Source organism: Gossypium hirsutum, chromosome D07 (genome assembly GCF_007990345.1).
Source record: "Gossypium hirsutum isolate 1008001.06 chromosome D07, Gossypium_hirsutum_v2.1, whole genome shotgun sequence".
In the NCBI taxonomy this organism is placed as follows: domain Eukaryota; kingdom Viridiplantae; phylum Streptophyta; class Magnoliopsida; order Malvales; family Malvaceae; genus Gossypium; species Gossypium hirsutum.
Genome location: NC_053443.1, coordinates 30513027 through 30585115, shown reverse-complemented (window position 1 = coordinate 30585115; position 72089 = coordinate 30513027). Strand labels below are relative to the sequence as shown.

General features: G+C 33.4%; 5 protein-coding genes and 1 long non-coding RNA gene across 9 annotated transcripts; 3 read left to right on the top strand and 3 right to left on the bottom strand.

Moving 5' to 3' along the window:
- Positions 1-11411: 11411 nt before the first annotated feature.
- Positions 11412-15115, bottom strand: LOC107954917 (uncharacterized). Of its 2 annotated transcripts, XM_016890609.2 has the most exons (4): positions 14845-15115; positions 13637-13886; positions 12652-12881; positions 11412-12555 (listed from the first exon to the last, which is right to left on the bottom strand). In XM_016890609.2, the coding sequence occupies exons 3-4, from the start codon at positions 12878-12880 to the stop codon at positions 11747-11749; spliced, it is 1038 nt and encodes a 345-aa protein (XP_016746098.1). In that variant the 5' UTR covers position 12881; positions 13637-13886; positions 14845-15115; the 3' UTR covers positions 11412-11746. The 2 variants fall into 2 exon arrangements, with proteins under 2 accessions (XP_016746098.1, XP_040952440.1); XM_041096506.1 differs by having other exon boundaries at positions 11412-12881.
- A 7817-nt stretch (positions 15116-22932) lies between these two features.
- Positions 22933-24402, top strand: LOC121219048 (uncharacterized). Its single transcript, XR_005915600.1, has 4 exons — positions 22933-23248; positions 23418-23697; positions 23810-23877; positions 23960-24402. It is a non-coding gene; the product is annotated as an uncharacterized lncRNA (long non-coding RNA).
- Positions 24403-35215: 10813 nt separating this feature from the next.
- Positions 35216-37107, top strand: LOC107954920 (sm-like protein LSM5). The gene is made up of 4 exons (XM_016890613.2): positions 35216-35490; positions 35578-35701; positions 36497-36569; positions 36813-37107. The coding sequence occupies exons 1-4, from the start codon at positions 35457-35459 to the stop codon at positions 36843-36845; spliced, it is 264 nt and encodes an 87-aa protein (XP_016746102.1). The 5' UTR covers positions 35216-35456; the 3' UTR covers positions 36846-37107.
- A 40-nt stretch (positions 37108-37147) lies between these two features.
- LOC107954919 (3-ketoacyl CoA thiolase 1, peroxisomal) lies at positions 37148-40186 on the bottom strand. Its single transcript, XM_016890610.2, has 14 exons — positions 39893-40186; positions 39728-39804; positions 39570-39654; positions 39359-39485; positions 39061-39159; positions 38899-38969; positions 38717-38824; positions 38557-38634; positions 38348-38480; positions 38157-38253; positions 37921-38044; positions 37717-37825; positions 37498-37581; positions 37148-37401 (listed from the first exon to the last, which is right to left on the bottom strand). Exons 1-14 carry the CDS (start codon positions 39986-39988, stop codon positions 37292-37294), a joined length of 1398 nt encoding a protein of 465 aa, XP_016746099.1. The 5' UTR covers positions 39989-40186; the 3' UTR covers positions 37148-37291.
- Positions 40187-42150: 1964 nt separating this feature from the next.
- Positions 42151-42946, top strand: LOC107954921 (uncharacterized). Its single transcript, XM_016890615.2, has 2 exons — positions 42151-42341; positions 42625-42946. The coding sequence occupies exons 1-2, from the start codon at positions 42166-42168 to the stop codon at positions 42764-42766; spliced, it is 318 nt and encodes a 105-aa protein (XP_016746104.1). The 5' UTR covers positions 42151-42165; the 3' UTR covers positions 42767-42946.
- Positions 42947-58998: 16052 nt separating this feature from the next.
- On the bottom strand, positions 58999-66748 carry LOC107954922 (uncharacterized). 3 transcript variants are annotated; one of them, XM_016890616.2, is made up of 10 exons: positions 66535-66745; positions 66364-66404; positions 62820-65609; positions 62642-62728; positions 61544-61696; positions 60605-60765; positions 60375-60522; positions 59997-60119; positions 59834-59921; positions 58999-59600 (listed from the first exon to the last, which is right to left on the bottom strand). In XM_016890616.2, the coding sequence occupies exons 1-10, from the start codon at positions 66611-66613 to the stop codon at positions 59401-59403; spliced, it is 3870 nt and encodes a 1289-aa protein (XP_016746105.2). In that variant the 5' UTR covers positions 66614-66745; the 3' UTR covers positions 58999-59400. The 3 variants fall into 3 exon arrangements, with proteins under 3 accessions (XP_016746105.2, XP_040952439.1, XP_016746106.1); XM_041096505.1 differs by having other exon boundaries at positions 62820-66253; positions 66364-66743; XM_016890617.2 differs by lacking the exons at positions 58999-59600; positions 59834-59921; positions 59997-60119 and having other exon boundaries at positions 60596-60765; positions 66535-66748.
- Positions 66749-72089: the final 5341 nt, after the last annotated feature.

The following is a 72089-nucleotide window of genomic DNA, read 5'->3' as shown; positions in this document are numbered from 1 at the left end:
TCTGATGCGCAGGTTCAGAATGAGGTACCTCCGCGCAGATCCTCTATTTCAATTGGGCCTCAGCGGTTTCAAACTGATGTTTCAATACCGATGAACTTTCTAGATGGATTGGGTTCTAACCCTAGTGATAATCCGATTAATCTTACCGTCTCGGATTTTGATGAAACAGCTGAAGAAGGAAAGGCAAATGTCGAGCTGTCAAAATAATAGGAGGATAAGTGTAAATGGTTGGAGGAAAAATTCAAAGTCCTGGAAAGCACCGATAGTCACCATGGAATCGATGCTAAAGATCTGAGCTTGGTTCCAGACTTAGTACTCCCTCACAAGTTTAAGATCCCTAAATTTGAGAAATATAATGGGACCCGTTGCCCTGAAGCCCATATCACCATGTTCTGTAGGAGAATGACTAGGTATATTAACAATAATCAGCTATTAATACATTATTTTCAGGATAGCCTCATTAGAGCAGCGCTGAAATGGTACAATCAGTTGAGCTGTACTGAGATAGGTTCATGGAGGAACCTAGCACAGGCATTCATGAAACAATACGGTCATGTAACGGATATGACCCCTGATAGAATCACATTGCAAAATTTGGAAAAGAAATCAAATGAAAGCTTTAGACAGTATGCACAGAGGTGGAGAGAGGTTGCAGTCCAAGTTCAGCCACCTCTCTTGGAGAAAAAGACGACAATGCTCTTCATCAATACACTGAAGGCCCCGTTCATCACACATATGTTAGGAAGTGCAACAAAAAGCTTTTCTGACATAGTTATGAATGGTGAAATGATTGAAAATGTTATAAGAACCGGAAAAATTGATGCGGAAGAAAGTAATAAGAGGTCAGCCCCAAGGAGAAGAGAAAATAAGGTGAACAACATAGGTTACTCTAAATCAGTTACTGTGAGTCAACCAGGAAAGGTGGCTGATAATCAACAAAATTCATCAAGGCAAGAATCTGGCCTGAAGACTTAGAAGTTCCAGTTTACGCCAATCCCAATATCGTATAGGGAACTGTATCAAAATTTGTTTGATCCACATGTTGTCTCCCCTTTTCATGTGAAACCTCTACAACCTCCATACCCCAAATGGTATGATGCGAACATACAATGTGACTACCATGCGGGAATTACGGGGTACTCAATATAGAATTGCACTGCCTTCAAAAAGAAAGTTGAAAGACTCATCAACATGAGTATTGTCAAGCTTGATGGCTCATCTAATGCAGAAAGCCCGCTACCCAATCATGATTGGTAATAGGGTGAATGTAATATATAAAGAGGTGTCGGGAAGTATTCACATCAATGCCATTTAAGAAGACACAAATGAAAAGGGACCTTGTTAGATATCTGCCCTTATAAATCTAGAGTGTTCTAAGCAATTGGCTTGCGGAAGAAATCCCTGTAGTCTTTAGAGCTTATTCAGAATAATGTTTAGAACATTCTTGTTTTCTTTAGCCTAAAAATGATAGAATTTTCTTTGTGAAATAGGTTAATGTCTGAACGTCATTATTCTAATAAAATATATCTTCGCATTCATTTTTTAGCCAATATTCTTTCATTCTTTGTGAATACCTATTCTTTTGGATTTTCTTCCACATTATTCTTTCATTCATAATTATATTGTACAAATAATTATTCATAAATTCACACATTCTTTTTTATATTCTTTGGTACTTGCTATGGGTCCTCAGATATCAATAACATGAGTGACACTGCTACAGACTTAGGATCTTCTTTTGAGCGAGATATGTTTTTAGAGGGATCACATGACTTTGAAAATGACATGGATTGTAGCCTATCTCCGGAATTTTTGAGGATGGTAACACAAGAGGATAGACAGATCCTACCTCACAAGGAATCATTAGGAATTGTGGGCTTGGTGAAGATTAGAATTGACCTGATTGCAAAGACGAAACAAGACCTTGTTGAGTCACCTCTTGAGTCCAAAGATGTTTTTATATGATCATACCAGGATATGCCTGGGTTAAGCGCTGATAATGAAATCTGCACAATAACACAATGACAAAAATTTATAGTGTGAACGATGCAATGAAAATTATTTGCCGGGGCAATGCCTTTCTTGTTAACTCAATATAGCTTTACCCGTTTGAAGTCAAGTTTTCATCTCTTCAAGTTTTGTTGGATTTTATCCTGATTTAAGAGGAGGATTCAAAGTTTTCTATCGTAGTTTCGCCCCAGAAGGCTCCATGAAAGAAATCTGATACCAAAAGATCTTTTGCATACGAGATGAAAGTGGAAGATCTTATGTGTAAGACTTTATTGAGAAGCAATGGTTCTAATCAAAAGAGATACCATGGACTTGCCTAATCCCATGAATTTAGATCCAATCTTCAAAAAAAAATGGGGAAAGGGAAATCAAAATCAAAATAACAAATGAAATGAAAAAGAAAAAGAAGAGGCCAAGGTGAAAACCCGCAAATGGCGCTTTGTGACCAAAGGTAGATTTGAGTTGAAAACCCGAAAAGGGTGACTCAAAGTTTGAGCGAAATGGGGCACGGACATCACCATTATCGAGGACTTCTAATGGGTATTGCTTCATTTTTTAGATCATTAGAGGCAGCTTCATACACCAATGCCATCATATGCCGATATAAAATTCCAAAGAAAATTATATTGGATAATGCGTTGAGCCTGAACAATAGCACGATAGCTGAGGTCTGAAACCAATTCAGAAGCAGACACCACGGTTCGTCATCGAATTGCCTAAAGATGAACATCAAGAAAATTAAAAAAAATGATTGAGATTTGCAAGGACTGGCATGAGAAATTACCATTTACCCTCATCGCTTGTCGAACATCTGTACTGGGGCAACACCTCTCTCTTTGGTTTACAGGATTGAGGTAGTTTTACCTATTGAAATCCCCTATCTCCAGGTATTAGTTGAGCTAGAGTTGGAGGGATCCAATCGCGATGTGATCAGGGTTAAAAGCTGTTCATCAGGGTCGGATGTACCAGAAACAAATGATACGAGCCCATAATAAACAGGGTCGTCTTAGAGAATTCCACGAAAGGGCTGGATGTTGAAAAAGATCCTTCCTCAACAAAAGAATTCTAGAGGGAAATGAATGCCAAATCGGGAATGTCCCTATGTTGTAAAGAAGACCTTTTCAGAGGAGCACTAATCTTGAGTGAGATTGACAGATCCTGTAAACTCAGATTCTGTCAAGAATTACTTCACCTGAAGAAGAAGAAGAAAAGACTAAGGTGAAAATCGACAAAGGGCACTTTGAGTCGAAAAAAATATGAAAATTGAAAAATGAAAAATGAAAAAGTAAAAAATGGAGAGGCCAAGGGGAAAACCCGCAAAGGGCACCTTAGGCCAAAGGGGATTTGAGTTGAAAACCCGAAAAGGGCGGCTCAAATTGTGATCAGATTAGGGCATATGATGACCTTGCTATACCTGAATTAGCGGGAATGGGTATGCGACATCTTGGAGCATTGACAGAGTACTGCAGATCTCTTAAACACATGTCAAACTCAGAATGGTCTACAGAAAGTTTGTATAAAGAAGTTCAAGCTGCGATATTTGGGGCACTCAATTTTCATACTATTTATATTAAATTTGTTGTTCTTAGAATACTTCATTCTTTTCCAAGATGCACATTCCCAATCAATTTCTTTGTTATCCTTCTTTATCATTTTTGGTAATTTATTCCTTTCGAGCTATGCTCAGAACCAACTTTATTTTTATCCATTATTATGACCTTTTTGCAAGCATGTTGCATTGGAATAATGATTAATGGACTAATAAAACTTTCACAAGGGAAGTTTTGCATATTACTCTAGAAGTTTCTAAATAATATAGGAGCCTGAAACAGGACTATTGTTTAGAATGCACCAGGTTTAAATGTTGGAAATCTGAAAAGGAAGAGTCTAAATTAAGACTTTCTCTTTGGATTTTGTTGTCAAAACATTATTTGAACAAAGTGACAAGATGTCGCGTCGGTGATAGGGCTTCAATGAACAAGCAAGCAATAATCACCAAGCAATAAGAGGGGGTTTCTTTGGAGAAGAGAATCCTTCATTTGTGCGTAGGCATTTGGTATGACACACTGGGAATGGTGTAAAAGACCAAAGAGTTTCACATTCTATATCTTTGAATTGTGATAGGAAAGAATCGAGAAAAAGCCAGATTTTTCTACCCTTGGGTTACTGCGGGAGAAAGATGGTACAAGTTTTGTGTCCCAGTGGATTGAACTTTGAAGTTCATGGTGGGAGTAATATGATTAAGTGTTTCTTTGGAGATGCCAGCCGAGCAAGAAGGCATTGTAGCACGCCAGTGATAAAGCCTTAATAAACTTCGAACAATGAAAACTTAAGCGATAAAGAAAGATCGTTGTCAAAAATGACATTCTGCATTCATGCAAACATCATTTATACATACCTAGTTAGGAGCATTAAACTCATTCTGATCATGACATCTTAATCACTAGGCATAATTAGGTTCATAAAATGAATTATATAGGTCATGTTCCCCAGAGAACAAACCAGTGAAACTATAAGTCCTAGCTCCCTGAATAGCAGTGGAATAGGCGGAAGATTAAAAATCCTAGCTCCTTGACCAGCAGTGGAATAGGTGGAAGACTGAAAATCCTAGCTCCCTGAACAGCAGTGGAATAGGCGAAAGATTAAAAATCCTAGCTCCCTGACCAGCAGTGGAATAGGTGGAAGACTGAAAGTCCTAACTCCCTGAACAGCAGTTGAATAGGCGGAAGATTATAAATCCTAGCTCCCTGACCAGTAGTGGAATAGGTGGAAGACGGAAAGTCCTAGCTCCCTGAACAGCAGTGGAATAGGCGGAAGATTGTAAATCCTAGTTCCCTGACCAGCAATGGAATAGGTGGAAGACTGTAAGTCCCAGCTCCCTGAACAGTAGTGGAATAGACGGAAGATTATAAATCCTAGCTCCCTGACCAGCAGTGGAATATGTGGAAGGCTGTAAGTCCTAGCTCCCTGAACAGCAGCGAAGCAGGTTGAAGATAGCAGATCTTGCCTTCCTGCATCGACAGCGAAGCAGATCGAAGACACAAGCCTTGCCTCCCTTGGTTGTAGTGGAGCAGGTTGAATATAACAGATCTTATCTCCCTAAGCAGTAGTGAAGCAGATCGAAGAGGTGAATCTTATCTTCAAGTATAAGGAAGCAGGTTTAAGCCACAAGTCCTATATCCTTGGTCAACAGTGGAATAGGTTGAAAAATTACAGATCTTGCCTCCTTAAGTAGTAACGGAGCAGATCGAAGACGGCGAATCTTATTTTCAAGTGTAAGGAAGCAGATTTAAGCCACAAATCCTATCTCCCTGAAGATGTAGTGGAGCGGATTAAAATAATATATCTTATCTCTCTGAAGTTGCGGTAGAGTGGATCGCATTAGGTCTTATCTCCCTGAGGTTGTAGCGGAGCAGACTGAGTAAACGGGTCTTATCCCCCTGAGGTTGCAGTGAGGCAGATCGAAGATGATAAATCTTATTTGCCTAAGGTTGCAGTAGAGCAGATTGAAGATGATAATCCTACCTCCCTGAAGTTGTAGTGGAGTGGATTAAAGTAATAGATCTTATCTCTCTGAAGTTGCAGTAGAGTGGATCACATAAGGTCTTATCTCCCTGAGGTTGCAGTGGAGCAGACTGAGAAGATAAGTTTTATCCCCCCGAAGTTATAGTGGGGCAGACTGAGAATAGCAATTCTTACTCCCCGAGTGATGCAGTGGAACAGATTAAAGCCACATAAGTGAATCTCGCTTTCCCAATATTACAGTTAAAAAAGATTAAAGCTACAACAACGAATCTTATTTCCAGGCGGTGTAGTGGAACAGATTAAAGCCACAACGGCAAATCTTACTTCCCCAACATTAAAGCTACAACAGCGAATCTTATTTCTTTGGCAGTGCAGTGGAACAAATTAAAGCCACAACGGTGAATCTTGCTTCCCCGGCATTGCAGTTAAAAAGACTAAAGCTACAACAGCAAATCTTACTTCCCTTGCAGTGCAATGAAACAGATTAAAAGCTACAACGGCAAATCTTGTTTCCCCGACACTGCAACTAGACAGAAGAAACCAATCTTATCTCCCTAAAGTTACAGTGGAGTGGATCATAATGATGGATCTCGTCTCTATGAAGTTACGGTAAAGCAGATCACATCAGACTTATCTTTAAAGTTGCAGCAGAACAAGTTGAAGCTACAAGTCTTATCTCCTTGAAGTTGCAGTGGAGCAGGCTAAATATAGTAAATTTTGTTACGAATCCTATCTCCCTGACGTTGCGGTGGAGTGGATCGAAAAAATTTCTATACCTTTGAAGATGCAGTAGGATGGAATGAGGCTACTTGAAGAAAAAGGGCACCAAGGTCCAGCACGACCGGGCAAAATTGGTCATTTTGAAGTCTTTGCTTCGTTCCCGTTACACGACAACCAGCAAAGAAGGGCAGCTGTAATAGGCCAATTTGCCCAGTCCATTTTGTTAAACCAAATAAAAAAGAAAAGAAAAACAAAATATTTAAGTTTAGCCCAAATTTCCATTTACACGGCCCAATTACAATTAAAAAAAAACTAAATTCGATCCTAAGCATCAGCCCAAATTCGACCCATGCCCAAAAATAATTCAGAATTAGAAACCCTAGGCATTCGGCCCTAGCTCCAGTGCTGTTGTCCCCAGCCACGCGCACCTCCATACGTGCCACGTCCACCCTCCGTACGCCACACCTGCAACAGAAACAAACAACACCAACAGAGCAACAACCGGGAACGAAAAAGAAAAAGAAAACAGAAAACGAAACGTGGCAATAATAGATCATTTTTTTTATTTTGGTTATAAAGAGCCAAGGCAAACAATGTAAAAGGATCCCTTTTTTACACACGATCTTTCCACACATATTGAATACAAAAGAATCAAAAATAATATTCAAAGAGAAGAAACAAGAGCAGAAATTCGAAAGGTGGCTTCAATTTTTTTCTTTTGTTTTCTTTTTTTTTCATTGCTTCATATGCTGAAACGAGAGAAAAAAAGAAAAAAAATACGTTTACCTGGTAGCCGAGTCTCCTTCCACTCCATCGCAATCGGAGTAGGGTGGAGAATTCGTAGGCTTTTGAATGGCCTGTGTGTTGAACGGCGGAGCAAAATACTAGGGTTTCTTAGTTTTTTCTTTTAAGAGATCAAAATCAGTTGATTTTTAGGCTTAATTTAGCTTTTATTTGCTGGAAGAAACGACGTCGTTCGAAGCCAATTGCGGTGGCCATGAAACGACGTCGTTTAGGCTATAGCCCGTGCGCGACCCGACCCGAGGGGGAGGGTCCGCTCTTTTTGTCCCAAGGGTCAATTTGCGCGAATAGTCCTCTCTCTTTTAGGGTGTGTTCAAATCAGTTTTTGCCATTTTTTTATTTTTCGCCCTGCATTTTGTTTTGGTTTCATTTTGGCCCAGGTTGAAATGCTGCGTTTTGGAGGGATGAGAATATTTCCTATTTCAGTCCCCCATGTTATTCGCGCATTGGACATTGGCCCTTATTTGGCTTTATTTATGTTTGTTCCCTGGAAATTCTGTTTTAGTTGCAATTTAATCCCTTCGTATTTTCTCCATCAATTAATTCAATAATATTACTATTACTTATTAATCATATTATTATTTGTATTATTATTAAACTTTTCATCCATATGTAATGCTTATTTAAATTAATATGTGTACATTATATTATCAATTTCGATTTTCTTCCAAAAAATGCATTTAAATACTATTATTTATATAGTGTTTATTTTATTAACTTTATTTTGAATCTATCATGAACTCATATATATTTATTTTAAAATTTAGTGCTTATAATTTATTGGCTATCATTTCTTCTCTTGTTTTCAATATGTCTTTTAAGATTGATTAATAACTCGTTTAATTTTTGGAATGTTGTATGATCGAGATTATTGTGATATTCTTGTTTGAATTTATCCATTGCTTGTTTACATTATTTGATGATTTATCGTTCACTAGCATGTATCGTAATTTACGAATTATCATTTTGAATAAGTTACTACCATTCAATCGGATTACATTTTATTTAAATATCAAAATCGTTTTATTCAAAAGCTTTCAAATAACGCAATACTCGAAATTTAGAATCCTTGAGAGAATGGAGCCCTAACGTATTGGGTTCCAATTTTCCTCGTTGAATCTAAATAATCGAAAGTTTTATTCAATCAAAACACATAAACCAAAAACTCATTTTCGGGAGTTCGATACGTCGTGTCCTAATGTATTGGATATGACATGTAGTTTTCTCGAAATGAAGATTTTAAAAAATAATAATAACAAGGGCTATATTCAATGCTAGGAATTTTGAGAAATTGTGTCCTAACGTATTGGGTTTCAATTTTTCATTTGACTTAAAGCAATTGAATATCCCTTTTTAACTTCACCGAAAGAGTTTTGAAAATCAAAAGACAAGCTTATTCTCGAGGACTAAAAATGTCGTGTCCTAATGAATTGGGTGTGACATTTTATTACTCTGAGACGAGAAAGTCTTTAGCATCCGCATCGATTTATCCAAACATCTTTTATAAAATTAACATTAATAAAAAGGGAAGGATCGTATTCAAATTCTCGACATTAAGACATTAAACAATCAATTCGGTACCAATTTTGGGCGTTACGAGGGTGCTAACCCTTCCTTGTGCGTAACCGACTCCCGAACCTATTTTCTCAAAATTCGTAGACCAAAAAAATCGTTTTCAAGGTGATCCGATCACACCTCTTTAAGAGATCGGTGGCGACTCCCATTTTCTTTTTTTAAAGTCGATCCTCTCTTTTTTAAATCTAAAAAATTGTTTCGACAAGGAGTATAAAATTCGTAATAAATATCGGATAACACAAACATGTTAAAAATGAGGTTAAAATGTGTTACTTTCAGCACTTGTCAATAAATTTGACGGATTTCCTGAACTTATCTTCCAAAATTTTTTTTGAAACAAACAAAATATAAATATTTTCACAATTATTATTTTATTTATTCATTTATAAAACTAAATTTTGAATATTAATTATAATTAAACAAACAACATTAATAATAAAAAAAAGCAATATCATAACAATTTGACAGTATTATAAAAACATCGAAATATTATTAATCATTTCTTTCATAATTGCTAGAAAACAATTTCATCATAGCATAGTAAACATGCTCATATAAATGTTTCTATAAATGTTTCATCACTCAAATGTCAAGTTGTATAGTAATTTTTTAGCAATATTTATTGGCAATTTCATAAAGCATTAACAATGCAATTTTATAAGCGCAAGACATTCTAGTTTCCTCTTTTTATAAATTTATAATTTCTTAAGAGCAATGAGCAATAATTGTTAAGTGAAGAAATGCTAAAAGCTTACATGAAATCCAAGACCTAAATCTCCAATAAACAAATATAGGTTACAAATCAATACAAAAGAGATGTAGAATGCTTGGACAAGTTGAGGACTGATACTAATTCCTTGTTGAAGTAACACTCTGGACAACTCCAATAATATCTGAATTCAAAGTAAAACAGTAAGTGATTACATGTCCATTAGCTTATGGTGAAGAATTCTTCCATTAACGTAATGGCCCAACTAATCAATGGGAACAAAGTTGAAGAATATTTTTTTCTTCATTAATAACCTCTTCCACCACAGAATTCTCGTTAAACGTCGTCATTCTGGACAATCTTAAGCTGCTTCTTTGCAACTTTGAGAGTATCTTTCGATATGTAATAGACAACATGTACACAGCACAAAATAAATAACATAAACTCGACATAACACAGAGCACAAATGCAAGATGTCTTGACATCACATGTTAATCATTAAATTGATTAGAACCCTTTTTTCTACAAGTTTAAAATGTTCACATTTCTTGCTTTGACTTGAAATTACCAGCCCCTTCTGTTTTGACCACATTTTCAAGCTTTGCTTCTTCAAAGTATTCACTTCAACTTTGATTTCCATACCGATTGCAGGAGAGACGACCTCACATTTTGTTACAATCAAACATCTGAAAACCCATAACAGTTTTGATTATCGAGCTCTAGAAACTATATCATATAGAACAAATTTGATGAGAATGACATAAAAGGTATAGTCAAGAATCCTTACAAGACCTGTGTTTTGGGTACTACCTGAACTTATAGCAGATAACATATTTGATGAAAAGATGGCTCTCACTTTCATCTTTCCATCACTAGCATTAAACCTTCAAACAAAACCCCTTGACTTTTAGCTATTAAGTAGTTTAAGAAAAACGGAAAACATAAAAGCAAGTAAAACTGTAAAAGATCATGGGAATTAAGAATATGAAACGATGGCCAATGAGCTTGAGGTCTAAAACCAGGACGACGATCTCAAAGGAAGTATCTGGAGATGGGTCCGTCAGTATCACTGATATTGCATCGTGGGTCACCGTCGATATTACCGGTGAGGGACAAGACTCCAAGGAGAGAGGAGTGAAGGGGGGAAGAAAAGGAAGCGTAAAATGACAATAGGGGATAAGTCATTTTACGGGAAAACACCCACTTTGCCATGCTTTATCAAACACCGGAAAATATGAAAAACATTTTTTGGAATAATTTTTGCTCCAAATGAACACACGTTGGTTTTTTTTTTTTTTACCTTAATAAGAAATTAATTATCAAAATAAATATACTAAAAATTATTAACGAAAATAGGTAGTCGTATGTGACCCGATAAACTAAAAATAAGCTAAAAATTGTAAAGATCACGTGATATAAAAATTGGAGCAATATTGATATATTGGTTCGAAGGCCACCTTAAACTTGAAATAGGTATATTGCCTTCACTACATTGGATGGTGTGTTTCAAAGGAAAAGGATTGCAGATTCAATTTTTCATCAGAATTATCAAAAACACAAAACCTTCTTTAGTTTTCTCTTCTAATCATGTTCCCGTACAATGCAATTGTGTCCTTGATGTATGTAGAAAGGTATTTTTGTTGGTTCTATACCACCTTCCATGGGCAAGGGGCATCGATGAGCTACATAATTAGTCACCTTCACACTTGACAATTACAAGTGCAACGTAATAAATTGTTGGGGTTTTCTATTAACAACTCTTTTTAAGCTTCTTATATTATAAATAAAAATAAACTTGACATTCATTTTCGTGAATCATAATCTGAAAACATGTAATGATTTCTCAAATTTTGCTTTAATTAATGCATGTTTAAACCAAACGAAAACCAACCATTGATTGAATCGAGAATTGAACCAACTATTAAACAGATTGAACCAGATCTGCTAATTTTTTTAATAATTATTTTTAAAAATTACTAATGATTTATTTAATGGGACCGGTTCCGCAACGTCTAAAAGCCCAGTAATAGACATGGATAAAAATGAATCGGAATTGACTCATTTAACCCTGTACCAAATAATTTTCCATAATATAAAGCACAAGAGTAAATGCCAGTATAAGACCCCTTAGGAATGCAGGACCAGTGAAGAGAAATACTGGTTTGAGCTTCAGTACATCTAAATACATTTGTCTAAAGCCAAAATACATAAAAGTCTGAATACATAATTCCAGATGACACATACTAGAAACCCACAAGATGGTGGATTCTGAGACCAGCAAAAGCTTATGCACACTACTTGGGATGAATACTACCAACCGGGTCAGGGAAAAGCAGTTCGAAATAAATCCCATTCGAAATAATGTCAAGCAACTGAGACTTACCTGCAAAAATTATCTGATATATTTCATGACAGATCTTCATCTGACCTTGACCGCGTCAGGCGTCTGCGTCTCCTTGGGCTTGGAGATGCATCTTCACCTACATCACTTATTACACGCACATCATCTTCATCATCGTCATCTTGCAAACCCAAGAGATTCTCGCCCCAAAGGAACCTCCGCTCAGATACAGCTCCTCCAGGGTGTCGATGCCTTGACCAAACCCTGGACCTGGCTCTTGATTCACCAACATTGTCGACTGAACCAATCTGAAACAGAAAGAAAGTAGTCCACCATGGTGAACTTGCTTCACCAGTGCTATTCTCCCTTCGAGCTGCCAACCTATCTCCATTCTCAATAACATAGTCTCCAACCACAAGAGCACCTGGCATGGCAGATCGAATAGCACTTACAATGTCACCGTATTCTCTTTGGTGCTCAAGGCGGCGCCAGGCTCGTTCTCTGGATGGGTCAATATCTGAAGGTCGTATTGTCGGATGGACTCTCCTGGCATGCCGACGCAATTCCTGGTAACTTCCAGAGTAGGAGCAAGATTCCCTAGAACAGGTTCTCTTCTTCGAATTTAGATACTTTCTGGCCTCTTCCACAACCTCCCAGCGAAGTACGTTCCCTCGGCAAAGAGGGCATTTCAAACTAGATTTAAAATTCTCAGCATCTACATCTTCGGATTCAGATCTTCCCCGGAAGGAGTAAGAGTCTGCTATTTCTATAATACCTTCTCCTTGTGAATCAAGATTCCTAGTTGGCTCTCGGATATTATCTTCTGATCCTCCTGCCATGCTATTGGTTTCATTCAGATTTTGACTTCCATTACCTTCAACAAAATCAGTTCTTAATGCCAAGTTCAAATCAAAAGTACTAGAATTCGGAGGGTTTAGGGGGAAGGGATGAGGTAATATTGGACTCTTACTAGAATTAGCCCTGAATTTTTTAAATCGGTCTAGGCAATTTGAATGCCTGTAACTTGTGTCACAAATGTAAGATCTGCAACCCTTGTCGTGCGAGCTGCACAGCAGCAGAACAGCATTATGTGGATGGTCCATGCAGATTGGACATGAGACTTCATCCAGTTCTTTATGGAGAGCACGTACATCCAAATCAGTAATTATTCTTCGTTTAACACCAGCCATCTTGAACATGCTGTGCAAAGTTACTCAGCATATTGAATTCATCAGGTAACGGGAAAAATAGTCCATTAATCAAAGGATAAACTAGACAACGAACATTATAAACCGCAAAACTAGCACCGTGCATGGAGAATTTTCAGAAGTCTCCATACCAAGGTATAAAAGATGGCAGCACGTCAAACAATAGAAAAGAAGCAGACCATAAAATACACCCAAGGTCCCATAAAAAGAGAAAAAAAAAAAAAAGGAAACCCGAAAACATTCCCAGAAACCCCAACATCTTTATTTCTTGGAAAGGCATGGTGCAGAAGGGAAAAGGAATGAAAATCCTCTAGTTTCCTTGACTTCCACACAAATAGTGACCAAACTCAATCTCAGGTGCAAAATACGGCTCATTTCAAAAAACCTTATAGGGATCAACCACCAGCACCGGCTAGATATTATAAAGTCCTCCAGTAAGATCCTCCCCCCCCAAAAAAAAAACACACACACACACGCGCAAGGCAAATAAAATTAAGTGCATCATATAAGTCAGAACAAACAGCATCAGCTATGAACTATTTTAGCTCATTTAGAGTCCACTGAAAGTTTATTTTTACCTAGAGCCACTAAACATAAAGTAAACCTAGATGCCCATATGAATTATAAACAACAGCAACGTGGAAGAGTGATAAATATGCCAATCTACAAATGGGAGACATGCCACCCACTGTCAATAATTTCATAACATAAAGAGATTAATTCGTCTTTATCTTAACATAAACTTACCAGGACACTGAACTTTGAATATATTTCCTACCGCAGTCTTCTGTAATCTGTATCTCTGTGAGACGCGAACTGAAAACTATAGAATCGTCACTTGTTAACTTGTACAAAGAAAATCAGATGACAAATCCTGATGCAAAGCTCCAAAGCACTGAACAATATAATGCAATGTAAAAAGTCCTAGAAAACTTGATCAAATAGAACCCTTGAATAAGTAACTAAGTGTTAGTCTTGAACCAGACAGCTATCATACCTGCACTCGGGCCACAAAAACCAGAAGAGATTGTCAATTTTGATATATATCAATCTACAATTTTTATCAATCATCAATAGAGAGAAGAAAAATGCATAGGAACCATGCAGATAGTGCAGCATAGAGGCAAAGGTTAAAATAGTTGTTTGAAGTTTGAACAATCAATTGAATTTGAATAGTACTTCCTTCATAAAGTTTTTACGCTCAATGAGATTTATTTCCCAGATTACTTGGTGATAAACATGAGAATACAATTGTATACAACAGTTATCAGCTCAAACAATCAAAATTTTTTAATTCATTCATAACTACTTCCCCAAACACCACGAGTAAGACTTCTTCAAAGGTGAAATTTCGAATAAAATGATCATAGAGTTGCTCAGGAGCACCTAAAGAACATCTTTTCAATTCTCATCCAATAATAATTGAATAACACAATTTTGCTCTTAATTGTGCTCAGCTACCCTTAATCCTATAGCCTCGTATTGAAATACAAAACTCACCTCAGGGCAAATTTACAGTAAAGATATATATATACATACATTTATATATATAAGTTGCTTTCTAAAAATGAAAAAACAAGTTCCCCGGAACATAATGAGTCTTAATAGGTGTTTCCAGATTCCAAAATTCCAGATTTAATTCCCCCCCCCCGGGGAAGATTCAGTATCTTAAAATCAAAATCCGAAAACCACCATATATCATGTTATCAAAATACCAATCCTTCCCCAGCAATTACCAAAACATCCCAAACCCTAACCCTAACCACCCAAAAAGATTCCTCCTTTATCAGGATAAACGATCCAAACAACATCAGTTTATGAATTACAGGCAGAAAATCAAAGCACCCTATTGGTCATATAACAGAGATCAATCAGTTCATCAATCCAAAAATAAAAAAGCAAAAAACATGAAAAATAATTTAACAAATTAACATGCGGAAAAGGTGAGGATTTACAAATACAGAGGGGAAATAATTCGAGAACTGAAAATTATCCGATCTCTAAAAGGGGGGAGTTGAGATTGCGTGGAAAGGTAGAAGCACCGTAAAAGAGAAAAAAAAATCTGACTAAATGTCTAATGAGAATTGAATTGAATAAAATAGACTTAACAGCAGCAAACTCCCTTTTAAAAGTTAATATAATTATTAATTTTATATAGGCGGTGAAAGGAAAGAGAGATAAAGAAGAAAGATAATGGAAGTTGAGAAATGAGAAGTGAGAGAGAGGAATTCATCGGGTACACCCGCCTCCATTGTTGTTGATGGGTTTCCTACACGTGCCCTCCCTGTAATGTCTCAACCATTCCGGGTCCCGCATAGATGACCTGGCATCTGACTAGCTCCTTCTTCCTCATCCTCTGTCGGCTCGGCGGCTAGATGCTGATTATTTCCAAGTGGAATCCAATATATGAGAGAAAATTCTTATAATCTGGATGTCTATAACTTTTAAATATTTATAAAAGTAATCAGTTAAAACCTCTCATTTATTATTAAATATGTTTAATGTATGTGTTAATGAACATGTTAAATAAACTTCATTCATTTATGTTGCATTGAATGTCAATAATTTATATATAGCTCTTTTATAAATAAAAAAAGGAGACGAGAAAATTTTCTATTTACTTTAAATGTTCTTTTATTTAATTAATTATTTTATAATATATTATCAGCACAAGTTTCTACGAGTTCATAGTGAAGTTCACGTCATTTCACTTTATATAATTTGTCCGTATAACTCCCGTTAAACTATATACGGTATACGTATTTTTATAATTCTTTTATTTTATTTTCTAGATGAAATTTTTTCTTTGGGTAACATTTGCACATTTATTTTTACAACTCAAATCTAATAATGATAATTATATATACATATTTTTTTATTAAAAGAAATTTCAATTAATGTAAATTGTGTTAAGTTATTATCATGACTATTCTTCTCTATGCCAATATTTGACATACATATTATTATTTAGCAAATTTGATATATATAATTGAATTATTTTACGATTGAGAATGCTTATTATTTTACTAATATTTTTTTATTTTTGATTCAAGTGATTATAATGTCAAATCTTGTCAAACTTGAATTTACGGCCTTAAACATCTCAGGCAAAAATTATTTGTCATAGGTATTAGATGTCGAAATTCACCTAGATGCTAAAGGTCTAGGAAATACTATATTAACCGATAAAGAAGCATCTAATCAAGATAAGGCAAAAGCAATGATTTTCATCCGTCATCATCTACATGAAGGATTAAAAGTGGAATATTTCACTGTGAAAGACCTTCTTGAGTTGTGGAAAATTTTGAAAGAACGATTTAACCATCAGAAAACAGTGATACTCCCTAAAACTCGTTATGATTGGATGCACTTACGGTTACAATATTTTAAGACTGTAAGTGAATACAATTCAGAACTTTTCAAAATTTGTTCTCAACTAAAATTATGTAGAGAAAACATAACTGATGAGGACTTGTTAGAGAAAACATTTTCAACCTTTCATGCTACTAATGTGCTCCTGCAGCAGTAATACCGTGAAAAATGTTTTAAAAGGTATTCTGAATTGATTCATGCCTTTTGGTGGCTGAACAAAATAATGAGTTGATGAAAAATCATGGAATTCATCCCACTGGTTCTACACCATTCCCTAAAGTCAATGTAGCAGTACACAAAAATTATAAAAATAGAAAATATAGAGGTCGCGGTTGTGGTCGTGGACGTAGTACGGGACGTGGTTGAGGACGTACTAGTAATCGTTATCATGGTGGTCATAACAATGATACTTCTAACCACCAGAAAAATAATAACAATGAAAGGCAAGAAAGAAGTGGTCAATATAATCCTTCAAAGATTGTTGAGAATATATGCTACCGATGTGGTATGAAGGAGCATTGGTCACGTACATGTTGTATGTCTGAACATTTAGTAAAACTTTATCAAGCATCCATTAAAAAAAAGGGAAAGCATATAGAGACAAATTTTATATCCCAAAATGATGAAATGGAGGCAAAATATGAAGATATTCACTATAATACTAAAACTGTGCCTACAAGGGTGATAAATTTAATGACCTTAATAATATAACTCACCTAGATGTGCAAATTTATTTGAGAATCATTAGACAAATTGATGTTATTTTGACATTTTTATGTTGTTTTAAATATGTTTTATTTTCTTGCATAAAGAATAATTTATATATTTAATAAATATTTGTAATGTTTCTCATATTATATTTTGTTTGTTTTTATAAAGAATATGAATATTCAACAAAATTTTGATGAACACAAAATCAATGGAGACATGTGTCTTACAAATAGTGCTACAACACATACGACACTCAAAGATAAAAATATTGAATATCTATATATTACAAATGTTGAATGTGGAAAGAAATGTGTTTTGGAAAGGCTACCTATTTTTTCATCGGGTTTATATTATACACATATTAGTGCAATTGAGTCACATATTACTACAAATCAGAAGTTTGTAAAACCACATTTTTTAACTATTTGGCATGACCGATTAGGCCATCCCGGATCTATTATTATGCGAAGAATCATTGAGAATTCAATTGGACACCCATTAAAGAACCAAAAGATTCTTGAATTCAAAGATTTATCTTGTGTTGCTTGTTCTTAAGAAAAATTGATTATTAGACCATCACCAGCTAAAGTTGGGATTAAATCTCCCGCATTTCTAGAACGTATTCAAGGTGATATATGAGGGCCCATTCATCCACCATATGGACCATTCAGATATTTTATGGTATTAATAGATACATCTAGTAGGTGGTCATATGTGTGTTTATTATCGACTCGTAACCTAGCGTTTACGAGACTACTTACTTAAATAATTAGATTAAGAGCACAATTTCCAAATTATGCAATCAAAACTATTCGTCTTGATAATGCTGGTGAGTTTATACCCCAAGCTTTTAATGACTATTGTATGTCAATTAGGATAAAAGTTGAACATCCTGTAGCTTATGTTCACACACAAAACGATTTAGCTGAATCGTTTATCAAACGCCTCCAACTAATAGCTCGGCCATTGCTCATGAGAACAAATTTCCCTGTTACAGCTTGGGGATATGCTATTTTGCATGCAGCAGCACTTATGCGCTTAAGACCAACAAGTTATAATAAGTACTCCCCATTACAATTGGCTTTTGGTCAGAAGCCAAATATTTCCCATCTTAGAATTTTTAGATGTGCAGTATATGTTCCAATTGCTCTACCACAATGCACAAAGATAGGTTCTCAAAGAAGGTTGGGAATATATGTTGGTTATGAATCTCCTTCTATAATTAAATATGTTGAACCATTAATTGGAGATTTATTTACTACACAATTTATTGATTGTCATTTTGATGAAACAACATCCCCAACATTAGGGGGAGAGAAAATGCATTTGGTAAAAGAAATTATATGGAATGGATCATCATTATCTCAATTAGATCCTTACACAAGTCAATGTGAACAAGAAGTTCAAAGGAGCATACATTTGCAAAACATTGCCAATCAACTGCCAGATTCATTTACTGGCCTAAAGAGAATTACAAAATCTCACATACCAGCTGAAAATGCTCCAATACAAATTGATATCCCAATAAGGAAAATTGTTAGTGTAAAAGAAAGTAATCCATGCCTGAAGCTTGGAAAGCCAATTAGTTCCAAAGATAAAAATCCTCGTAAAATGAAAGGAGAAATTATTCAAGATGGTAATATTGTGGAGACAAGAGCCCAAGAAGAGGCCAATAATATAACTAATAAAAAACCCAGAAGAGGTTTAGGTACCTGAAAATGGTGATAACAAAGAAATCTCAATAAGTTATATTACTTCAAGAAAAAAATAGAACCGAAAAATATAATTGTCGACAATAATTTTGCTTATAATGTTGCTATTGAAATAGTAAAAGAAAATGAGGATCTTGAGCCTAAATCTATTGAGGAATGTAGAAATAGAAAAGATTAGCCAAAATGGAAAGACGCAATTCAAGCAAAATTAAATTCACTTTCTAAACGTGAGGTTTTTGGACCTATAGTCCAAACACCTAAATATGTAAAACCGGTAGGATATAAATGAACATTTGTGAGAAAACGAAATTAGAAAAATGAATTTGTAACATATAAAGTACGACTTGTAGCACAAGGATTTTCGCAAAGGCCTGTTATTGATTATGAAGAGACATATTCTATTGTAGTGGATGCAATCACGTTTAAATACCTTATTAGTCTGGCAGTAAGTGAAAAACTTGACATGCGTCTAATGGATGTTGTTACAGCTTATTTGTATGGTACACTTGATAGTGAAATTTATATGAAAATCCTAGAAGGATTTAAAATCCCTGAAGGATATAGAGTTTTTAGGGAAAATTGCTCAAACAGATTAAGGAAAAGTTTATATGGATTAAAACAATTTGGATGTATGTGGTATAATTGTCTTAGTGAATATTTGTTAAAAGAAGATTACAAAAACGATCCAATTTGCCCATGTGTTTTTATAAAAAGGTATGGATCAAACTTTGTGATAATTGCTATTTATGCTGATGATCTAAATATTATTGAAACTCTTGAAGAGTTTCAAAATGCAATAAATTATTTAAAGAAAGAATTTGATATGAAAGATCTTGAAAAAACAAAGTTTTATCTTGGCCTGCAGATCGAGCATTTAAAAGATGGAATTTATGCCCATCAGTCAACTTATACGAAAAAAATCTTAAAGAAATTTTATATGGATAAAGCACATCCATTAAGTACCCCAATGGTTGTATGATCGTTAGATGTGAATAAAGATCAATTTCGTCATTGTGAGAATGATGAAGAGTTTCTTAGTCCTGAAGTACCATATCTAAGTGTCATTAGAGTATTGATGTACCTTGCAAACAACACAAGACCTGATATAGCTTTTGTTGTAAACTTGTTAGTAAGATTTAGTTCTTCTCCAACATGTAGACATTAGAATATAATTAAACACGTATTTAGATATCTCAGAGGGACCATTAATATGGGGTTATTTTATTCAAATAATTCAAAATCCCTATTAGTTGGTTATGCTGATGTTGGATATTTATCAGATCCACATAAAGGTCGATCTCAAACGAGATATTTATTTACATGTAGAGGTACTGCCATATCATGGCGTTCGACAAAGCAGACATTAGATGCTACCTCTTGAAATCATGCTAAAAAAATTTCAATGCATGAGGCAAGTCTAGAATGTGTTTGGCTAAGGTTATTAACCCAACATATCCAGAAGATATGCAATTTGCCTTTATAGGAAAATATGTCAACTATCTTATATGAAGATAATGCAGCATGTATAACTCAATTAAAGGGTGGTTATATCAAATGTGAAAGAATGAAATATATTTCACCAAAATTATTCTTCACTCATGATCTTAAGAAGAAAGGTGACATAGAAGTTCAACAAATTCGTTCTAGTGATAATTTAAAAGATCTTTTTACCAAGGCATTGCCAACTTCAACATTTAAAAGACTACGAAACAATATTGGAATGCGTCGACTCAAAGACATAATGTGATGTTGCCATTATGGGGAGTCTAAAACACATTGTACTCTTTTCCTTTAACCAAGGTTTTGTCCTATTGGGTTTTCCTGGTAAAGGTTTTTAACAAGGCAACTTGTAACAGGAGATTGTGTACTCTTTTTCCTTGTAAAGGTTTTTAACAAGGCAACTTGTAACAGGAGATTGTGTACTCTTTTTCCTTCATTAGATTTTTATCCCACAGGGTTTTTCCTAATAAAGGTTTTAATGGGACACATTTTTATTTAAAGGACATCCAAGAGGGAGTGTTGTAAATACATTAAATGGATGTCTATAACCTTTAAACATTTATGAAAGTAATGAGTTAAAACCCCTCATTCATTATTAAAGATGCTTAATGTATGAGTTAATGAAGTTGTCAAATAAGCTTCATTCGTTTATGTTGCATTGAATATCAATGGCTTATATATAGCTCTTTTATAAATGAAAAGAGGAGACGAAAAAATTCTCTATTTACTTTAAGTGTTCTTTTATTTAATTAATTATTTTATTAAAATATATAACATTTACTTCATTTTTTTCACCATAAATTTTAAATCTCACATAAATATGTAGTAGTATATATACGCTCCCAATTGAAATTTAACTATTTTTATATAATTGAAATTAAAATTAAAATTAATTATTATTGGATTAAATTACTAATAAATGTCAAAATATTTTAAATTTTATCATATTAGACCTTTTTTTGGAAGGATTATGAAAATAGGCCAATTTTACGAAAGTGTTTTTAGGTGAAATTAAAAAAAACGCATCTAGATTTTTTTATTGGATTGTCTTTTAACGATAATATTTGTATAAGAGTTTATAATGTTTTATTTTGTTAGAGTTTAATGTTATATAAAATTTTACTTTTAATTTTTAAAAATTAAGTATAGTCTTTAATCTAAATTAAAAATTAAGTATAGCCTTTAATCTAAATTAAAAATTAAGTATAGTCTTTAATATTATATTGTTAGTTGAAAGATTAAGCAATTTCACATTGTCTACAAACAAGCTGCAAATGGATTATGAGTCTATATATACCCATATCCCACATTAAGAAAACAAGGGAAATGAGACTTGGGATCTATATAAAGACCTATTTTGTAAGTTTCATTTCCACATTACTAGGTGGCACCAGAAAATTAAAAAAAAAACATTGGTGTTGCCACTTTTAGTGCTGATGTGGCTGAAAGTGCTGCCAGCTGAAAGTGTTTTTCTGTAAATCACTTGAAAACGCTTCCACTTAGACCTTTTTCTGAATTTCACCTTCTGTAAATCGACCTATTCTTGTAGTTCTTCCAAAAAAATGACCTAACATGATAATTTTTTTTTTAAAATGGCATTTATTGATAATTTAGTCATTATTGTTAAGAATTACAAAAAAAGCATAATAGTATAGATTCGCTTAAAAAATTGCTTATTCAAAAATATAGTTAGCTATTATTGGAGGGACTCGACTCTCTTATTGGAATAAGTTTTTGAAGTGTAGTCTTTTGAGCAGTCAATCTAAACCTCGAACAATTAGCATTGTTCCCTAGGTGTCTATATACTCAGTTTTAGCCCAACTTCGAGGAGAGCCTAAAGGAGTTTATGGAGAACTCCTAAAGTCTACCAAAGAACTATTTTATCATTTTGGCCTTGATAAGGTTTGAACCCAAGCCCTTAAAGGGTTTTAGAAGGTAAGAACACTAGTGATAAAACATTTCATTGATGAACCTAGGTGCTTCGGTTGAAACTCCATGAACTTGTTCAGCCTTTATCTGTAGTAGGAAGACAAAAACTCGGGGCTAAAATCGAGCATAGACACCCTGAGTACAATACCTCCACTAGGCTACTTAGAGGATGATACTTCTATAATAGTTTATTTTCTCAAATTTTAGTAAAATTTATTTTATTTAAAAAATAATAAAATTTAATTAAAATGTTATTTCAATAAATTGTTTTTTTTACAAAAATATATATTAATGACATTTTATTAATAAAAAATATTTTTGAGAATTAAAATAATATTAATAAATGAAATTACATTTTAAATTTTATTAAATATATCATCTAAATCTCATTTCTTAATATTATTAATATATTATAATTTTTAATGTGAAAATTAGAAAATCAATAACCAAAACACCAAATATTGTTATAGGCGTAAAATAGTATCTTTTTCTAACAAAATTTTGGTAAGCAAGTACGATTATTATAAAGGGAGTTAAATATAGAAATATTCTTCAACAAAAAGTTTTGATAATTCAATATAAATTAATTTTATTGTTTCGTTGAAAAAATTATATATATTTTTTATTTTAGCAATATTATAAATTTTAATATTTTAATATTATTTCAAATGTAATGATTTTAATATTGCTATTTGAATTGAAATATATATGTATATATGGGTGCAGACAATTTCTTGCAACTTCCTTGTATTCAATATTATCGAGATTTTGCCGCAAACTAAAATGAAATCTTATTAACAATAAGATGTTATTTGATAAATTAAAAAACTAAGCGTTGAATTTAAATTATAAAATTTGTTTGGTGTATTTCTTTCTCCTTTTGGAAATCCACTAGGAGCCTTAGCACTCACCGGCTCAGAGCAAAATAATTTAAACATTAAAAGAAAATAAAATAGATTTTAAAAAATAAACAAAAGTCACCCCATTCCTCGGGAATCCTATTTTCACAGAAATGATTTTTCTCATTTCTGCTCCTTAGGGATCAAGACACTTCCCCATTATTCCTTCAATCTGGTTCACGAATCCACTCTTCCTCCATCGTTCTCCTTGCGAAGCCCGGGACCGCTCCTTCCAGGTAAAACTCCTCTCCATTTCTCAAACTTTCAACTGTTAATCTGTGTGCGAGTTGATTAGCTTCACGATTTGCATGTTTAAACTGTATGGAGAGAAATCTGCTACTGTGATACTGTATATTCTGGATGTGAGCTCTTATTTCAGACTTATCTGGGGACATATTATTGCAGTTCTTGATAATCGTTAGAGAATCGCCTTCGATAATTGCTTCTGTAACCCCCAACTCTAACCCCGTTTTAACTGCCCATGAACATGCGAGGGCTTCTGCTACAAATGCTGAGCCCACGTTTGAGTGGAGTATTAAACGTGATGCAATCACCTGCCCTTGCGCATTTTTGGCTACAATCCCCGTCCCAGATTTGAAAAAAATCCTTATCAAAGGCTGCGTCAAAATTAAGTTTGATGCATATTCCTGAAGGGGGCTTCCATTTTGCATAGATCACCTTCCTGGTAACCTCCTTTTCCTTGACGCCTTCTATTTCTTTAATGTATCATTGAATGAACCTTGATGTGTCAACCGCCAATTTAGCACAATGTTCATGCATAAATTTGTTTCTTGCAGTCCACAAGACCCACAGACCACAATAGAATGATACGCGTTGAAGTACTGACCAGTTGTTGAAAACCCAAGTAAACTACTCGAACATGTCCTGTATTGAATTTAATAAGATCCCAGGAAAACCAACTAACACCCATATCACCTTTGTAACAGGACAACTCCTAAAAACATGATTCATAGTTTCAGCACCCTCCCCACATCTTGGACACATCATATCGGCAACTAGTCTTTTGTTATGCATATTTGATAGCATAGGGAAGAATTTTTTGAAATACGCCATATTGTAATCTTGATTTTAGATGGTAGGTTTAAGCCCCAAAGTTGCTTGTAAAATTCTCTAGATGCATTTTGTAATTCATCTAGGATAGGAATAGGAATACTTGTCTGTAAAAATTTGTAAGCACTCCTAACGGAGAACTCTCCTGAGGACTCACCTCCCTACACCATCACGTCCTGCTGAGGATTCGCTGCCAGCGGGATTAGAAGTATCCTGGCCACATCAACATCTGCAAAGGTATTGGTAATAATCTCTCTTTTCCACTCACTAAAAGTTCTCTTAATTAGATCGGCAAATATAGAAACATCAAGGTTTCGAACTGCGTTGCTTAATTTATAATTAATCAAACTCGGTAACCAAGCATGATTACAAATTGAAACTTTATCACCCCATCGAACTCGCCAACACACCCCCGTCTTCTAACACTTTTTGAGCTGACCAAATGCTTGTCCAAGTGTACGAAGCACCATGCTTTAAATTTGCTTGCATAAAATCTGATTGAGGATAATACTTCGTTTTAAGCACCCGAGCATCATCTTGGATCAATATGGTGTTACTTCTCTAAATTGGACCTTCATTTAAGGGTAGAGTTGTATGTGACGTGTGACAGTGCATGTATTATCAAGGCAATGCATTAGACAAGGCGTAATGTTGATTTTATACCACCGTTTTGCTTATGCATTAGATTGGAAATGGAGTTAACATTGAATCTGGACATACTGTTGTTCAGGTTCAATGTGAACTTGGACAACCATAGGTTCATATTCATCCGGGCTTTAGCTTTTAAATGACTTTTATTAATATTTAATTTTTTAATTTTATTTAGTACTCTTTATAAATTTTAATAATGTTTTTACAAATTTATTATTTAAAAAATAATTTTTAAATTTTAAAGTTAAGTTCTAAAATGAATGAATTTGGACAATTCCAATAAAAAAATTTTCTTTCAAGTTTTTTATTTAAAAAAAAATTGACTTTTTTTTTATGTTTTGCTAATGTGACAGCTGAAGTGGTATTGCCACATTAGCAATTGCTGACATGCAGTGCCATGTCAACACCGTTAATGACCATGTCAGCACTATAATGATCAAAGGCGAAAAATATTGGTAAAAAGTTGATGCAATTTGAGAGCTTGAGGGCTTAATTGAGATCATTTTTCGTGGAAGAGCTTAATTGATTTTTTCGCGAAAGTTTAAGGGCCTATATACCCCTTTAGCCAAATAAATTTAATTGACCTATTTAGTAAAACTATGATGAGTAAATAATTTAATTCTCGCTTTGAACTCAATTATTTAATTACATTCAAGTAAATAATAATCCAAAGATATTAATTAATTTTTAAGTCATCTTTTGTTCCTATTGAGAAAATGAATATCTTGTGAATTGTAATTCATGAAATCTATTTCTCATTCATCGTTTTCATTCATTTATCATAACAGTTTTAAATTGCATTCCATACAGAGTTGTATTGAGCTAACGAAAGGATCTATGAAACATATATAATTAGATTTTAAATAATTTGTAATCAAGTTTCGACTCTTCATTTATTAGTTATAACATTATTTAGTCATGAAGTCAATCCAAAAGCACCTTGACTAATCTCTCATTATATACCATTACAAAAACAACTTAGATTTTTTGTTTTTCTCCAATACCTTGTCATTAGTGTAATATACTTAATATCTTTGGGTTAAATTTGTTTGCCCAATATGATTACCATTGCATTTTTCATAATGAAAAATATTATTACTAACAAAAAGTAATAACAATAATTTATCCTTGATGAACAATACAGGGACATGTTCCTTTTTCATAATCTATGTAATGTTGGTGAGATGATACTATTTACTCTTTCTTTGAGCTATGAATTTTACTATTGTGAGCGAAATCATGTCATACATAAATCACATATTCAACATACCAACTTTCGACTCCAAGACCAATGGAATACAAGCTTTCAGTATATCAAAGTATATGAGTTAGGTACATATTGTTATTTACTGACTCAAAAATGATGTAAGTCACACCATGATCATCATAAGTGAATAAATTCATAAACGTATTTAGGATAAATTCAACTTGAGTCATGTCCAAATATATTTTCAATTTGAATAATAATATCTCATTTGCTCTGATACTTAAAATAAGGTGTCTCTCCAATTGGACTTAATAGACAAAATAATTGTCTCACGAATCAATTTGTAACACCCTAAAACTTGCTCAGAAGTTTTGATCGAATCTCGGAGGTTACATTGACCATCGAAGTGATCCAAAAGCAATTTATAAAAAGAAATGTTTAGAACTCATTTCGAATACAGTTTGCTAAAATCGTACTAATCGTTTAACAATTTATGGTTCAAAACCACAATTAAGTGGTGTTAAAACATTTAGGAATTTCTTGTTGTACAGTTTCAAAAATGCATCAATGTTCCCAAATGTATCTCGAAGTTTCAAATTAGAAATTGTGCGAAAAATATGTTGTTCAAAATCGAAATCACGTAGCTTAACGCAAAGTTCAAACCTTAACCCATACCACAATTTATATAATCACTTTACAAAAAATCTTAAAACCAATCATATAGACTTATAAAAGTTTTAACTAAACCGAATCAAACCAAACTTTTTGAAACCTTCTGCTGTCGAGTCCAACTTCTAACACAAAATTTATTTGAAAGAGAGGAAACTAAGGAATGAGCTACATGAGCTCAGTGTGAGTCTGAAATTATAAACAAAAGCAACAGGCAAAGTATCAAAATGAATATTTAATATGTGCACACAAACAGTGAACGAACAACAAGTATCAGTACTCCATCTTACGAGTAATTTCTAGTAATCATACACACACACCATAATGGCATATTTTACACGTTAGACTATTCACATTAATTTACAACTACCCAACCAACTAAACATCTCTTCGTCTACCCTGCACACCATATAAGGGATACAGAAGGCCCGTCCACCCTACACACCACATAGAACCATAATAGATTCATCCAACCTACACATCACATATAGTGGAACTAAGTCACTCGAGTAAAAGTATACAACTGAGCTGGTATACGGATAGTATAGTGCAATAAATCGCTGTACATAAATATTGCAGTTAAAATTGCCCAAATCAATATTCCTTCTCTTCGCAACCAAAAACCCCCAATTTTATACAAATGTATGAATGCACACCAAACACTAATAGACTCAAAGATACAGAAGCTCATATTCAGTCAGTCAATTTCAGAATCGGTTTTACTAGTTTTACGATATAAAAAAATACCTTAATTCATTTATCACATCATCTAAACACATGAACAAACAATTAACTTAAATCCTATATTTGCAAACACACACTCGAATCTAAGCGAAAAATAGAATCCCAACACATTTATAGAGGCATCAATGAACGTTGGACTACATAAGAACTAGAATGGTTCAAAATACGACACAGAATAAAAATTTGCGAAACAGGGTCACACGGCCGTTGGAAGGGCCTAGGTCGTACGGGGGTCTACACGCTCGTGTGAAGGAGACACATGCCTGTGTGACCAAGTTACATGGCCGTGTGAACAGCTCGTGTAACTCACTGTCCAAAATTAGCAAAATAAGGTGCAGGGTAGACACGGCTGTGTGGAAATCTTATACGCCCGTGTGCAAATCGATAATAATCCCCAAATATCAACTACACAACCGTGTGTCACCAAAAATCATCTAAAAACCCTAATTCCCAAAATCACACGACCGTGTGAATCTCATGTGTGTAGCACACGCCCGTGTGGTCACCCGTGTGGTTACCAAACCATACCGAAACAATCTAAAAAAGAGAATTTCGACCAATAAATTGACCCACAAACAATATAGTTCAGAAATACACTTTAGAACGCAATTCTAAAATCGGAAACCAGTCGATTTGACTGAACTCAACCAATTTGAAACTCAATTTCGAAATACACAACTACTTTAAAAGCTTTATCAACAAATAAAGAATCAAGAATCCAAATTAAAATTCGAAAACACTTACATGTAGGGGTGAGCATTCGATCGAATCGAATCGAATCGAATCAAAAATTTTCGAGTTAATCGAGTCTTCGAATCTCATTTTATCGTCCTAACTTTATTTGAAGTTTTCTTGAATCAAGTCGAGTGAGATGGAATTCGAATCGAATCGAATCGAATATATTTGTTCGAGTTAAATTTTAAAAAATAATTTTGGGTCCTTGTAACCATTGTCACCCATCGTAATAAAATTTGTCCACCTTAATCAAATTTTTTAGTAACTTTCATCACTTCATAATTTATTTATTAATTTTTTATATATTGGTTAGCTTCTTTGCTTGCTTAGTTGTTTCAATTATCTTCAGATTCTTGTCACTATATATTTTAGAATTAAAAAATATATTAAATGTAAAAATATGATTTTTTTAATAAAATTTATTTTAAAAATAAAATGTAAAATTGATACCAATATAAAATTTTAACACGAATATTTTATGGCATAATTAATAATTCAATTTTAATATAAATATTCAATATGACTAAACAATTCAATAATATAAATAATATAAAATGTGAAATTTAATTTAATAATATAAATAGTAGATATAAATAAAATTATTACTATTTATGTTTAGTAATTTTTTTTGGATAATTTTGATTTTTTATTTGAGAGTAAAGGGTGAGAAGTAAAAGTTTAGGGGAAAAATAAAAAGTCTTGAGGAATAAAAGTTTGAGGGAAAATAAATAGAGGGGAGTAAAATTTTGGAGGGAAAATATTAAAAAAAATGGAGGGGGGAGGGTTTGGGATAGATGGGAGGTGGGATGGGAAGGGAATAAAAGTTTTAGGGGAAAAGTGGGAGAGACTAAAAATTTTGGGGGAAAATAAAAGGTTTTGAGGGTTTTTGGGAGTAAAATTTTGAGAAAAAATAAATGGGAGAGTAAAATTTTGGTGGGAAATGGATTTTGGGTAGATTGGGGGGTTGGGAGGGAAGGGGAGTAAAAGTTTTGGGGGGAAAATGGGAAGGAGTAAAAGTTTTGAGGGAAAAGTAAAAAGTTTTGGGAGTTTGGGGTAAAAATGTAAAATATTATAGTTTGATATTCGAATTATTCGAATTATTCGAGTTATTCGAATTCGAAAACTCAACTCGATTCGAACTCGAAATTCAAAAAAAATATTCGAGTTGATTCGAATAACTCGATTAACTCGATTCGTTTAACTCGAAATTCGAATTCTTTTCGATTTTTTCGAGTCGAATCGAGTTTTGCTCACCCCTACTTACATGATTCAGCATTTAAACAAACTAATCATGCAATTCCTCTATTGAAAGACCAAAAGCAAAACTTTAATGCACGACCACTAGGATACAAAGGAAAGCATAATAGCCAAAAGAAGAAAAAAGAAAAAAAATGATACTGACATAAGAGAAACAAAAAAAAAACCAACGTGTGAAAGAAAGAGAGGAAAAATAGGATAATGTGAAAGAAAGTAAAAATAAAAAAATCTAATTAAGAGAATAAATAAAGTTAATTTAATACTAAAAAACCCCAAAAATAAAATTCTCTGATTTCTCACATCGGGATTCAAACACAAGACCAAGGCAAACTAGCAACACACTCAACCACCAAACCAATAGACTCATTCTTACGTTAAAACACGAAAATAAACACAATTGCTCAACCTATCACTTACCCTAACCATAAACCTCAAAACTTCTAACCCCAAATTTCAAGATGTTACACAATTACTCGTTTTGATTCCTTAAATTACAAACAACTTAAATTACCTACAAATATAAGTTTTATTTTTGGCATTATAATTTATCCCTATAATACAACCTAATATTAATTTAAACTTAGGTAATCAATAAACTGATATTTATTAATTCATTTTGTTTTTTATGCAAAATTCATTAAGGACAAAATATAAATATAATAATTTAATTATAAAATTTTATTTAAATCAATCTATTTGAAAATTGACAAGTATAATGACGAAATCATTGGAATAATGACACAAAATCCTAACGTGCCAACCCTTTTAAGCCCTTATCATAGAGTCACTATAGGTCCATCTTGATCCACTTCTAATAGCCATTGCAGACATTTGGACTTCAATCTTCAGAATTTGCATGTTTATCACTCTCGTGTACATCTCTTTTATGTTTTGTACCACTATCATGATTGGATGAATGGATATTGTTGTCTGCATCTTTAGGTAAACTGGTGTTCTCTAATAGCATAGGCACAAAAGGCTGATTGCTTGGAAGTTCCAAAGTTTTCTGAGTTGGTTCATCAACTTCAACCACTGCATGATTTGGATTATGGGATATATTTGCAAAGAAAACCCTCAGATCATTATTGCTCTCAATTAGGGAAGAAAGGGCTAAGTAACAACCGTAGCTGCATTATTAGTAACAGGTGCAGAGTTCAAGCTTTCACCAATAAGAAGTGGTCTAGTAGAGCCATGAAAAAGAACCAACATGGTAACAAGTTGACAAGCAAAAGACTTCACTCTTATAATGTTCTTATTGGAGTTTGATAATAATAATAAGGTAATCTCTTGAATTTTATTGATAGACCTCAAGGGTATATATATCTATACAGTAGTAGTTACGTAGGAATCAAATTGCTAAAAGATAATATATCATATAATATCCCATTAGGAATCAAATTGCTAAGAGATAATATCACATAATAATATTATATAACATCTTATTAGGAATCAAATTGTTAAAAGATAGTATCCCATAATAATACCCTAACACCCCCTCAAGTTAGAGCATGCAAATCATAATTGCCCAACTTGCTGAGAAGATATTCAAATTGAAGTTTACCAAACGACTTTGTAAAAATGTGTAACACCCCTAATCCGCTTTCTTCATCGGATTAGGGTTATAGAGTATTACCGTACAAATCAAAACAATTAACATCAAATAGAAACAATTTACCAATTTAAAACATTAACATTCCATTCCACCTATAGGGCCTTAAAAATAGTTTGGGAACAATTAAGGACTAATTTGAAATAAAATAGAAAATTTTGAAAAAAATTAGAAACAGGGTCACACGACCATGTGGCAAAACCACGAATTCAAAACATAGTCGTGTGGCCAGCCGTATAACATTTGAACTATGGGACACACGGTCATGTCCCAACTCGTGTGCCCGCCCGTATGGGTATTCAAAATAGCTTTACACAGTCATGTCGTAGACTATGTGCTAGATCGTGTGTGCATTCGAAATAAGGTCACGCGACTGTGTCGCTAGGCCATGTAACTCTCTGTGACTGTGTGGACCAACCTGCACTTGAAAATCAATAAGACACATAGGTGTGTGACAACCCATGTCCCAGGCCGTGTGCACCAAATATGTCTTCCAAAATAAGCCAAAACAATACCATTTCTTAGATACGAAGCCACAACAAAAAACAACCATTTTCATGCCTTCAAAACTAATTCAAACAAACTTATAATATACCAAAAATCCAACCTAGTTGCTTAACCAATGTGCCCTAATTGACACCACAATTCAATTTCCAAATCAAATTCATATATCACACCAAGCTACTTTGCATTCAAACCATAATATTCAACCATAAACACATACCAAACTTATCATTCATTCTTACCATTTATGTCTACCATAAACATATTATAACCATTTATAAGTAGATGAAATTAAGATGCCAAAACACCATCTTTTATACAACTTTGAACCAAAACTAAGCCATATATGTACAAGTAGCTAAAAGAAGGTTAAAACATCATCACATTGACAAAAATAGCTTAAAAATTCCTAGTACATGCCATTTATAACCTACATCAAAATATCAAAACATTTACCGAGATAATGAACGGATAGTGTGTGTGCTCCGACTCGATCTTCCAACTATCAAAGCTTTTCAAGATCTACAATAGAAAAATACAGACAACGTAAGAAAATTATGCTTAGGAAGCTCATATAGAATGTAACATAATTTGCTAAATCAAGATTATTTAACTTAATTATGCATTAAGTCATAAATCATCTATATGATCATTTGATTCATTTTCGTACAATAAACCTCGATAGTTCAGTGAAGTATTCACTCCAATGGTGTACCTTTCCGAATAATTCATTATTCCAAAGGATGCCATGGTATCTTCCAACCATGGTCTTATGCATTCCCGAAATAGTGCCATAGTATCTTTCAACTATGGTTTTGATTGTTACCGATGTAATGCCCTAATATCTTTCAACTATGGTCTTATTCATATTGACTTTAATGCCATAGTATCTTTCAACTATGGTCTTACACATTTTTGGTTTAGTGCCATAATATCTTTCAACTATGGTCTTATTATTTCGGTTTAAATATCATGATACCTTTCAATTATGGTCTTTCTCGTTTCTCAATCCAAGGAATTTGATGAACCAATTATATATAGATAATCATTGAATTACAAAACATCAATTAATTAACTACTAAATTAACTTACGAACTTACCTAGACCAAAACGGTTGCAAAAACAGATTCGACGACTAGTCCAAAACTTTAGTTTTTCTTTGATCTAAATCCGATTGGTTTGTTTCTTAATCTAAATAATAATTTCATTCAATTAATACCATTCCAACACTCAAATAAGCCATTTTATACAATTAAGTCAATCCATCATCATTTTACAAAATTACCCCAACATTTTATCTTTATGCAATTTAGTCTATAAACCCGAAACTTGCAATTTAACCACAATTAACTAAAATTCATGCTAGTCGATTTTCATAGGGATCCATTACAGCCCATATTTATCACCATTTCACAATGTTTACATGAAAGTTTACTATTTTCACAAATAAGTCGCTAAACATTAAAATTACCAAAAATCACTTAACAAAATACTTATATTTAGCTACTAACCTTAGTAATCTATCAACTAAGTTAAAAACATATTCAATTCATTCATGGTAGATCCCTATAATTTTAACAATTTTATGAATTGACCCCTGGGTTAGCTAATTTAAGCTAATACAATCACAAAAACACAAAAATAATTAGAAACAAAATAAAAATCACTTACCATGCAAGGAATTAGCTTGGCCGAAAGTTTGCTAACCTTTTGGCTATGGTGTTCGGTCAAAGAACGCACAAATGGAGAAGATGATCACTTAATTTTGTTAATGTTATTTTATTTCACATTTTACTATTTTACCCTTACAACATTAACTTTAAATTTCAACCAAACCTTGTCCATAATTGTCTACTATCTAATTTCATGGTTTATTTACCCATTAAGTCCATTTGATTTACATTATCTAGTTATTTAATACATTTAGTTGGTGGAGACCAACTTTTACTTCCTTTACGATTTAGTCCTTTTTAATTAATTAACTATCTAAACGTTAAAATTTCTTATTTGAATTTTAGTATGACTCTAATAAATAATAAAACACTGACTCACTTTTTGGAATCGTGGTCCTGAAACCACTGTTTTCGACACCACTAAAAATGTGTTGTTACAAAATGTTAGCTAACTGAACAGAGGTCGAAACATAAGAAGGTGCAATCAACCCATCATATATTGCATCCCTAGCAAAGTGACAATCCACTTCAATATGTTTAGTACGCTCGTGAAATATGAGATTCTGTGCAATATGTAGCACAAATTGACTATCACAAAATAAAAGAATTACTTTAAGATGATGAACACCTAAGCTCAATAGCAAGGCCTTCAGCCACTTGAGCTTACCAGTGACGGAAGCCATAGACCTATACTCAACCTTAGCAGAAGAACGGGAAACAATATGTTGTTTCTTAGTTTTCTAGGAAATATGAGATTATCCTAGAAAGACAAGCCAGCCAATAACAAATGTCGAGTTAATAAACAAGCAGCCCAATTCAAAACACACCATCCTTTCAAGGATTAAATCACTATCAGATCTCAAAATAATCCATTGGCCAATAGAGCCTTTCAAGTTTCAAGTACCAGACAACACGTAGAGTCGCGTCCCAATGCTCCTACCTCGGCTCATGTATAAACTGGGATAAGACATGAATCGAGTATGTCAAATTAGGTCTGGTCACTGCCAAATAAATCAAACGACCCATTAACCATCTGTACGGTTCAGGATCAGACAAAATTGTCCCTGTAGCATGCTCTAATTTATGATTTTGCTCTATTGGCGATCATATGGGCTTTGCTCCTAAAATACCCACCTCCGAAATAATATCAAGTACATATTTCATTTGATAAAGAAGCAACCCCAAAGAGCTATAAGCTACGAGCTACCTCTATCCCAAAAAATATTTCAAAACACCAAGATCATTCATATGGAAGCAAGAACTGAGATACCCCTTAAAAGTTTTCAAAGCAGCGGAATCGTTCCCAAAAGTACTTAAATTGCAGTTTAGTTTAGGAACGTAAAGAACGTATTTTAAATAAATTTTGCCTGTCAATTTAACCATTCCTTTTTGGGTAGCCACCACTATTTGGCAATCAGAGAGTTCTACGGAACATGCTACAACATCTCTCACATTCGTCAAACACATAAGATCACTCGTAACATGATTTGAACATTCCATATCAATAATCCAATTATTCTTGGACTTACCATTCAACTGAGTGGAGGTTGATTGTTTATTATCGAACACCGCTAGAAGAGACTGCCATTTCTCAATGGTAAAACCAGGAAGTGTCGCCTCCCTTGGTGGTGGTGGAGGAGGAGAAGACTCGCCGCTAGCCATTTAGAATAATGAAAGAAAAAATTGTGTAAAAAACTTTACTCAGAATAATGAAAGAAAAAATTGTGTAAAAAACCTTACTCATATGCCATAACAAAAATAGGGTAATCTCTTAAATTTTATTAATAGATCTCAAGAGTATATATATATCTATATAATAATAGTTACATAAAAATTAAATTACTAAAAAATAATATCCTATAATAATATCATATAATATTGATTAAGAAACAAATTACCAAAAGATAATATCTCATAATAATATTATCAAGAGAATTAAGTTAGTTAAAGCAACCTTGGCCAAAAATAAAGGAGCTGTCGATTTAGGAGGTCTCAAAAGAGTTGAATAAAGCTTTTGACAGGATGAGTTGACGTTTGATTGAATGTTTTCCGGAGACAATTTTAAAAATTCCGATCATCAAACTATTTTTCGTAAAAATAGACATAAAAAGTAACAAATATTTTTCGTCAGTGCTTAGCGGTTGAAAAAGGGCCGTGCTTAGCTGGCCCGGAGGTGCTGGGTCGGGCAAAATTTGAAGTCCATTGGGTCGACAGGGCCTGTTTGACATACGGATAGTATTAGTAACTCGTTTCATTACGATTACAGAAAACTTGAATCAAACAATTGGGAGCTTTACTTTTGAGTGAACAACTCTCTCAAAGCAATGGCAAACAATCCCTCACAGCTTCTTCCTTCAGGTGACAGTTTTTCTTTCACTTTCCCTTAAATTTCTCGAGGAAGTTGGATTAAATTCTGATTTGGGTTTGCTTGCTTTGTGTTTACAGAGTTGATAGACAGGTGCGTAGGGTCCAAAATTTGGGTGATAATGAAAGGTGACAAAGAGCTCGTGGGTACTCTCAGAGGCTTCGATGTCTACGTTAACATGGTCCTTGAAGATGTCACCGAATAGTAAATCTCTCCCCTTTCTCTCTTTGAATGTTTAGATATAGATTAGACATCATATCTAGGCTTTGATTTCCCTTGTGTGTGTTAGGGTTTTATGTACAATCGTGTTAGGAAAGTGACGGGAAAGAGATCAAGTTGGAGTTTTGGTTTCTGGGTATTAGCCATTGTTTCATGTATTTAAACAAATTTCAAATTTATGGTATCCCTCTTTGTCCCATGACTTTTGTTTGCCCTGAATATTCCGATGAATTTAAGATTTGCTTTTCATCTTTTGGTTCAATGTTTGAATTCTTTCTCAGTAGCAAGGTGGTAACCGGAGAAAGTGAGATGGCTTAAAAGTTTGTTCTGATAGGGTGTGATTTAGAACTAGTTTTCTTCACAACATTGGTGCCTTCTGTCAGAGTTTGGTTTTTCAGCAAACCATTTTGATCTCTGATAAATTTGTATCATTGGCATCCTCGGAACATATCAAGAACCAGCAATCTATGTAGCCAGTGTTTTTGGGCTCGATGTCTGCTCACTTAGCTAACTACATTGCTTCCAATTTGATATTCATTGCTTGGTTGTACTTTTTTTTCACATTTATTTTACTATGTGATGTTTCTTTTTTCATTCGAGAGTGATAAGGTGTTTGATTTTCTTACTCATGTGCTTGAAAATAATGAGAAGATGTGCTCTTTTGATTGACTTGTATTGGCCTGGCAACAGATTTTCCCGATGCTTGTATACGTAAGTAATTGGAGAATGTTTATCACTGGTGTTGGTCTTGATTGCTTTTTCGTTTCTGTTGCATCACAGCGAGATCACTACTGAGGGAAGACGGATCACGAAGCTTGATCAAATTTTGCTTAATGGAAATAACATTGCCATTGTAAGTTTAAATGATTTGTGACCTAGTTAATACACTTCTTAAGATCACACTGTACTTAGGATTGGCATATTTATTGAGGATTGCATTATATGGTTAAGCACATGAAGTGTAGAACTGTAGATCGCCAACTGGGGGCAAATGTATCAGTTTGAACAATAGAAACCAAATGCCGCTCAACATGAAGAATTGCAATGAATTCCACTATCTAAATTTCTCATAATAATTCTTTTTTGTACATTGCAGCTGGTCCCAGGAGGCTCACCTGATCCAGAATGAGGCTGTCAGCTCTTTTGGCTTTTAGGTTCTTCCCTTTCAATGTTATCAAATTCTCAGCTTCAGAGAGAACTCTGGCATAGAAGGAAACCTCTTATCATTTAGACCTTAATCACTGTAAGATTCCCCAGGTTTCATTATAGGACAGAATTGGTCACAATTACTGTAATGGTTAATGATTTGATTAGGCGAATCATAACTGTGATTCGACGTCTGTATCTCTAATTCAATTTTAACTATATGATCAAGTTGAATGCTTTGGTAATCCACTAGCTTCTGCGTTCTTAGGAATAATCTATGGCTAATAAGCAAACATGAACATTTAGTATAGAAGAATAAAGCCATTCCAAGGATCTTGAAATCGACATGATTATCTAACTTTTGCTTGGGAATATGCCAAAGTTTTATTGAATACATAAAGCAAACATTTAAGATACCAACAAACATCTCTATCGAGCATCCTTGGAGAGAAGGTCGTTTTTTTGGACAGCTCGAGCATTGCAGAAGTCATCAACGCAGTCCCCCCTTTCGAAAACAGCAGCGGCCCCCATTCCACTGCCTGCATGACAAGAGATTCGGATAAAGAAAGGAAATGAACCAGGCTTAACATTTCAGTTCAATCCTCGGTTAGAGGGGGAGAGAAGGATAAGGATACCTATGCACATTGAGATCACTCCAAAGCGACAGTCCTTCCCACGACGTTTCATCTCATTCAATAGAGTTCCCACACATCGAGCTCCTGATACATAGAATAGTGTATAGCAAAACTTAATACATGTTTATACAGTAATACTGTTTATGTGTGTATTGGCTTGCGTGCCACTTCCATGCAGCAACCAGGTTGGATAACCAGGGCAATTGTTTTTTTAAGTACCTGTAGCACCCAAAGGATGCCCAAGGGCTATTGCACCTCCATTAACATTGATCTTTTCACGATCAAGCCCCAATTTCTTGCAAGAGTATACAAACTGGGATGCAAATGCCTGAGGCAAAATACATATTGCATAATTAGAAAAAGAAAGGAGGGCTTAAATTTGATTCACCCTCAAAATAAAAATCAACTAAAGAAACCCATCACCTCATTTATTTCAAACAAGTCTATATCATCAAGCTCAAGACCAGCAGACTTTATAGCAGCCGGTATAGCAACAGCAGGGCCAATGCCCATCACAGCAGGATCCACACCAACAGCAGCAAAACTCCTATAAAAAAAGGAGCAAAAACAAGCAGTGTGATCAGCTTACAAATGTGAATTTATATATCCACTCCTACCTAAAATTCTCCGACGGTAATCAGTCCATAAATTCTCATTACCTGAAAACGCCGAGGATTGGAAGTCCTTTTTGCATAGCCAAACTTCTCTTCATAAGGAGGGCTGCAGCTGCACCATCACTTACTTGGCTTGCATTTCCTAAGAAAAAAAAATGTTGCAAGCTGTAACACAAGTTTCATACAACTGCATATTGTTGTTCTCAGAATTTCACAAGTTTTGTGATTATATATACCAGCAGTGGTGGTTCCATCCTTTTTAAATGCAGGCTTCAACTTTGCTAAATCTGCCATGTTTGTGTTTGGGCGGATTCCATCATCTACCATAATTGTGGCTGCCTTCTCTTCCCCAGTTTTGGGATCCACAATCTTTACAGATTAAAACAAGTTAACCAAGCATCATAAAACAATCCTAAACCAGAATAATTTACTACACAAAACTTACCTTGGTAAGTACAGGGACAATTTCATCTTTGAATTTACCAGAGGCTGTTGCAGCAGCAGCACGTCGATGAGATTCAACCTACCTTAACAAATTGCAGGCGTTTCAGACTGATAATAATTAAGCTTATATCAGTATATAAAAGTAAATGCACAGAACTCACAGCAGCCTGGTCTTGCTCTTGCCGTGTCACACCATAGTGTTCTGCAACATTTTCAGAAGTAATGCCCATAGGAAGAAGGCAATCCCGGGCTTGGGCAAAGCTCTCTACCTGTGAAAACAAGTTGCATGTTACCATGTAAAAGATATCCTAGATAGTGAGTACAAACTATTTGTTCATAATACCTTTGGGTTAACTTTGGGAACCCCAGGAACAACTTTGTCAGTTGTCATGCTCTCCAATCCAGCACCAATGCCTTCATTCAAAGCCAACTAGGTGAATGCCATTCATATTCAAATAAATCCGTCTCAGCATTCATATACATAGATAAGGCATAGTGTCTTTACCAATATCATAAAATCCTGCTTTTATGGAAGCAGCAACATCAGCGACTGCTTGTAGGCCAGATGAACATTGCCTGTTGACAGTTCTAATAGGCACCGTATCTGGTTGACGAGTGTTATTATTTTAGCAATATGTATATGAAAAGGGACTGTAAAATGTAAATTAAACCAACAATTTAGAAGTCAATGCATGCCTTTCATTTGACATCTCTATTATCAACATAGTAAAGTAACCACCTTGGTGACTCCATATCTAGCATGCCAGTAGCAATTAACAAATGAAATCAAAGAAGAGGCATACCAGGGAAACCAGCATAGAATGCAGCCATCCTACACTCGATTCCTCTGTGTGAGCCGGGTGCCAAAACCGTACCCACAACTATATCAGAAACTTCACTTGGGTCCAACTTTGTTCTATCTATCAAAGCCTGCATGCCATGGAGAGTTAAGTTAAAGATAGGTGGGAACAAGGTAACGACAGCTCAACGCAAAAACCAAAAGCAACATCTAACCTTCAAAACAGGGGCAAGTAAATCACCTGCAAGTGTATCCTTGAAGCCTCCACGTTTGGCCTTACAAATTGCAGTGCGGCACGCCCTGTGTAAGTAAAAAATATTTATAAAATAAAGATTTAGAGTAGGGAAGAAAAGGATACTGTAAAACAACTTACGCCACAATCACAACATCGTCCCCGAAGGCAGCCGTCCGGTGATAAGCAGCGCTATCCCCAGCCGCACAATTTGAAGGCTGATGAAATGAAATCAAACCCATTCACTAAAATGAAAGGAGAAACAAAAACAAGAAGAAAAAATCTAATGCGTAGGATTAAGCTTACAAAGAGAGTAGCAGCAGATTCATGAGAAGAAGAAGAAGAAGAAGAGGGTCGTAAATGATGAAGCAAAACTCTCTGCCTGTTGAGTGCTTTCTCCATATCTACTGATCTATTAACCTCCCACTCAGTCCTTTATGATCTCCCAATTGTTTCCTCTCTTCCCTAACTGGGTTTTATAGTTAATTTTTTCAGGGACTTGGGGAAGTTTGGTCAAGCTTTTTAGAGGTCAGCTTTCGAGCTTGGCAAGTATTTGATAGTGGGAAAAGATACATACATCCCCAACAACCAATGAGTAGAACCTTAGTGGAATGAACTGTATCTTATTTAAAAAGCAAAATTTTTTCTTGACATGTTTTTCTCATTACTTGTAGGTTTCCACGAAAATTACTCCCGCGTTTTTCAGTTGTAATATTATATCTATACTATTAAGCGTTCTTCAGGTTTTCTTTTCGCAAATTTAACGTTTTTCAGTTGTGGTATAATATTTATATTTTATATATGATTTTCACCCACACTTTCTATTTCTTTGATTATTTATAAATTAAAATTTTCAACATATTTTTACTTTTAGACATTTACTTCTTTCATTTTTCGAATTTAAAAATCTAGATACAATTATTACCACCATTAAATTTCTTTTATTAAATTCTCTAGCGCGAATGACAAAAAAATATTCACTTGGTAATCATTTAATAATAAAAATATTAATTAAGATTTTTTTCTTCTTAATGACACTCATTTAAATTTGTCATGATAAAATAATTATCTTTTATTTAAGTAGTGTTCTTAAGGAAATTGATATTAGCATTGTCGAAACCAATTTTTGAAAATAAAAATAAGTTATACTTTAAAAAAAACAAAAGTTAGAGTCGCCACCGATCCATGATTTAGGTGTGACCGGCTCACCTTTAAAACAAATTTGGTCTACGAAATTTGAACAAACGGGTTCGGGAGTCAGTTACGCACGAGGAAGGGTTAGCACCCTCGTAACGCCCAAAAATCGGTACCTAAATTGATTGTTTAATGTCTTGATGTCGAAAGTTTGAAAAGATTTTAAATAAATTTTTTTTAAACCCGTGAATGGATTAAAATGATACAACATTCTCATTTCAAAGAAATAAAACACCACACCCAATAAGGTAGGGCACAATATTTTATATCTTCAAAATACCGAATATTACTTTTTGTTTTAGAAATTCTTATTTCGTCACGACCAGTAAGTTAGGACCCGACATTTTGAATTCCCGAGAATAAGCTTTTATTTGAAAATTGCAAATTTATTGTGAAATGAATACTTAGCTTGTTAAATTCATCGAAAAAATGATCACGATCCAATAAGTTAGGACACGATCTTTCTCAAGAATCATGATTGCCAAATATTCAAATATTTTAAAAAAACAATTTTAATATTAACAAAACCAAAAATATACTTTCTTTAAAAGTATGATAAAACGTTCGTGCAAATATATACAAAAATCACAAAAATGAATCAATAATACAATGTACGTGCATTTTAAAAAAATAATAAACATAATAATGTATAAACATAATATATTAGTAATTATCAAAAAGATGGACATATGTATATATAAAAAAACAAATTTAAAAATATATTTATAAAGGTATAGAACAATATATATCTATGTATACGTATATATAAAAATATTTGGATCATAAAATATAGAAAACATATATATATTATAAAAGTATATACGCATACATATGTATATAAGGCTAAGAAAAAATAAAATAATAATAAAATCTATGATATGTACATATTATAAAAATGCATAAACATATGAATTATAAAACATGAAAATATAAATAATTATAAAATATGAATGTATATAATATATATATAAACTATATACAAAAAAAATTGTAATAATAATAATAATAAAATACGTACTACATATATATTTAAAACATTTAATATATATATTATATATGCGCACACATACATACATACAATAATAATATAATAATTAACAGTAATAAACAATAAAAAATAATATAATAAAAATAAACTAAAAAAACAAATTAAGGACTAAATTAAAATATCAAACAGAAGTTGAATGCCGAATTTTGAAAATAAAAACAAGAAATGGAGTAAATTAAAACAGTTGCAATAAATAAAGGACCGAAAAAGTAATTTTCCAACCCACCCTAAAACGCTGCACACTATTGGACCAATTTGAAACGAAAATAAAAGGTACAGTCAGATTTAGAATAAATAAATAAGTTAATTTGAAAAGCACCATAAATCATGAGGACTAATGGCGAAAATAGTCCATTTTGAACCCTATAAAATCATTTCCCTTCTGTCACTTGAAATGCGCCGCAGCAGCACTTCCTCTTTGCTGTTTCAGACCCTCCCCTCTGCCGTTCAAGTCCTTTCCCATTTCCGACTAGAATCCGACGAATCGGGGACACCTTCCGACGACTCACAACGGTAAGTCCTCCCTTCCTTCCCCTCCTCGTTTTTTGTTTTGTTTTGAGAAACAAAAGGAAAATAAAATAAAATAAAAACAGTAAAAAAAGAACCAAAATCCGTCACCTTCCAAAAAAATCTTTGTTCTCTCTTGTATTTTCTTTTTTAAATTTTCCATACAAAAAATTTTGCTAACCCCCTTTTACAGATTCGATTTCCCTTTTATATAGCCCCCCTAAATCTTTTTTACCACTTGCTATCCCCCCCCCATTTTGCTTGCTGCTCGTGGTTCTTTTTATTGCAGGTACATGCGTGCATGGGAATTGCTGCGACGTGGGGCATGCACGGCGCTGGAGGTTGCTGAGACGTGGGATGTTGTTGCGAGGGAAGAACGTGGGCAGTTGCGGCATGGGGCGATGGTGGCGTCGAAGCTCTCTGCTGGTTAGGCTAGGGATTTGGGTTAATGACTTGGGCTTGTAATGGGTTTGGGCCTTAGGCTTAGTTGGGCCCGGGCAATAATTGGGTATTACAAGCATTTTGATTAAAATTGTTAACCGTATTAACTATTTAGAAATAAAGAAACCAACCACTCAAAAAAAAAACGAGAAATCAAATTATGTTTAAAATTAAAATAATCTATTTAATCTCTAAGAATTAAGATAGTATAGGAATTCTAAAAAGAAGAAGAAGAAGAAGAATAACATATTCTGTGTATAAGCTAATGAAAGGTTTAAATATAGCCTTACTTATTACCTTCATTTAGTAATTGACTAAATGCCTAACACATGTGTCAGTGTCCGCACACGTACCACGCATATTTATTTTTGGATAAAATTTTTGTATTATTTTTTAAAAAATAAAGAAAAATCTAGTAAACAAAAACTATCTTTTTCTAGTAAACAAAAAATATCTTTTTTGAACTATTTTTTAAAAATTAGATTTGCCAGTTTTATCTTTTGCCCCTGTGTTTTTACTATTTTGCCCTTCACCTAATAGTATAAATAGGAGGCTAGCTTCTATCATTCTTTTCATTTCCCTCATTTTTTTTCTCTGAAAGCTTTGTTATTTTACTAAAAATTACCGTTTGTGACCCTTTTAAATTTTATTGGAAATTGATCCTAGTGTGATTTTTTAGGTCGAATTTTTCGACCATCTTTAAACTTATTTTGATCTTATTTCCCGTAAACTTAAAAAGAGTAATACCAATTGAGTTCCATCTTCCTCATTCGGATGTACAAATTTTGGAAGCACTTTGTTAACATGCAGGGGCAACAACCATTTCCAATTACATCGATCAAGGCGAAACCGCTTCTAAGGCAGTGATTCTCCACGACGCAATATTTATTTATTTATTTTCCTTATTATTTGTACTTATAAGTGCTAATGTGTTTTTTACAGTAGTAATTTTCCAACAATAACTAGTATAGATAAAGGAAACATATTCAATTATATTAGTGTAAAATTAAAATGGTTTTATGTATTTTAATAATTTTGTTTTTACAATCTATTTATTATATTTCATGTTTGATTTATCTATACTATTAATAAAATACTTGACTGAGTTGATGTCACAAGTTAATCGGATACTAACTTGGTCAGGAAATGACTAATATATCATTTTATTAAATGACTACATATTATTTTGATGACCTTTTTGCCTTTTCATACCTTTATATAGTTTTTAAATAAAAGAACTAAAATTAACATTGTCGAAACCTTTTTTGAAATCGACTTTTTATTTTAGAAAATGAAAATGGAGTCGCCACCAATCCTTTTTATTAGGTGTGATCGGATCACCTTATAATTTGATCATTTTAATAAAATGTTAGATTTACTAAAACTATAATTTTTGGTCTACAAAATCCAGGAAATGAGTTCGGGAGTCGGTTGTGCATGAGGAAGGATTAGTACCCTCATAACGCCCAAAATTGGTTTCTAGTTGATTACTTGATGTCTTAGTGTCAAGAATTGAGAATTCAAAGAAAATTTAAAGTACGATCATTTTTTTTGCATGATGTTATTTGATTAAAATATCGCTAACTAAATTAAATTTTATGGAAAATGCCTTCTTATTTCGAGTTAATCAAGAAGAAAAGATCATTCCCCGTACGTTAGGGCACGAGGTCTCGAATCCTCAAAAACAAGAATAATCGCCATTTAATTATTACCTAAGTCCTATGTGTATTGAATTTTAAAAGGATGTTCGATTATTTCGGTTTAAGGAGAAAGTCGTACCCCATAAGTTAGGGCACGATTTCTTGAATCCCCTAATTAAAGAACATCGTCTCGGTTCTAATTATTTCCTATGCACCGGGTAAAAGCGAATATAACATTTAATGTGATGTGCAATTAATTTGTTTGAGTTTGGTACCAAATGAACGAGTGTATGTAAGCATAATATAAAATAAAATAATGGTAAAAAATAAAATAGTTACATAGGTACAAACGAAATAACACTATAATGAAATAATAATAAAAGAATAAATTAATTGTAGTAAAGGTAATGAGGGTAAAACAGTAAATGACTATAACCTGATAATAATAGTAATAATCATATCTAATGACAAAAATAAAAATAAAACAAAAAATAACTACTCAACGATGTAAATAAAATTACATAATTTAGAGAGGGGCAAAAATATAAATAATCATAAAATAAAAGTGCTGGAAATAATAAAATAAAATAATAAAATAACAAATAAAAATAAAGAATAGGCAAAGGACTAAATTGAAAGCTAAACGAAATTCCAAGCATAAACTAAAAGAACAAAAAAAACAAAGTATTAAATCAAAATAAAATTAAAAGTAAAGGGACCCAGGGTGTTATTTTCCCCAACCTAGCATACGTGTCATTCCCTTGGTAGGTCAATAGTAGGTCAGGGGACCAAAATGTAAGAAAATAAAATAAAAGGGTAAAAATAAAATAAAAAGGAGTATAGGATGAAATTAAAAAAGGGAAAAAAAAGAAAAGGTTTAGGAAGCAATTTTCGCAACCCTTCAAAAAACACGTGGATCTTGGGGCTATTTGGGTCGGATCTTCGGGTCGTGCCAAAACGACGTCGTTTTGGACGTCTGAAGCCAATCCCAAAATGACATCGTTTTAGGGGGCCTATATAAATTAAAAAATCCTAAAAAAATCACTTGGTTTCATTTAAAAAAAAATTCTTTCTCTCTTTCTTTGAAATCCTCTTCTTCTTTCGACCATCCTACCGTCACAACTTCGCCATGGCCACCGGTCACCGGCGATGGCGACCACCGCCTCCAGTGGCCAAAAATTCAAAAGAAAAACTTTTTTTTGAATCCCCTTGAAGCCGTGGAATCAAATCCAGGGTTAAAATACCCCAAAACCCAACCAAAATTAGAAAATATGAGATGAAACCTTTCGGCTTCTTTGTGTGTTTTTGAGAAGCAGGACGAACCCTACCCTCTCTTATGAAATCAGAGAGGGCCTGTCTATCGTCGGAGATAGGGGCCACGTCTGTCTGCAATGGGGAGGTGAACCGACGCTTAGGTAAGAAATAACTTTCTTTTTCTTTTATTTACATTTTTCGTGAAATATAAAAAATAAACTACCTTTTCTTTTAAAACTTGTTACTTTTTTTTGTATTCAATTTCTTCCTGTTAAAAATTACAGAAGATTTAGCCTTTATAGCCGAACCAAATAGAATATTCTTTTCTTTTCTTTTTGTTTTTCTTTGTTTCTACTATCTGTTTCTTCTTTTGCAGGTGCCATGGTGGTGGTCAACGACGAGGAAATGTGTGCTCCTCAACCATTTCGGTGAAATGATGGCAGGAAGCAGACCTCAGGGCGTTGATGTCTTCGGGAGAAGTGCCAGCTGATGTGGCAAGGAGCAGCGGCTTAAGGCTTAGGGGGAAACTAGGGTTTTCTAAAAAAAAATATTTAGGTTATGGGCTTTGGGGCTTCTGTAAATGGACTGTGTGTTATTACTTTTATTTTCGTTGTTTTGTTTATGTTGGGTCTAGGCCAGACAAATTTTGGCCTCTACAAATATGTCTAAAGATTAAACTCATGTTGGATGGATTTTTAAACAAATTATTTACCACTACACCAATAATAATTCTTGAGTAAATTTTATAAAAAATTAACTTTTAACATAAGATGTTTTCTAATGGTTGTCAAACCTACCAAAAATAATTTCTTACACTTAAACTGAAATTAAATTAAATTTGTAGTATAGTAAGTAGGGTCGATACCACAAAGACTAGACTGATCAATTTTATTATTTCCTACTACCAAAAATTTATGTGAACCTATGAAAATAAAGAAGGGGAGATTAAATCTAAATATAAAATAAATAACTAAAATTCAAATAAAAATAAATACTAGAAATAAATTGAGCGCAATAAAAATAAACAAACAAAATTAAAGTTGTGTAAATCGATATAACGAAAGCTCCAACTTCAGGCACGATTTTGACTCCTACTTCGAACAAATTTCGGACAATGGATTTTCTCCTCCAACGATAAGTCGGTTATAGTGATCGAGAAACAGCCTCCAACCATGATCCGTTCTGTATGTAAATTAATTACAGGAACAACTCAACAGCTAATCATTACCAAGTAAATAACCTTGAAATAAACTACCACAATTTAATTTCTATGCAATTTTGTGAACTAAAAGGACCCAACTCAACTTCATGAGTTATTTAAACTTGAGCGTTAACTCCCTAGACAGATCCAACCAATCATTGAATTGGTCACGTCAATTTAATTTTCAATAGACTAAACATGACAATTATTGATCGTACTGGTTCACCAATCATATGCCATCCAACACCAAATCAAGGGACTTTTCTCAATTTTGATATTAAAACGATGTTATGAGACAACTAATAGAAAATTAATGAATATTGAAGTTGAAAATATATGTATGATTTTGAAGTCTTATGATTTTAATACCGAATAAATTATCCACCTAAAACTAAAATAAATATTTAGCTACTCATAATTTGAAGAACAAACCAGAAATAATTGGAAGAAAATTGCTCAAAGACGAAAAATTTAAGAAAAGTATCCCAAAAACTCAAATCCTTGTGCGGGTGCCAAAAACCAAAGTCAAAGTCTGTCCTATGCGGCTCAAAACCAAAAATCAAGACAAAAGTTCTTTTTTCTCTTTTTGTGCGTGACTTCATCTCACACTTCCCCATATATTATATATATTATATAATAATTAATAAATCCTAAAATATAATGTATATTTTTTTTATCCTTCAATATAAATCTAATGTTACAGGGTTAAACTTTTTTTCTTGCAATCCGTACGACCTTAAGTAGTTTTTTTTTTACTTCAAATACACCTAAGTTTTTTTTTACTTAACTCTTACAAAGTGAGAATTCTCATAGAAATTCTCTAAGGCACCAAATTATAAAATGGAAGCAATTCAAAGACAAAAGAAAGCTTAAAAGAACAAAATGGCCACAAAAAAGCAAAACACACCAGATGTTTGAGTAAATGTTCTCAATATATTCTTCAACTCAAAGAATAAGATACAATGGAGGATTACAAATAAGGGATAGACTCTCTATATAGTTGAGCTCCCCCAAAATCGACGGTATAGATTGAGTTACATCGACGAACGAGATCGAAGTTTATCTACAATTAAAGGATTGACATAATCCCTAAGATTACAAAATCAAATCTTATAATATTACAAATCTTTTAAGATTACTTTCCATATTTACTACGATAACCCTAATTTTCCTTAAGTACTTCGCTGGGCCACTAAGACTTCAAGTAGATGGGCTTCGTAACTTGTTCTTCAAATCGAACCAGTTCAAGTGGGTCAAATAAGCCCCATTTAATATGTTGACCTTCATGGAATGCTTTTTGTGCTTTGGTCACAGGCTTTGAGCCATGACCTATGACATTCTCCCCTACCCATTCTCACAAAGCCTTCATTGCACCCTTGGAATGGAATTGGTTTGATTTGCCTCGGAACTTTCTCGACGCCTTGGCCCTTTCTTGACTAGTCTCATTGTCGGGTAGTCCTGCCCCTTGGAACCATTGCATCGGCTTCCATTGTTACCTAACTCAAACCGTTTCACTTGTTAGTACATCACGTTTGTAAGAGCCCATCACTCTTACTTTTGTGTATTGTGGCTTGCCTCGATCGGAATCCACTTGATCCGCACAACTAGGCTTTGGCATGCTCACATTGAACACTGAGTTAACCTTGAGTTTTCCTGCCAAAACTTTGAAATGGCCTCCGTGTCCTTACCAACAAATAAGTCAGAATGAAAAACACTACCAAAGTGTTTGAGTTGTACCTCACTTGCAATATTTACTCGTCTCAACTGCCCAATTTCCATCACCATTTTACCCCCAAAGTCTGATGCATAACCCACCTCTCTCATAGGTGGTAGCTGCACTGATAGCTCAATAGGCTTCATATCGATTTTATGTCCCACTAGCATTTCCAAAAGGCCTTCCTTAGCAATTTGATCTACCGAGTCAATGTTCCTTTCATACAAAATATCCTCGGCTAGCTGGATTGTCGACAATACCTTGATTCCAACTTTCATGTCTTGATTTACTGGCTCAACACATCGTGATTGTGGATCATCAAAGATATGGATACAATCAGAAAAGGAAAAAGGCCTGTCTTAATCCCGTCAATAAGTTCAAGCCAAGAACAAAATAATAGTCATCTAAATAGATTACCTCAAAATCTTCCTTGTGTTGAAAAATCGGGATCAAAAAATACAGTGAAAAATAAATTTAGGGAAAAATCAGAGTTTTAATTTTTTTTTCTAAAATAAGAACTTGCTTGTGATATCTAAAATAATAAACATTTGATTAAAATTGTACATTTTCGATTCGTCTAGGATGAACGCTTCAACTAAGTAGTCATCTCCGTTATCCTCAAGCTCACGTTTGTCGAGTGTGGGTTCGCTTCAAATCAGAAAATTTTTCACAAAAAATACTGGTGGGATAATTTCACAATTTCTCTAAACTTTTGGGCCAAGTTGTAAATTAAAAAATATTTCTAGAAATTTCTGAAATAATTTCTTTAGAGAATTTTCTCTCTACAACTTTCTCTTGAATTCAAGTGTGTGTGAAATAATGACCCAAGACTCTCTTTATATAAGGAGAGTTTAGAGAGTTAAACTATAATTAAACTTAACCACTTTAATATTAAATTATTATAATACTTATCAAGATAAGTATTATATTAAATTAATATTAAATTTTATTAAATTAATAGAATATTTATCTACAAGATAAGCATTAAAGTAAATTTAATATTAAGATAATCACTTTAATATTAAATTAATATAATACTATTAAGATAACTATTAAGATAAGTATTAAATTAAATTTAGTATTAAATCTATTAAAATAATATTATTTTTGTAATAGTTAATTTGAAATCAAATTATTCGGTAGAGTCCCAGTAAGAGTGTGATTCCTCCATGCTCAACCATCGAAGACTCACCACCACCAATCATTTACTGACCACCAGAATACCACTATCGTAGCCGTCGACACCCCGAGCTGGTACAGTTATTGCCGGTTCGATCTGGGCCAGTGACGGCCCAACCAGTCCAATCCAGCCATGAGTTAGACCGTTGGCTTAGTTTCATATACCAGGCTCGATTCGACCAGTTTTTGGATATTGGTCTCGATTTTGGGCTCCCAAACTTAATTTTTTATCTCAGGTCCAATTTTCAAGTTCAATTACCCATTGGTCCAATTGTCTGACTTGAAAATTAATTTCTAAAAATATCATATTAATTTTAATTAATTTGATTAATTTAATTTTACTTGATCAAAATTAATTTTTCCAAAAATCACTTAGATTTTTTAAATTAATTTTTTAAGAAAATTCTTTAATCAATTTCTATAGTTGAACAATTCTTACGGTTGCTCAATTTAATTCCACATCGAATAAATCGACTCAATTAAGTTATTTCCAAAGTTGTAGAATTTTCTTTTGATTCAAATGCAGTCTGATCGAGCTTTTGTTAAGTTAGCGGAGGGATTAATCAGACATATACAATTAGGCTCTAGTAATTGCAATTATGTCCAAAAGCATTGTTCCGATAATTTGTAATTATTTAGTCATGGAGTCAGTTCACAAGAAGTACGATGATTGAAAACTCCTTATTGCATACTTTTTACGAAAGCAATTCATCCAACTGCCTTGTCCAATGACCACATCATGTGTGTGTTACCCTTATATGATATCCTTGATTCCTTTAAGTTAAATCTATTCACTCAATACAATCCTATTTTATCTCATCATTGCCACTGTGTCTTCTTAATAATTAATATGATCACTGTAAAGAAATGACTGTGATAAATTGCTTGTTCGAGAATAAGTAACCCGTAGCCACGTTTCATATTTATCAATCCATACAATGCCAATGAGAAGATATCGTTAACTCTTTATTGAGCTATGAATTCCATTGTTATTAGTAAAGCAATGTCATACACAAGTCATGTGCCCAACATACCGGTTATTGGCTTGACCATTTTTTGAACATAAGCCTCCACTTATATCAAAGCACATGAGTTACATACGAATGGTCAGTGACTAACCCAGGATTTAGGTAAATCATACCATGAATATCACAAGTGAAAATTCACAAACAGATTCAGAATTAATTCATCTTGGGTCCAATCCAATGTATCATTCTACCATTGAATACATCTATGTCTCTACTCGTGGAATCAACTACTCCGATAGCCAAGACTAGTCATCTTTTCAATTGGAATTGTAGACGACATGATAATTCTTCTAAGTATTTGAATCAAATGCTCACTTTGATTTTTTTACGAGATTACAGACTCATTTAGATTATCTATTGAAGTAGTCTTTCTCGCGATGTAAACGTTCTTATAATGCCACTTATCATCAGTTTGAACTTAGACAATTAATGAGCTAATATTTTCTTATCACAATTTCGCTATGCATGCAAAATATGAAAAACAAAAATACAAAAATATAATAGTGAAATGCAAAATTAACTTTATCTATTTATTCATCATTCAAATAAATAGAAAATAATTACATGTTTACTACAATATGGACACATTTCCCAATACCCTACCCTTCCACTCGCAGAGTTGAAGCTCTATTTCTCGTGCTACTCTCATAGTTGAGACATCTTCGAAATTTATCGTCTTAATATTCTTATTCGATTTTCTAACTAAGAAACCAAGTTTGTCTACGACTTTCTCTAATATGAATAGATCTGATGCTCTTGTATCAACAAGAGCACTTTTGCTTTGACCTACGATGTTGATGTCCACAAACATCAACCCTAGCTGCCTACTATTCCATTTCGCAAGAGTGAGTATCATTGACTCAAGATTTGAAGCCTTACTCTCATTAGGTTCCGCTTTTTCTCTTTTACTGATCATGGACAACTTAGATCGCTCTGGACAGTCTTGCATTTTATGCAGACCACTACAAAAGAAGCATTCAACTGGCTTTGTCTTGCTTTCTTTGCCCCTCTTGTCTTTGACACCACGCAAGACCGAACTAAGACTTATAGGTGCTTTTTATGGCTCATCATCCCCTTTGATGACTAAAAGCACATACCTCTTCAGACAGTCCTTTCTTGTTTACGGGCCGTCACAAAAGAAACATTTTATCTAGCTACCTTTCTCATTTAGGTTGTTGTTGGTTTTCCACTTCTCGTTTCATCGTTTCCCATTGCCATCGTTACCTATTACCATTGTCATACTCGCCATGTCCTTCTTCATCTTCCCTACCATCACCCTTCCCATTGGCCTTGGAAGACTCAAACTTATCTTTCCTTGGAACAAGTTCAATTAAGGACTCTATTATCGTCATGGCTTTGGTAAGTTCTTGGACTCATCGGCGTTACAACTTTTGCTTCACCCATGGCTTCAACCCATCCAAAAAGAAAAAAAACACCTCATTCTCTTTCAAATAAGAAATTTGGAGCATGGTTTCACTTAACTCCCGCACATACTCCCTAACTGTGCCTCGTTGCGTAAACCGGTGTAACTTTGCTCAAGCCTCATACTCGGTATAATCTGGGTAAAACTGTGCCCTGAATTCTTTTTGGAATTCCTCCCAAGTCCCAATTGTGGTTCCACCACGTCTCTTGTAACACTTCATACCCAACCCAATCGCCAGATCCGGGTTACAGGGTGCTACACTCCATAATCAAATTTAACTATCACACCATTTATTACAATTTGCCTTTTCAAACAATTCAAGACAATAATATATTATTGATGACATATTTACTAATTGACTTCACAATTCTCAAAAATCTATTTCAATGATAACACTATAAATTAAGGTACAACGATTTCACTAAGTAAATTTAACCTATTGGATATTTACTTAGTGTTGGAATTATAATTTGACCACTTACCAATTAGTAGCTAAACCATATCTTTTGAAGAAAATTTTTTGTATATATGTATAGGATATGATATTTTATATGAATAGACACTTGTACGTATCATGCCAATAAGTTATGATATACACTCCCTATTACAATTGACTTTTGGTCAGGAGTCAAATACAACCCATTTTAGAAGTTTTGAATGTGCAATAAATGTTCAAGTTGCTCCACCACAAAGCACGAAATGAGTATTCAAATAAAGTTGATAATATATACTAATTATGAGTCTCATATTATAAGATGTTTTAAATGATTTGGAGATTCAATTTTGACATGATTTGTGATTACTATTTGCTTTGATAGTTTTCCCAACATTAGGGGAGAAAAACAATAGTTGGATAAATAAATTACTTGAAATAAATTAGCATTATCTTGATCATCGTAGAAAGTTATTTGAACCAAAAGTTCAAAAAGATAATTCATTTTATTACAAGTTAACTACCAAATATATTTACTAACCTGATGAGAATAATCAAGTGTTATATACCAGTTAATGTTTTGATTTGAATTGAAGTCCTAGTAGGACAACTTGTTAGAATAAATTAAAGTAATGCATGCCTAAAGCATGACAAGTCGATTGGTACCGAAGATGAAAATTCTCGTAAAAGAAAATAATTAATATATATGTCAGATGGTGGAGGTGGGTGTTCCAGAAGAGCCTTAAGACATAACTAATTATTACAACTCCAAAAGAGAGTCAAATACCTGAAATTGACGATGGAAATAATGAAAATAAAGAAATCTCGATAGTCAATAAGAGAAAATATGGAACCGTGAAAATAGAGAGTTGTTGACAATATTTTTCATGCAATAGTATTATTGAGATAATGAAGCAAAAGGAGGATCTTGAATAAATTTATCAAAAAACATAGACATGAAATAGATTAGCTAAAATAGAAAGACGCAATTTAAGTAGAATTAAATTTGTGAAGTTTCTGGACCAGTAGTCCAAGCATCTAAAGGTTTAAGGTCAGTGGAGTACAAATGAGTTGTTTTGTGAAAATGAAATAAGAAAATGAAGTTATCTCTAAAGCCTTAGCAATAATTATGAAAATATATTCTTTTGTGGTAGATGCAATAACATTTAGATATCTCATTAGTTTGACAGCTTATGAAAATTTGATATGCGTCTAATGATTGTTGTTACAATCTTTATATGAATCACTATCTAGTAGAAATTTATATTAAAATCCTTGAAGGATTTAGAATGTTGTAAGCGTATAAAAATTCTCAAGATATTATTCGATACATTTGAGTAAATATTTATATGAAATAATTGACTTAAACATATGTGGTAAATTCAACTCGATGAATAATAGTTAAAGAAAGATTATAAGATGATCCAACATGCACATGAATAAAAAGATCATAACCAAACTTTGTTATGATTATTATTCAAACTCCCGAATAGATCAAAATATATTTTCCCAAAATTCTTCCTCGCTAATGGCATTCAGAAGAATGATGATATAAATGTTTAGCAAATTGTTCAAGTTATCATTTGAAAAACTAGTATTTAAGATTGAATACGTAAAATATGAGATTTCATGTAATGTTGTCATGAGGGGAGTAAATATGCGTTGTATCATATTTTTCTTAACTAAGGTTTTTTCTCATTGAATTTTCTTGGTAATATTTTTAATGAGGCATTAAACGAATTGAGTTATTCGAGTTAATTCGATTTTTTTCGAATTTCGAGTTCGAATCGAGTTGAGTTTTTGGATTTGAATAATTCAAATAAATCGAATACCAAACTATTATATTTTAAAATTTACCCCAAACTCCCAAACTTTTGTACTTTCTCCCAATACTTTTACTCTCCTCCCATCCCATTCCCGTCTACCTCAAACCCATTTTTCCTTTAGATTTTTTTTGAATATCCCCCCTCCCCAAATTTTACTCTCCCATTTACTTTCTCTCCAAAATTTACTCTCCAAAACTTTTAAATTTTTTCTCTAAACTTTTACTTTTCATCCTTAACCCTAAATAAAAAATTAAAATTATCCAAAAAAAATCCCTAAACCTAAATAGTAATAATTTTATTTATATCTACATATATATTATTAAATTAAATTACACATTTTGTACTATTTATATTATTGAATTATTTAAGCAAATTGAATCTTTATAAATTTATGTTAAAATTGAATTATTGATGATGCCATAAAATATTCGTGTTAAAATTTTATATTAGTATCGATTTCACATTTTATCTTTAAAATAATTTTTATTAAAAATCACTTTTTTACATCTAATATATTTTTTAATTTCAAAATACATAATGACAAGAATCAAAAGATAATTGAAGCAATTAAGCAAGCAAAGAAGCTAACCCGTATATAAAAGATTAATAAATAAGTTATGAAGAGATGAAAGTTAATAACAAATTTGATTACGGTGAATGACAGTTGTTACAATGATCCAAAGTCATTTTTTTAATTTAACTCAAATAAATAATTCAATTCGATTGTATTCAAATTCAGGCCAAATCTAAAGTGAAGAACTCTTTTAACTATTAGGCCATGCAGGATTAATTAGTGACTTTACTTTTATTTTCATAATTCGTGTTGTTTACTTAGCTCTGTTTGATTGGTGGAAAATATTTTCCGGAAAATATTTTACGGATTTTCCAGTGTTTGATCGGTGTAAAATGAAATCCTAAGGGAAAATGTTTTACAAACACAGGTAAAAAAGGCCCTAATTTATGGAAAACGTCTTACCGATTTGGAATCAGTAAGACATTTTCTGGAATTTCCGGCGTTCTCCCTTCTCTACACCCTCGTTCTCCCTTTCATTCTCCCTTCTCCTCTCTACACCGATCTGGTTTCGTTCTCCCTTCTCCCTTTCGTTCTCCCTTGATCTGGTTTCGGGCTCCTTTTCCCCCCTTGATTTCTTCTTCCTTTTATAAATTAATTTGGGGATTTTCTGCTTGTTTTTGTCTGAGATCTCTTGCTTGGGTTTTCTGCTAGTTTGGCTGCGGTGTTTGGCTTGTCTTGGGCAGACTTTCTTCGCAGACTTGCTTTAGAAAGGTATATTTTCTTGTCCATAGTTTTGTGAATCGGTTTCTGGGTTAGTTCCTTTATGTTATTGGTTTCTTGTCCATAGTTTTGTGAATCGGTTTCTTGTCCATAGTTAGAAAGATTTTGGCCCCTGTTTATGCTGAATGTCACCTCTGCTCTCACTGATCTGTGCCTACAGTCTTCTGTAGTTACCACTGTATCGTTGGTCGCAGCTTAGATTTTAATCCATGCTTTTGATGTTCTAACAGCATCAAATGTAGTCAAATGTAGTTTAATCCATAGTTTTGTCGTTGGTCGCAGTTTATTACTTATCTAGTTAGAAGTTAAATTTGTTAGTATTTGATGCTAGAGAAAATGGCTTCCTTTGATACTGGCAGTCCTATAGACCATGTGCTGCAATAAGAGGACATAAACTCCAAGGGTTTTTGTTGATAAGAGCCTGCAACTCATTGTAAACAACACCTTGCAAATGAAAATGAGTCATAGCCTCATAAACATCAGTAGGAGTAGAATCTGACAGATAAACTACCTTGGTTCTTTCATATGATTTATTTTTTTACATGTTGGCGTAGGCAATTAAGAACCTTGTTCTTGGAAGACATCTCAATTATTGAGAAATATGGTCGATGGATTCATGAGATTGCGATGAATAATTCAGTTCTTGAGACTTTAAACTTTTACATGACGGATCTTGTAAAAGTTGGTTTTGAAGATCTCCAACTTATTGCTAGAAATTGTCGTAATTTGGTCTCTGTGAAAATTAGTGATTGTGAAATTTTAGATCTCGTCGGTTTCTTTCATGCTGCTGCTGTTTTAGAAGAATTCAACGGTGGTTCTTTCTACAACCAACTTGATGGGTATGCTGCTGTAACATTCCCCTCGAGGTTATGTCGTTTGGGTTTAACCTACATGGGGAAGAATGAAATGCCAATTGTGTTTCCTTTTGCACCGTTGTTTAAAGAATTGGATCTCCTTTATGCATTACTCGACACAGAAGATCACTGCTTGTTAATACAAAGTTGCCCAAACTTGGAAGTTCTCAAGGTTGAATCACAAAACCATTGTCCGTATTCTATTTTTTTCATTATGTTCTTTAATTATCAAACATATGTTTTCTGAGTGGAAAAACATATTAATAGTAATTAATTACATTTAATTACTTAATTTTTTCATAAATTTTTCATTTGCTGAAGTCCTATATGAAGTCCTTAATTAAAGTCCTATATGATTTATTTGCTGAAGAGTGAGCTTCTAAAATCTGTATATGTTGAAATCTAAAATCTGTATTTGGTAAGGTTCCCATGGAATTATTAGACTTTTAATTTTTAATAAGGATTTTACTGCATCATAGCTGCATCATAGTTCTATTACCTGTATTCCCCCATTTATGTTTCAATGCGCGAGAGAAATTCTGTCACTTTGTGTTCTATTACCTTGTCCTTGTGTCATCAACTTTTGGATCTTTATGGACTCGATTTAGAACTGGAGTTTTCACATGAAGAAAAACAATTTTCTCTGTTGAAAGAAATTTTAAAGCTTGGTATAGATGTAGTGGTGTCTGATGCATTTTCCTCCATATTTTTTGAAATTCTTGGAACTGCATTTTGAGACTTGGAAGCTGTTCTTTCTGGGTTTTTGGTACCTGAACTGCTTGTGGATGAAATATAAGAAACTGCCGCAGAGTGCTCTGAATCTTCCAAACTAGGCACTAACTTGAGGGACTAAAGCTTCTTCCTCAACAGTTTGAGCCTCTTCTCAGCCTTGTTCATTACTTTGGTCTATTCTTTGAGTTTTTTCATATATATATATATATGAAGCTTGTGTTGTTTCTTATGGGATACATTTTCGTTTAGGGTTAATTTTAGAAGTTTAAAATTCTAGATTCCGGTTTCAATGTTAATGGCATTGATTATTATGTCAAATCTTGAGAAATGAAAATTTTTTCAGCAACTCATGTGATACAAAATGCATCAAATATGTATAGAACATTATACTTTTATAGCAAATCATAACAGAATTCAACTCTTATGATTTAACAGTAAATCTTCTTTGATAATAATTGCTATCTCATAAATGTTAATTATTTCTTCTATCTTTTTTTTTGTGAATTTATTCGTTTTTCTTTATTTACAAGTAATCGATATCAAAATCTTTTACGAAAAATCCAATTAGTACATCCTCAAACTATAATCTAGATATTAAATTGGTCTCTATAATCTAGATTTTAAATTGGTCTCTATAAATTTTGATATTGAAAATTATAACTTATAATGTGATTCCTTTAGTTTTTTTAGAACATTAATATCCGATTATTCTTTTTTCTTCCAATTATAACTTATAATGTGATTCTTTTTTCGTCCAATTATAAATATATTAATATTTGTTGAAGTATTGGACACAGAAAGTAGTTTAATTTCTCAAAAAATTATTAATGCAATTATAATTAGCTTGATATAAAAATTTATTAATATATATTAATATATGTAAAAACAACTTTTCCAGAAAATATTTTCAGAAAATCTGTCAAACAACAGAAAATATTTTACACAGATTCAATCAAACACCAGAAAATATTTTCCAGTAAATCATTTTACAGAAAAGTAAAACATTTTCCAGAAATTATTTTACGGAAAACATTTTACTGGCAATCAAACATATTAGTGATTTTACTTTTATTTGATTTTATTATAATAATAAAAAGCTAGAAAGCAAAAAGCCGCCAGAAGTCTTTCCGTTGAATTTTGAATTGACCGTCAACAGGGCAAAGATTTTTTTGACACCATAAGCATTACGAGGACGTAGGCAGATAAAGCTTTAATTATGAATTCCTCTATTTTTTTTAAAGTTAGATTTCTTAATTTAATTTTCATATTTTAACTAAACCGATAAATTAATCCGATCAACTAACATTATTAAAATTTATCATTTATCAACGATTTAATCATTTATATAAATAAATAATGACATTTATATGCGACTGAAATTTAAAATTAAATCATAAAAAGAATATGAAAATGACATTTTTTCCTCAATTGATAGTCGGAACAAATGGAAACTACCTTCTCTTTTAATTTAGCTCTTTCAAATAGAATTATCATTAATAAAATGAATGGAGATATGGTAAATTTTGTAAGACAGATCTAGATTTCACTACTTCTGCATATTATTATCATATATGTAAATTTAACACATATAAAGAATATATATATTTGTCATTATTTCCCATGTAAAATTATGAGGTCTAGATATATCAAATTGAACTCTAATCAAATGCCATTTCCCCCTTTTCTGAATGTGTGTACATACATATAATCTTTCTATTTTCAACAATCATCAAAATATTTTAAATGCTATCTCTCTGCCTTACCACTATGACCTGAATTACTGTGTCAGAAAAAACGAATAATCAAATGGAGCTATATATTAACAGAAGTGAGAGAAGGGGAAAGAAGTTCTGCCCATCATTGATTAAACTCTACTCATCCTCATCCTCATCCTAATCCTCAATGATTTAATCCTCTTACCTCGAAGGGTGGGGTCGGAGTTACCCAAGTTTACAGGTGAAGATACAAACAAAACCGGTGCTTGGCATTTAATGATGATACAAACCAAGCCGGTGCTTGGTGTTTAATCATGTTCATGCTGTAACATTAGGCTTTTGTCTGTCTTGCCTGATCATTACGTCCCTTGAGCTGAAGCAACCTAGACATTGATCGCAGCCTGTTCGTTATCTCCGTGAATGATGGTCTAGATTCAGGATCAGCTGACCAGCATTGTTCCATCAGCTCCCTCCAATCAGGGTCACAGTGTTCTGGAATTGAAGGTCGAAGAGTGTTCTTCACAATCCCCCCTGCAATCACATTTTACAAATGGAATGTAAAGCCAAATTTAAGTGAAAAAAGGAAGCTTTTTCTTTAGTTTTCAGATACATATGGCAAAAATTCAATACACCATTTTAGCTAAAATATGCACTCCATAGTGGATCTAATACCATGTCATAACATCCCAATTACTTTTTCCATGCCTGTAAAATTTCTGCTTAAAATCGTAGCTAATGGCAAATTAGGTAAACTGAAATCTTACCAATAATGGCACCACAATGCATATCAGCATAAGGCTCCTCTTCAGTCAAGATTTCCCACATTGAAATTCCAAATGAGAACACATCAACCTGCCAAATCAAATATCATAAATTTCGGCATTTAACATGCTTGTTCTTTCCTTCACAGTGGCAGCACACACTGACCTTCTCAGAAACACGATTGCTGTTACCATTTAATAACTCTGGTGCCATCCATGGAAGGGTTCCTCGCACACCTCCAGAAACAAGAGTGCTGCGCTTAATTCTTGATAATCCAAAATCTCCAACCTACAGAAACAATACACAGTAACCATGTTTCAAATGAACAGCCAATGAAAACCTCCCATCACCAAGCTTCCTAACTTGACAAGATAAGGGTATGCTACTGTCCCCAAGCATATCGGCATTCATCTTGGACCAAAAACAATCACTTTCACTTCAATCAGAATTAATTATTCTTCTCTCTAGCCATTTATGGTCTTTAGTAATAACGTTAGCCACCTTGAACTCAATATCTACTAGAGACGAGTTTGTAAATATTACCTTGCATATGGGTCGTTGTGGGTCCCTTAGATTCACAAGCAAATTATCACATTTCAGATCAAAATGGACAATGTTTTTGGAGTGCAAGTATTCCATGCCAAAAGCTGCATCCCTGGCGATTATAAGCTTTTTGCAACAATCAAGCGATCTGCATAAGAATTCCAAACAACCAGTAAGCACATCATTAATGAGGGAAGGACTATAAATTTGAGAGGATGAACCTAGGTTACCCATCCTTGATTAGGACATTTCTAAGCGATCCGTTGACCATAAATTCAGTTACAGTTGCCAAAGTTCCTCCAGTTCCATCTGGTACTACTCCATAAAATGCTACCACATTTGGATGAAGCAGATTTGAGAGGATCTGTGCTTCTCTCCAGAAGTCTTTTGTCTGGCACAACCAAATATATATTAGCTTCAGGCATGCAAATAACTGAAATTGCTATGAAGAATTTGACTGCAAAACTGTTTAAAGATCTCTATAGTACTACAGTGGTAATCCCCCCTTTTGCTTGCTATTTCAAGATTAAAGAAAAAGAAGCAAAGCAGGGAAATAATGACCCAGTTCAAAATGACCACCGAAGTGGAGCGTCTTGGATAATTCTCAGCTATTTCTTTCACATTTACTTCAATTGACTCAAGCACCAAACCCCACTCTTAAAGGATTAAAAGAAAAAAGAAAAGGAAAACCCTTTTTCTTTTCTTCTTTTGAAGACCTCTACTCAAATTTTGAATCAACTATGGCAACCCACAGACTAATTTTTCTTTATAAAAACATGCGTTTGTGATAAATATCAACACTCTTCCTTGATAAACATATGTGATTTTGATGCATGTCAAAGCTGCTGCAAATTACTTTTAACTCGAGGGCTGAAAACCCTCCATAAACAGAAAAAACAGATTACCAAATCTCAAATCACAAAGGGCAGAATAACAGTAGTGGATATATTTCCCTTTAAAAGGAGTCAAGAAGAAGGCCGAAAAGGAAGAAGAGAAAGGGTACCCCCATGAATTTACTTCCATGACATAACAATAATAGTATTTTGAAACTCTTTCCTTGTTTCTGGAATGCAGTGTACAATTCATACCACCTAGCCAGCAACTATATTTAGGATTAGAAACTGGAAAGAAAGGGGCGGAAAAAGAGGGAAAAATCTCCGCAGACCTACCAGCTTGTCCTGGTCTGATGATTTCCCAGAAAAGCAACTCTTTTTTATTCTCTTTATAGCAACATCTGTTCCCCGCCATTTTCCATGGTAAACAGATCCATATGTACCAGATCCTAGCTCCCTCAGTTCTTCAAGATCGGCATTTTTAATAATCTGCACATCAAAATTAGAAAACCTTCATTAACGTTCAAAAGCTAATCTTTCAAGGAGGAAACTAAAATGGGGAGGGGGCTGATACAGGTGTGGTAATTTAGTCCAAAAAGTTACTGGGTACAAGGGAAATATGACTAGAAGTTGACATAGAATCAAATTTTCTATCAATTAACCATCAGTCTGGTAACCATATTAAAAGTAGATTAATAGCAATATTCTTGGTTTTCAGAGGGACAAAAGACAGTTGTTAGGACTAATTACAAAGACAGTTAGAAAATAGACAAGAACTGAAAAGTCATGGCAAGGTAAGGAGATGGAGAAAAGATAAAAAGGAAGAGGGAAAACTACACAAACATGATCAAATTATAAACGGATGCATAAATTAAGTAGAATCTCTTTCATGTGTGCAGTAAAGAAGATGCCATAAGCAACACATGATTAGAATTAGTCCTCCACACAGTATGTGGGTGGATAACAAATAATTTTATTATTTGAATAAATGTTGTCAAACTGCTACATATCTGAATCTAAAAGAGGAGAATAGTAAAAAAGAGTAACATGCAGTTTTTAAAATAGAACTAAATAGGCACAATAGCCAGCTTGAAAAAGAAATGGTTTTAAATCATATTTCCAAGAAGAAAAACATTAGCATACCCTTGATTTTTTTCTAATTTTCATTTCATGTGTAATGTTCTTTTGTCAATTCCCCAATTTTGTTTCAATGTTCTACCAAATGAAGGATATTAATTTTAGTAAAAATTTCAATGTAGATTAACTAAATGGAACCTTATTAAGAAAAACAAAATGTTTTTTCCGCCTAACAACTAGAGAATTACACTTGCTTTTCAAAATTTTATTACACTTCTCACTAAACAACACTGAATGAACTGGTCAAATATCAACTTTTTAAACTGAAAACAGGTATAAATAAGTTTCATGCAGAACCTGCAAGCCATAGATGTTGGCTTCCTTTTCAGCTATGACAGCATCACTGAAGGACTCATCCTTGTCTTGAACATCAGCTGAAGAATCCTATGAACAAAGCCATGAAGCTACCTGAGTCTACTAGCAGTGGTACACATTATAAAAACTAGATTTACATGATAAATTTAACAAATCTTACCTTAGACTCAGAATCTGCAATGGCATCCTCCAACTCTGTTCCAGTAGGAGATATGATATCAGTGCTGATCACATCCACATGTGGGACAACTGCAGATGAAACTAGCATCCCAGAAAGAACACTAGTGGTAACATCTTTTGACATAACTATGGGCTCCGGTTGGATTTGATATTGATTCTTTCTTGAAGGTTCAGTTAGAGAAAACGTAATATCTTCTACAATTGAATTCTTGTGCAAGGGATCTAGGAGGACCACCTTCTCAGCATTTGGATTGGAATAATTAAGTTCATCATCAATGAGGGGAACCTCTTTCCTAGCTGCATTATTGTCTGAAATTTGTGACATAGCATGAAGGTCTTCATTGAGCAAGCTTGAGCACAGAACAGAGTCAACATGAATTGTAGGTGAGTGCAACTTCGTTGAGCCCATAAGCATATCTTCTTTAGATATATCATTTTGACTTGCAACAAACTGAGATTGTGGTGGTTCATGCAACATAGGGCCATTCAAAGACTCAGAGATAAGATCACCCAATTTACTATCAAGTCTTGTGTCATTTATGCTCTTTGAAAACAAGCATGTGGCTTCAGTGTTCCTGGCACATGAAGTAATATCTCCCTGTCCAATTACTTTCCCATTGAAACCACAAGATTCAGCTATATCAGATGTGGTTTTTCCCAAGGTTTGCAGATGTTTGATGTTACTATTTATAGATAAGGATGAAGGAACCATCTTCTGAGAGACTTGCGAATCTTTTTCCTGAGTACCTACAGCAAAACCAGATGTTTGGTTGCAGTCTGCATTAGACAATTTGTCGTTATATCCCATACTGCTATCAGGGGATTTCCCCTCATAAAGTTTTCCACCTTGATGCAAAAATGGATCACTTATATAAGACATGTTCCTGGCATCCAAGCTTGCAGTATATTCTTCATAATTGTCAAGCCTCACAAAACTGGATTTACTCAAATCAATTTTAGCTGTTTGGTATTTTTCATTACTGTCACTGGTTCCCTTGTGAATAGGTTCATTCACGCCAGAAGGTTCAGGGTTTGGAAAGCAGTTCTGCATATCCAGTTTTGATTTTGACGTAGATTCAGTGTCCAACAAGTAATTATCTGCACTGGACGTCATAAGATCAATTTTATCATGCTGTTGCATCAACCTTTCCTGCATGGAATTTGAAAAAACAAGGGAAGGTGATGGGCTCTTTGCAAAATTTAAAGGGGAAGATGGGCTCATTCCTTCTTGTGAACAGTAAGCAGACCTCCCTCCACAGTCCTGCAGCTTTGAATCTGAAAATGCATGTGATATACCTGGGTGAGAATCCAGGGAATCAACAGATCCTGACAACAGGCTTAATGGATTGCCAGCATTTGAGATGGGCTTTTCAGAAAGGAATGATCTTTCTTTGTGCATAAACCTTTCATGTGAAATGCCATTGTAATCACCATTGCTTTTGTTGAAAACTACAAAAAATACGGAATCTTTGCTGGGATCAGGGCTTAGTAGCTGCCCTCCATAAGCTTGGCATGTGTGGTTGGCAGCAACCCTTATGCAAGGGTGACTATGATTCATCAAAGCAGGTGGAACCTGTAGGGCATCTTTATAGTTAGGATTAATAGTGCTGCGGATCTCAGGATTCAAGTGTGCTGTATTGAAGGAATAGTTGTATTCAGAGCTGGAGTTATTAGACATTGACTGTGCACAAACATTGCATTCTTCATGCTGGAAAGGTAGTGGAGAAATAGGAGTAGATGGGGATCTGGTTGTATTTTGGATATCAAGGAAAACCTGAGATGGATGCAATGCATTAAAACCACCCATAGTGTCCAAAGACATTACTGAAGTTGGACACCATTTGGGGAAACTAGGGTTAGGATTCAAATTGGGTCCCAATTGACATCCTTCACTAGGTAAGCAGAGCTCACCAGAGATTTTCCTAGGACTAGGATCTACTGTCCCATTAACAGCAGCCACATACTGGTAATCAGGATTGCTCTGGTGCATGGTCATTGCCTCAAGGGAAGATGCATTTCCAGATTCATCATAGGGAATCAAAAATATCCTCAGCTTTTTAGAACCTTTAAGCTTTTCAAGCCCATGGTATTCCTCTATCATATTCTTAAGGTCTTCATCAGAAGAAACAGATATAAGGGCATCAAGATCCTCACCTGGAAGTTGGTACTTGATTGAATGAGGTTGGTTGCAAAAATTTGAAGTTCTCCTCAGAAACTCTTCCCAAGAAAGACAATCCTGAATGGAAATAATGTGCGTCTCTCCCCCAACATATCTGAGTTTACCATCACTTGGCCTAGGCAATATTTTTCCACCAAAGCTGCACAGAAGTTTCATTTTCCCAGATTGAGATCCATCAGTAGCTCCCTGCCCACTAAAGTTGTTGGAACTAGAAGAGTCACATGCATAAATGGCTGTAGTAGGTGGTCCAAAACCATTTGGATGGCTCCTATCACAATTCAGTTCACCATAAGCCTTCCCTGTCACTTGTCCAATTTCACCATCTTTCTTCTGGTATCTACCTATCTTTTCAACACAAGACCCATGTTCACTCCCTCTAGAAGAACCATTCAGAGATGCAAAATCAGAAATGTCAGAAGCACACTTGGAATCCGTTCTTTTCAACTGAATTCGGGCAAGATCCTGATACCCCATCTGGCGGTTCTGATTGAACCAAACCCTCTTCTCATGTGTCAGTGCTGCATCTGGTCTAGCAATGGCTCTTGTGCCAACACACTCCTGAACAAACTCCATGGAGAATTCCTCACCTGTCTGTACAGATATAGTCTTATTATTATTTACATTCTTTCCAACATTAGGAACAGCATATGTATATTCTTGTTGTACTAATTGATCAGATGGGCCAGACGTTTCCCTGATCATGTTCCAAACAAGTTCCTAGGTTTGTTTACTTACATAACAACAATGTGTTAGCTCCTTGGACCACTCTTTTTCACTTCAATCCACCAATCAATAATGCATAATTAAGTCACTCATCGTATCAGCTAGCATTCAGAACCTCACGGTTAAAATCTAGGATTCCCTACACCTCAAACGCTAAACTTCAAAATTGACAGCAATACTTTCACAAATCCCCAACATCTATCTTCAACTTGCAACCCAATTTCTCAACCAAATCCAACACATATGTATCCGTGACAAAAAGAACACCGCAAATTCGCAGATCCTTTTCACAAAAATTACGTACAAATTATTCACAAAATATCAGTTTCCATCCAATGCCAAAATTTAGTTAGAAATCTAATCATAACAAATACCTTCCTCTTCTACAAATTCCAGACCGTTGATCCAAAGGAAGAATATAAGCAAACCTATCTCTAACTCGAAAAAAGAAAAAAGGAAAGAAAAAGAGAGAGCTCAAAATCACATTTCAAGACCGTCGCTGTACGACAAACCTAAAAAAAATCAAACATAAAACAATAAATAACCAGCGACGTTTTCGAACAACGGCTTATCGATAACAGAATTTAAAATATAAGCGAAACTTAAAAGAAAATGATGATACCTGGTAATCAACCTCCTTTGTGAAATCAGTGGTTTGAGCTCCTGAGCTGACAATTATTGACGATTAAGATTTTTTTTTGATACGATATAGAGAGGGAAAAGAACGAAATGAGAAAAAGAAGAAGAAAGAAAGAGGGAAAGTGGAAATGGTGGAGAAGGGAGCGTGGCTTACGGCTGTAGCAAGTTACAATTTCGAGCATGCAAGAGCTGACGTTGCCGAGAATTAAGCAGCATCCATCGACAACCCTCATTCAAATATGAATTATTAATTTTTCAGTTTTTAAGTTGTAACGATTTTCCTGCGTTTAGTTTTGTTATTTGGAGTTCAGAGAGTTTGCTTTTCCTTCTCAACTTTGAGCTGTTCTTTCATTTAAAAAGAAAATTGTTACAAGATGGGCAATTTGCCACTAAATTTAATTGTTTGAATTTGAAAGTTTTGGGCAATACAATTTTAAAATTTTTATCCAAAATTATTTTACGGAACTTAAATTATATATAAATTTTAATATAATATGTACTTTTATACATTAATTTTAATTTTATGAAATTTTATATATAAAATTTTAGTTTGATATTATTGTTATAAGCTATTAATATAATCGTTTTATATTTACATATTATTATTGTTATTTAATATAAAAATAAATTAATATATTTATTTCTTTGAATATTTATAATTAAGATCAAAATTAGAATACAACAAGAAGTTCCATTTCATAGAACAACAATCATCACAGACAGAGCAACCATGGCATATAGCCAAAGCCAATTGTACCAATAACCATGATCCCAAACATAAACGGTCAAACCCCATAAAAGCAAAAAAAGAAAAAAGAAAAAAAAGGAATCATCACTAGTTACTTTGGTGCCAGCCACTAATGAAAAAATTAGTGCGTATATTCTCGATTATCGAGCCTCCATTTTCACTAAAGACCTTGCTCACAAGTGAGTGAGAAAACAATGGAGTACAAGACTAAGCCAAACATCCTCAATTGCCAGTCGAGAGACACCACACAACCACCTCGAAAAGATCGAAAATAGCCACTAGCAACACCCAACTCGGATCACCCACCAAATAGGATTGAAGCAACAAACATCTTGAATCTGGAGACAAAACAACAAAGTAGCATCTGGGGTTTTTAGTGCCACCACCCATCCATCATTCGTAGCTGCAGCAGAAACTCTCACCTAAAGCGGAGGACATCTGCATCCAGAAATCCCACACCGAAATAGAGACGAGGCATTAAAGCTTAGACGAGCCCCCAAAAGGAGTTACTAAAATGAGAGGAGGGCAAAAAAATAACTAAGGAAGAGGATGAAAAATGACCAACCACCAACGAGAGGTGATTGACAAAGTTATTGATATAAAAATTATAGTTAAAATGATAAAGTTAAAAGTGTTGGATATGCATATGTTCAAATTTAAATTTTATTATAGTATTATTTTATTAAAAAATATGAAAAATAAAAAATACTTTCATATTAGTATTAATTAATTTGCATATAAAATAATATTTTAATAAAATTCTAATTGAATTGATATCCTTTAATTAAATACATAATGATTTATTAAACCCTCAAATATTAGTTATTCATTTATTTTTTTATGTATTTGGAGTGATTTAATAAATAATGGTTAAAAAATTTAAAATGAAATGAAAAATTAAAATAATTTTTAAGAAAAAATCAAAGGGCTTTAATTAATGAAGGCGGATATTGCCGACGAAAATGTGTGGCTGTGGTAAGGGACTAGTTTTCGACGTTAAGTAGGAATCATGTACGCGTCTGTTCACATAGTTGTCTTTGTCAGCATCATGTTTTCATGAATTTTTGAGAAAATAAAATCTAGATTGAGTTTCTGATTTTTAGTTAGTAGTGAAATTTCAGAGAAATACAATTTTTTTTCAAATCTAAAAATTGATCTCACCTTATCTCAAAATTCACTAGATACTACAAGAAAACAAAGAAAATATTTATTTTAAATAATTAATTAAATACAAGTAAGAAAATTCAAGAAATTTAGTAGTAATTAGTTTAAATATTTTACCAATTATGATTAGAAAATTCAAGAAATTTAGTAATAATTAGTTAAAGTAGTGGTGGAGCTAGTATGTTAATCCGTTTTTATTAGAATAATCACTGTTTCACAAGTTATCATTTGACATAATTTTAAATAAAGTAACTAAGGTTTTCTTCTTCACTTTCACTTTGGCCAAAATTTACTATAACATTATCTAGCTATTTTTGTTTCATTTTTACACTTCTAACAAGTTAGAAACCATCTCCTAATCATTTTCCATAAAAAATACACATTTTAATTAATTTTATAAGCTTCCATCAATATCTTTTAATGAAAACTTTTAAAACACTTGATAAAATAAAAAAAACTATTGGTACATATATGTAAAACAAACTTCAAAGATTCAGAATTTATGAAAAATTTGAAGAAAAACATATCTTATACTTAAAATTTGGGGGGAAAATGATGAATTTTTTTCTTCTTTTCTTGCTAGGCACCAATATGAATAAGAATGATGATAAAAGTCTCTTCATCTTTTATTTTCTTTTTATATATATTATTATATTATTTATAAAATATTATTATTTAAGTAAAATATTAAATTATTATTTAACAAAAATATCAGTCAAAAGTCATAATGAGTAATTTAACTTCTTCAAGAAGATTTTCTCTTTGTTTTTATTAAGAATATTTTTTTTAATATTACTTTTAATATTATAAAAATATTTGAGGGGACTACTTATATTTTTAAGATGGCTATAATATATATACAAAGGGAGAAATTGCAAAAATCTTAAACTTTAGGGGGCTTATATTTTTTTGCGGCCATAGTATATTTACAAAGGATTAAATTGAAAAAAAAAACTTTGGGGGTCATGCCTCCTAGGCCTCTACTTAGCTCTACTGATAAGTTAAAGTATTTTACCAATTATGATCAAATAAGAGCCAATTATGATCAAAATGGAGGATTTGGAGAGATATATAAATAAGGGTGAGTTTGACATAATAAATAAAAAATAAACTAAATAAATATGTGGTAAAAGAGTACTATAATATCATCTTATCTCATTATTTTAAAATTGTGGCGCCCCAAACTCGATCAGGACGGTCTAACTCAAATTTCAAACGTCACATTAGCTACCGAAGTGACTTTCTGTTTAAACTACCACAAAACGCACCAACTGACCAATCACACCATATAATTAATCATGAAATATTTAATAAAAACCTAATATCAAACTTCTGTTGCGCTACTTTGACCAACAATCAACAAAAGGACTAATTCATAATTTAATATTTAACAAAAAATTATCTCGAAAACTTTAGTTAAACATACATGCATGCAGTAGGGTATTTTAAAAAGAGTTATATTTGTAGGGACTTGTACAATTGTTTAGTTTAAAAACGTATAATTAGATTTAAAACATAATATATAGTAACGTGTTGGGAAAAACTCCTTTTCACAAAGTTTAACAATAGTATTGTAGGATTAAACGTATAAGCCTTATTTTGAAAATTTTATTTAAGCATCTTTCACAACCCACATAAGATTACTAATTAAATTGTTAGCAGACATTTAACAGTTTACATGACTTGACCAAATTCTGTGTTACATCTCATGCATACCAAGCACATGCTTGTATCCAAATCACACATAAAACATCTAAGGCTTACCTCAATGACCAACGACTCTTCAACATGCACTTACAAGTTAGTCAAATAGTTATTCAAATCAATTATCAATCAATCATAATCCATCATTCAATAATCTATCTAACACAATGATAAAAATCTTAAACCAAATAATTAAATAGTCCATAGTGTCCAATTACAACCCGAAAATTATAAGTCCAATATTAAATCACCTAATTTGGTCCCACACTACCTTCCTCATTTGTTTTGCGAACACAACAACATACCCATGTATAGCCTAGAATTGGATCACTTGGATAGCTCACTTCCACACCTCATCGCACGCTATATCACTGCAATGTTATAAAGAGAGGGCGAGCTTATGAAAGCTTAGTGAGTGCTTAAACATATTACAAATAAACACATCAGTAAGTTAAAGGGTGACATACTATAACGATTCACATATTATTATAGTCTACACAAAGTAGTAACTCGTACGACACAATAGTTCTCAAAAACCTAGCAGTGCACATATAATAAGTAATTAGCATATCATATAAATTATCAATTGAATAAAATATCTGTTCATATGAAATAACAATTCATACAATTTAGCCAGATCACATAAATTATCAATTGAATAAAATATCTGTTCATATGAAATAACAGTTCATACAATATAATAATTCATTCATACCACATTGTAACTCATATATCTCAAACATAGATAAATTGGATTTTTGTGATTATGAAACTTATAGGGAACTCAATCATCACCTATAAGTGGATTCTATCACCATACATTGGATAAATGGATCTCCAAAACACACCTCACTTTTGGACTCAAAGAGCCCTACGCTGTCTTCGATATAAGTGTAGCATAAATGCTCGCACTCTTCAAACACACCACGCTATCTACGGTGAATGGAGTTATACTTGACATTCCCTTATCTCTCCAATGTATCTCCGGGCCACAATGCCCATTGCAATAAAAAAGGGGTGAATACTCACAATCCTATGGCATGCCAAATATATCCAATGGTTCCATAAGGTCACAATGCCAAAATATCTGTTTAACACATTCATAATATTTAGTATAATAGGGCTCACAATTAAGCAAAGCTCGCATATTATAACATAGTTTGCAATTTACAATTCGCAATAGAGCATAGTTTGCAAATAATATCACTTTTATGCAACATATATTGCACACATAACACGGTTCACATATCACTCATGATTTAGCTCACATAAATCATTGTTCGCATATTTTATTTAGCATAGGACACGTAATACCTTAGCTTACATGCAATGCAGCTCAAAATCTCACAATACACAGTTTGACAAATTAATGCAGTTCACCATATTAATATAGAGTACCAAATTAACACAGTTCACAATAATAATATAATTCGCCAAGTTAACATGGTTCACAATATAATACAATACACAAATATAATTGGGTTGCAATATCATAAATCTCATAATTCACTTACAGATTCGTGCATGCATAGATATGCATTATAGATCAAATTTACATGTTATAAGAGTCCATATTATATTATTTTTTCATATATCTGTTCATAAATATTACAAAATCATATACAAATATATATTATATATACATATTTATTTAATGACCCTTGTCACTTCAAATTTTAAGCATACATTGAAAGTCTCATGAATTTATATATTATATAAAACCATTCCCATAATTACATATATACTCAACCATGCATATATATTATATAATACCAAAATCCATTAATATATACTATGTAAAATAAAGCCATGCATATATATTATATAAGATAAAGTCATGCATATATATAATATATGTATCACCACCCACGTGTATATATATTACAACCCACATATATGTTGAATATATGTAAGACACATATATTACTTATATAGCACCAAAGCACCCATATGTATGTATATGTTTAATACCAACAAACCCCACTCACATATATTATATATGACTCTAATATCACACATATATATTACCAACTCCCTTATTTATATATTATATATAGAACACCTAATATATATATTGTATACAAAATAAAGCC

Bases quoted from the DNA above. Each gene is read 5' to 3' on its own strand.
- LOC107954917 (XM_041096506.1), bottom strand. From the start codon at position 12,880: ATGTTCAAGATGGCTGGTGTTAAACGAAGAATAATTACTGATTTGGAT.
- LOC107954920 (XM_016890613.2), top strand. From the start codon at position 35,457: ATGGCAAACAATCCCTCACAGCTTCTTCCTTCAG. The intron at 35,702-36,496 runs GTAAATCTCTCC...GTTGCATCACAG, and splicing joins CTTGAAGATGTCACCGAATA to CGAGATCACTACTGAGGGAA. The intron at 36,570-36,812 runs GTAAGTTTAAAT...TGTACATTGCAG, and splicing joins ATGGAAATAACATTGCCATT to CTGGTCCCAGGAGGCTCACC.
- LOC107954919 (XM_016890610.2), bottom strand. From the start codon at position 39,988: ATGGAGAAAGCACTCAACAGGCAGAGAGTTTTGCTTCATCATTTACGA. The intron at 39,805-39,892 runs GTAAGCTTAATC...TCATTTCATCAG, and splicing joins AATCTGCTGCTACTCTCTTT to CCTTCAAATTGTGCGGCTGG. The intron at 38,045-38,156 runs GTAATGAGAATT...CTTTTTTTATAG, and splicing joins CCAATCCTCGGCGTTTTCAG to GAGTTTTGCTGCTGTTGGTG.
- LOC107954921 (XM_016890615.2), top strand. From the start codon at position 42,166: ATGGCGAAAATAGTCCATTTTGAACCCTATAAAATCATTTCCCTTCTG. The intron at 42,342-42,624 runs GTAAGTCCTCCC...TTTTTATTGCAG, and splicing joins CCTTCCGACGACTCACAACG to GTACATGCGTGCATGGGAAT.
- LOC107954922 (XM_016890616.2), bottom strand. From the start codon at position 66,613: ATGAGGGTTGTCGATGGATGCTGCTTAATTCTCGGCAACGTCAGCTCT. The intron at 60,766-61,543 runs GTAGGTCTGCGG...TGGTTGTGCCAG, and splicing joins CATCAGACCAGGACAAGCTG to ACAAAAGACTTCTGGAGAGA. The intron at 59,922-59,996 runs GTCAGTGTGTGC...TTGATTTGGCAG, and splicing joins GCAATCGTGTTTCTGAGAAG to GTTGATGTGTTCTCATTTGG.